The sequence below is a fragment of the Clytia hemisphaerica genome, unplaced genomic scaffold (genome assembly GCF_902728285.1).
Source record: "Clytia hemisphaerica strain Z4C2 unplaced genomic scaffold, Clytia hemisphaerica genome assembly, whole genome shotgun sequence".
NCBI classification, from domain to species: Eukaryota; Metazoa; Cnidaria; class Hydrozoa; order Leptothecata; family Clytiidae; genus Clytia; species Clytia hemisphaerica.
The window spans coordinates 1-70,444 of NW_027104202.1; the positions used below are offsets into that span (position 1 = coordinate 1).

The following is a 70,444-nucleotide window of genomic DNA, read 5'->3' on the forward strand; positions in this document are numbered from 1 at the left end:
AAACAAACGAATGGACAGTTTGGAAAGACTTCACAGGTAAAGTGTAATTTCCATTTTTGGTCTTCCTAGCAACTGGCCTTTCATTAACATTTTGCTGTACTGTTTGTCCGTTTTTGAAGATGTAGCGCTTTGTTAAATAAGGTTCATTTTGGAAGAAACGGCCCCTTGTATCAACCATTAAGAAGCACTTTGCCAATTCAAGTTCATTCTGGAAGAAACGGCCTCTTGTATCAATCATTAAGAAGTGCTTTGCCAATTCAAGTTCATTCTGGAAGAAACGGCCTCTTGTATCAACCATTAAGAAGTGCTTTGCCAATTCAAGTTCATTTTGGAAGAAACGGTCTCTTATATCAACCATTAAGAAGTGCTTTGTCAATTCAAGTTCATTTTGGAAGAAACGGCCTCTTATATCAACCATAAGAAGTGCTTTGCCAATTCAAGTTCATTTTGGAAGAAACGGCCTCTTGTATCAACCATTAAGAAGTGCTTTGCCAATTCAAGTTCATTTGGAAGAAACGGCCTCTCATATCAACCATGAAGAATGCTTTGCCAATTCAAGTTCATTTTGGAAGAAAGGCCTTGTATCAACCATTAAGAAGTGCTTTGTCATTCAAGTTCATTTTGGAAGACCCAGCCTCTTGTATCAACCATTAAGAAGTACTTTGCCAATCACGTTCATTTTGGAAGAAACGGCCTCTTATATCAACCATTAAGAGTGCTTTGTTCAATTCAAGTTCATTTTGGAAGAAGAACACGGCCTCTTGTATCAATCATTAAGAAGTGCTTTGCCAATTCAAGTTCATTTTGGAGAAACGGCCTCTGTATCAACCATTAAGAAGTGCTTTGTCAATTCAAGTTCATTTTGGAAGAACGGCCTCTTGTATCAACCATTAAGAAGTGCTTTGCCAATTCAAGTTCATTTTGGAAGAAACGGCCTCTTGTATCAACCATAAGAAGTGCTTTGCCAATTCAAGTTCATTTTGGAAGAAACGCCTCTTGTATCAAACATTAAGAAGTGCTTTGCCAATCAAGTTCATTTTGGAAGAAACGGCCTCTTGTATCAACATTAGAAGTGCTTTGGCAATTCAAGTTCATTTGGAAGAAACGGCCTTTTATATCAATCATTAAGAAGTGCTTTGTCAATTCAAGTTCATTCTGGAGGAGACGGCCTCTTATATCAACCATTAAGAAGCGCTTTGTCAATTCAAGTTCATTTTGGAAGAAACGGCCTCTTGTATCAAACATTAAGAAGTGCTTTGTCAATTCAAGTTCATTTTGGAAGAAACGGCCTCTTGTATCAATCATTAAGAAGTGCTTTGCAAATTCAAGTTCATTTTGGAAGAAACGGCCTCTTGTATCAATCATTAAGAAGTGCATTGCCAATTCAAGTTCATTCTGAAGAAACAGCCTCTTGTAACAACCATTAAGAAGTTGCTTTGTCAATTCAGGTTATTCTGAAGAACGGCCTCTTGTATCAACCATTAAGAAGTGCTTTGCAAATTCAAGTTCATTTTGGAAGACATCCTCTTGTATCAAACATTAGAAGTGCTTTGTCAATTCAGTTCATTCTGGAAGAAACGGCCTCTTGTATCAACACATTAAGAAGTGCTTTGTCAATTCAAGTTCATTTGGGAAGAAACGGCCCTTGTATCAATCATTAAGAAGTGCATTGCCAATTCAAGTTCATTCTGGAAGAAACAGCCTCTTGTAACAACCATTAAGAAGTGCTTTGTCAATTCAAGTTCATTTTGGAAGAAACGGCCTCTTGTATCAACAATTAAGAAGTGCTTGGCAAATCAAGTTCTTTTGGAAGAAACAGCCTCTTGTATCAACCATTAAGAAGTGCTTTTGCAAATTCAAGTTCATTTTGGAAGAAACAGCCTCTTGTATCAACCATTAGAAGTGCTTGTCAATTCAAGTTCATTTTGGAGAAACAGCCTCCGTGTATCAACCATAAGAAGTGCTTTGTCAATTCAAGTTCATTTTGGAAGAAACGGCCTCTTGTATCAATCATTAAGAAGTGCTTTGTCAATTCAAGTTCATTTTGGAAGAAACAGCCTCTTGTATCACCATTAAGAGTGCTTTGTCAATTCAAGTTCATTTTGGAAGAAACAGCCTCTTGTATCAACCATTAGAAGTGCTTTGCAATTCAAGTTCATTTTGGAAGAAACAGCCTCTCTATCAACCATCAACCATTAAGAAGTGCTTTGCCAATTCAAGTTTATTCTGGAAGAAACAGCCTCTTGTAACAATCAGTTAGAAGTGCTTTGCCAATTCAGGTTCATTCTGGAAGAAACGGCCTCTTATAATCAACCATTAAGAAGTGCTTTGCAAATTCAAGTTCATTTTGGAAGAAACAGCCTCTTGTATCAAACATTAAGAAGTGCTTTGTCAATTCAAGTTCATTTTGGAAGAAACGGCCTCTTGTATCAATCATTAAGAAGTGCTTTGCCAATTCAAGTTCATTCTGGAAGAAACAGCCTCTTGTAACAATCAGTAAGAAGTGCTTTGCCATTCAGTTCATTCTGGAAGAAACGGCCTCTTGTATCACCATTAAGAAGTGCTTTGTCAATTCAAGTTCATTTTGGAAGAAACGGCCTCTTGTATCAACCATTAGAAGGCTTTGTCAATTCAAGTTCATTTTGGAAGAAACGGCCTCTTGTACCAACCATTAAGAAGTGCTTTGCAAATTCAAGTTCATTTTGGAAGAAACAGCCTTTTGTATCAACCATTAAGAAGTGCTTTGTCAATTCAAGTTCATTTTGGAAGAAACGGCCTTTTGTATCAAACATTAAGAAGTGCTTTGTCAATTCAAGTTCATTCTGGAAGAACAGCCTTTGTATCATCATTAAGAAGTGCTTTGCCAATTCAAGTTCATTTTGGAAGAAACAGCCTCTTGTACCAACCATTAAGAAGTGCTTTGCCAATTCAAATTCATTTTGGAAGAAACGGCCTCTTGTATTAACCATTAAGAAGTGCTTTGCAAATTCAAGTTCATTTTGGAAGAAACGGCCCCTTGTATCAACCATTAAGAAGCACTTTGCCAATTCAAGTTCATTCTGGAAGAAACGGCCTCTTGTATCAATCATTAAGAAGTGCTTTGCCAATTCAAGTTCATTCTGGAAGAAACGGCCTCTTGTATCAACCATTAAGAAGTGCTTTGCCAATTCAAGTTCATTTTGGAAGAAACGGCCTCTTATATCAACCATTAAGAAGTGCTTTGTCAATTCAAGTTCATTTTGGAAGAAACGGCCTCTTATATCAACCATAAGAAGTGCTTTGCCAATTCAAGTTCATTTTGGAAGAAACGGCCTCTTGTATCAACCATTAAGAAGTGCTTTGCCAATTCAAGTTCATTTTGGAAGAAACGGCCTCTTATATCAACCATTAAGAAGTGCTTTGCCAATTCAAGTTCATTTTGGAAGAAAAGGCCTCTTGTATCAACCATTAAGAAGTGCTTTGTCAATTCAAGTTCATTTTGGAAGAACCAGCCTCTTGTATCAACCATTAAGAAGTACTTTGCCAATTCAAGTTCATTTTGGAAGAAACGGCCTCTTATATCAACCATTAAGAAGTGCTTTGTCAATTCAAGTTCATTTTGGAAGAAACGGCCTCTTGTATCAATCATAAGAAGTGCTTTGCCAATTCAAGTTCATTTTGGAAGAAACGGCCTCTTGTATCAACCATTAAGAAGTGCTTTGTCAATTCAAGTTCATTTTGGAAGAAACGGCCTCTTGTATCAACCATTAAGAAGTGCTTTGCCAATTCAAGTTCATTTTGGAAGAAACGGCCTCTTGTATCAACCATAAGAAGTGCTTTGCCAATTCAAGTTCATTTTGGAAGAAACGGCCTCTTGTATCAAACATTAAGAAGTGCTTTGCCAATTCAAGTTCATTTTGGAAGAAACGGCCTCTTGTATCAAACATTAAGAAGTGCTTTGTCAATTCAAGTTCATTTTGGAAGAAACGGCCTTTTATATCAATCATTAAGAAGTGCTTTGTCAATTCAAGTTCATTCTGGAGGAGACGGCCTCTTATATCAACCATTAAGAAGCGCTTTGTCAATTCAAGTTCATTTTGGAAGAAACGGCCTCTTGTATCAAACATTAAGAAGTGCTTTGTCAATTCAAGTTCATTTTGGAAGAAACGGCCTCTTGTATCAATCATTAAGAAGTGCTTTGCAAATTCAAGTTCATTTTGGAAGAAACGGCCTCTTGTATCAATCATTAAGAAGTGCATTGCCAATTCAAGTTCATTCTGGAAGAAACAGCCTCTTGTAACAACCATTAAGAAGTGCTTTGTCAATTCAGGTTTATTCTGGAAGAAACGGCCTCTTGTATCAACCATTAAGAAGTGCTTTGCAAATTCAAGTTCATTTTGGAAGAAACATCCTCTTGTATCAAACATTAAGAAGTGCTTTGTCAATTCAAGTTCATTCTGGAAGAAACGGCCTCTTGTATCAACCATTAAGAAGTGCTTTGTCAATTCAAGTTCATTTTGGAAGAAACGGCCTCTTGTATCAATCATTAAGAAGTGCATTGCCAATTCAAGTTCATTCTGGAAGAAACAGCCTCTTGTAACAACCATTAAGAAGTGCTTTGTCAATTCAAGTTCATTTTGGAAGAAACGGCCTCTTGTATCAACAATTAAGAAGTGCTTTGCAAATTCAAGTTCATTTTGGAAGAAACAGCCTCTTGTATCAACCATTAAGAAGTGCTTTGCAAATTCAAGTTCATTTTGGAAGAAACAGCCTCTTGTATCAACCATTAAGAAGTGCTTTGTCAATTCAAGTTCATTTTGGAAGAAACAGCCTCTTGTATCAACCATTAAGAAGTGCTTTGTCAATTCAAGTTCATTTTGGAAGAAACGGCCTCTTGTATCAATCATTAAGAAGTGCTTTGTCAATTCAAGTTCATTTTGGAAGAAACAACAGCCTTGTATCAACCATTAAGAAGTGCTTTGTCAATTCAAGTTCATTTTGGAAGAAACAGCCTCTTGTATCAACCATTAAGAAGTGCTTTGCAAATTCAAGTTCATTTTGGAAGAAACAGCCTCTTCTATCAACCATTAAGAAGTGCTTTGCCAATTCAAGTTTATTCTGGAAGAAACAGCCTCTTGTAACAATCAGTTAGAAGTGCTTTGCCAATTCAGGTTCATTCTGGAAGAAACGGCCTCTTATATCAACCATTAAGAAGTGCTTTGCAAATTCAAGTTCATTTTGGAAGAAACAGCCTCTTGTATCAAACATTAAGAAGTGCTTTGTCAATTCAAGTTCATTTTGGAAGAAACGGCCTCTTGTATCAATCATTAAGAAGTGCTTTGCCAATTCAAGTTCATTCTGGAAGAAACAGCCTCTTGTAACAATCAGTAAGAAGTGCTTTGCCAATTCAGGTTCATTCTGGAAGAAACGGCCTCTTGTATCAACCATTAAGAAGTGCTTTGTCAATTCAAGTTCATTTTGGAAGAAACGGCCTCTTGTATCAACCATTAAGAAGTGCTTTGTCAATTCAAGTTCATTTTGGAAGAAACGGCCTCTTGAACCAACCATTAAGAAGTGCTTTGCAAATTCAAGTTCATTTTGGAAGAAACAGCCTTTTGTATCAACCATTAAGAAGTGCTTTGTCAATTCAAGTTCATTTTGGAAGAAACGGCCTTTTGTATCAAACATTAAGAAGTGCTTTGTCAATTCAAGTTCATTCTGGAAGAAACAGCCTTTTGTATCAATCATTAAGAAGTGCTTTGCCAATTCAAGTTCATTTTGGAAGAAACAGCCTCTTGTACCAACCATTAAGAAGTGCTTTGCCAATTCAAATTCATTTTGGAAGAAACGGCCTCTTGTATTAACCATTAAGAAGTGCTTTGCAAATTCAAGTTCATTTTGGAAGAAACAGCCTCTTGTATCAAACATTAAGAAGTGCTTTGTCAATTCAAGTTCATTCTGGAAGAAACAGCCTTTTGTATCAATCATTAAGAAGTGCTTTGTCAATTCAAGTTCATTTTGGAAGAAACGGCCTCTTGTATCAACCATTAAGAAGTGCTTTGCAAATTCAAGTTCATTTTGGAAGAAATAGCCTCTTGTATCAAACATTAAGAAGTGCTTTGTCAATTCAACTTCATTTTGGAAGAAACGGCCTCTTGTATAAATCATAAGAAGTGCTTTGTCAATTCAAGTTCATTTTGGAAGAAACAGCCTCTTGTATCAAACATTAAGAAGTGCTTTGTCAATTCAAGTTCATTTTGGAAGAAACAACCTCTTGTATCAATCATTAAGAAGTGCTTTGTCAATTCAAGTTCATTTTGGAAGAAGCAGCGTCTTGTATCAACCATTAAGAAGTGCTTTGTCAATTAAAGTTCATTTTGGAAGAAGCGGCGTCTTGTATCAAACATTAAGAAGTGCTTTGTCAATTAAAGTTCATTTTGGAAGAAGCACCGTCTTGTATCGACCATTAAGAAGTGCTTTGCCAATTCAAGTTCATTTTGGAAGAAACGGCCTCTTGTACCAACCATTAAGAAGTGCTTTGCAAATTCAAGTTCATTTTGGAAGAAACAGCCTCTTGTATCAAACATTAAGAAGTGCTTTGTCAATTCAAGTTCATTCTGGAAGAAACAGCCTTTTGTATCAATCATTAAGAAGTGCTTTGTCAATTCAAGTTCATTTTGGAAGAAACGGCCTCTTGTATCAACCATTAAGAAGTGCTTTGCAAATTCAAGTTCATTTTGGAAGAAATAGCCTCTTGTATCAAACATTAAGAAGTGCTTTGTCAATTCAACTTCATTTTGGAGAAACGGCCTCTGTTAGAAAAAATAAATCATAAGAAGTGCTTTTCAATTCAAGTTCATTTTGGAAGAAACAGCCTCTTGTATCAAACATTAAGAAGTGCTTTGTCAATTCAAGTTCATTTGGAAGAAACAAACCTCTTGTATCAATCATTAGAAGTGCTTTGTCAATTCAAGTTCATTTGGAAGAAGCAGCGTCTTGTATCAACCATTAGAAGTGCTTTGTCAATTAAAGTTCATTTTGGAAGAAGCGGCGTCTTGTATCAACCATTAAGAAGTGCTTTGTCAATTAAAGTTCATTTTGAAGAAGCGGCGTCTTGTATCAAACATTAAGAGTGCTTTGTCAATTAAGTTCATTTTGAAGAAGCACCGTCTTGTATCAACCATTAAGAAGTGCTTTGTCAATTAAAGTTCATTCTGGAAGAAACAGCCTCTTGTACCAACCATTAAGAAGTGCTTTGTCAATTCAAGTTCATTTTGGAAAAAACGGCCTCTTGTATCAATCATTAAGAAGTGCTTTGTCAATTCAAGTTCATTTTGGAAGAAGCAGCGTCTTGTATCAACCATTAAGAAGTGCTTTGTCAATTAAAGTTCATTTTGGAAGAAGCGGCGTCTTGTATCAAACATTAAGAAGTGCTTTGTCAATTCAAGTTCATTTTGGAAGAAGCAGCGTCTTGTATCAACCATTAAGAAGTGCTTTGTCAATTAAAGTTCATTTTGGAAGAAGCGGCGTCTTGTATCAACATTAAGAAGTGCTTTGTCAATTCAAGTTCATTTGTAAGAAACGGCCCTCTTGTATCAACCATTAAGAAGTGCTTTGTCAATTCAAGTTCATTTTGGAGAAGCAGCGTCTTTGTATCAACATTAAGAAGTGCTTTGTCAATTCAAGTTCATTTTGGAAGAAACAGCCTCTTGTATCAAACATTAAGAAGTGCTTTTCAATTCAAGTTCATTTTGGAAAGAAACAACCTCTTGTATCAATCATTAAGAAGTGCTTTGTCATTCAAGTTCATTTTGGAAGAAGCAGCGTCTTGTATCAACCATTAAGAGTGCTTTGTCAATTAAAGTTCATTTTGGAAGAAAGCGGCGTCTTGTATCAACATTAAGAAGTGCTTTGTCAATTAAAGTTCATTTTGGAAGAAGCACCGTCTTGTATCAACCATTAAGAAGTGCTTTGCCAATTCAAGTTCATTTTGGAAGAAACGGCCTCTTGTACCAACCATTAAGAAGTGCTTTGCAAATTCAAGTTCATTTTGGAAGAAACAGCCTCTTGTATCAAACATTAAGAAGTGCTTTGTCAATTCAAGTTCATTCTGGAAGAAACAGCCTTTTGTATCAATCATTAAGAAGTGCTTTGTCAATTCAAGTTCATTTTGGAAGAAACGGCCTCTTGTATCAACCATTAAAAGTGCTTTGCAAATTCAAGTTCATTTTGGAAGAAATAGCCTCTTGTATCAAACATTAAGAAGTGCTTTGTCAATTCAACTTCATTTTGGAAGAAACGGCCTCTTGTATAAATCATAAGAAGTGCTTTGTCAATTCAAGTTCATTTTGGAAGAAACAGCCTCTTGTATCAAACATTAAGAAGTGCTTTGTCAATTCAAGTTCATTTTGGAAGAAACAACCTCTTGTATCAATCATTAAGAAGTGCTTTGTCAATTCAAGTTCATTTTGGAAGAAGCAGCGTCTTGTATCAACCATTAAGAAGTGCTTTGTCAATTAAAGTTCATTTTGGAAGAAGCGGCGTCTTGTATCAACCATTAAGAAGTGCTTTGTCAATTAAAGTTCATTTTGGAAGAAGCGGCGTCTTGTATCAAACATTAAGAAGTGCTTTGTCAATTAAAGTTCATTTTGGAAGAAGCACCGTCTTGTATCAACCATTAAGAAGTGCTTTGTCAATTAAAGTTCATTCTGGAAGAAACAGCCTCTTGTACCAACCATTAAGAAGTGCTTTGCCAATTCAAGTTCATTTTGGAAGAAACGGCCTCTTGTATCAATCATTAAGAAGTGCTTTGTCAATTCAAGTTCATTTTGGAAGAAGCAGCGTCTTGTATCACCATTAAGAAGTGCTTTGTCAATTAAAAGTTCATTTGGAAGAAGCGGCGTCTTGTATCAAACATTAAGAAGTGCTTTGTCAATTCAAGTTCATTTTGTAAGAAACGGCCTCTTGTATCAACCATTAAGAAGTGCTTTGTCATTCAAGTTCATTTGGGAAGAAGCAGCGTCTTGTATCAACCATTAAGAGTGCTTTGTCAATTAAAGTTCATTTTGGAAGAAGCGGCGTCTTGTATCAAACATTAAGAAGTGCTTTGTCAATTCAAGTTCATTTTGTAAGAAACGGACCTCTTGTATCAACCATTAAGAAGTGCTTTGTCAATTCAAGTTCATTTTGGAAGAGCACGTCTTGTATCAACCATTAAGAAGTGCTTTGTCAATTAAAGTCATTTTGGAAGAAGCGGCGTCTTGTATCAAACATTAAGAAGTGCTTTGTCAATTCAAGTTCATTTTGGAAAAAACGGCCTCTTGTATCAATCATTAGAAGTGCTTTGTTCATTCAAGTTCATTTTGGAAGAAGCAGCGTCTTGTATCACCATTAAGAAGTGCTTTGTCAATTAAAGTTCATTTTGGAAGAAGCGGCGGTCTTGTATCAAACATTAAGAAGTGCTTTGTCAATTCAAGTTCATTTTGTAAGAAACGGCCTCTTGTATCAACCATTAAGAAGTGCTTTGTCAATTCAAGTTCATTTTGGAAGAAGCAGCGTCTTGTATCAACCATTAAGAAGTGCTTTGTCAATTAAAGTTCATTTTGGAAGAAGCGGCGTCTTGTATCAAACATTAAGAAGTGCTTTGTCAATTCAAGTTCATTTTGTAAGAAACGGCCTCTTGTATCAACCATTAAGAAGTGCTTTGTCAATTCAAGTTCATTTTGGAAGAAGCAGCGTCTTGTATCAACCATTAAGAAGTGCTTTGTCAATTCAAGTTCATTTTGGAAGAAACAGCCTCTTGTATCAAACATTAAGAAGTGCTTTTTCAATTCAAGTTCATTTTGGAAGAAACAACCTCTTGTATCAATCATTAAGAAGTGCTTTGTCAATTCAAGTTCATTTTGGAAGAAGCAGCGTCTTGTATCAACCATTAAGAAGTGCTTTGTCAATTAAAGTTCATTTTGGAAGAAGCGGCGTCTTGTATCAAACATTAAGAAGTGCTTTGTCAATTAAAGTTCATTTTGGAAGAAGCACCGTCTTGTATCAACCATTAAGAAGTGCTTTGCCAATTCAAGTTCATTTTGGAAGAAACGGCCTCTTGTACCAACCATTAAGAAGTGCTTTGCAAATTCAAGTTCATTTTGGAAGAAACAGCCTCTTGTATCAAACATTAAGAAGTGCTTTGTCAATTCAAGTTCATTCTGGAAGAAACAGCCTTTTGTATCAATCATTAAGAAGTGCTTTGTCAATTCAAGTTCATTTTGGAAGAAACGGCCTCTTGTATCAACCATTAAGAAGTGCTTTGCAAATTCAAGTTCATTTTGGAAGAAATAGCCTCTTGTATCAAACATTAAGAAGTGCTTTGTCAATTCAACTTCATTTTGGAAGAAACGGCCTCTTGTATAAATCATAAGAAGTGCTTTGTCAATTCAAGTTCATTTTGGAAGAAACAGCCTCTTGTATCAAACATTAAGAAGTGCTTTGTCAATTCAAGTTCATTTTGGAAGAAACAACCGCTTGTATCATCATTAAGAAGTGCTTTTGTCAATTCAAGTTCATTTTGGAAGAAGCAGCGTCTTGTATCAACCATTAAGAAGTGCTTTGTCAATTAAAGTTCATTTTGGAAGAAGCGGCGTCTTGTATCAACCATTAAGAAGTGCTTTGTCAATTAAAGTTCATTTTGGAAGAAGCGGCGTCTTGTATCAAACATTAAGAAGTGCTTTGTCAATTAAAGTTCATTTTGGAAGAAGCACCGTCTTGTATCAACCATTAAGAAGTGCTTTGTCAATTAAAGTTCATTCTGGAAGAAACAGCCTCTTGTACCAACCATTAAGAAGTGCTTTGTCAATTCAAGTTCATTTTGGAAGAAACGGCCTCTTGTATCAATCATTAAGAAGTGCTTTGTCAATTCAAGTTCATTTTGGAAGAAGCAGCGTCTTGTATCAACCATTAAGAAGTGCTTTGTCAATTAAAGTTCATTTTGGAAGAAGCGGCGTCTTGTATCAAACATTAAGAAGTGCTTTGTCAATTCAAGTTCATTTTGTAAGAAACGGCCTCTTGTATCAACCATTAAGAAGTGCTTTGTCAATTCAAGTTCATTTTGGAAGAAGCAGCGTCTTGTATCAACCATTAAGAAGTGCTTTGTCAATTAAAGTTCATTTTGGAAGAAGCGGCGTCTTGTATCAAACATTAAGAAGTGCTTTGTCAATTCAAGTTCATTTTGGAAAAAACGGCCTCTTGTATCAACCATTAAGAAGTGCTTTGTCAATTCAAGTTCATTTTGGAAGAAGCAGCGTCTTGTATCAACCATTAAGAAGTGCTTTGTCAATTAAAGTTCATTTTGGAAGAAGCGGCCTTTTGTATCAATCATTAAGAAGTGCTTTGTCAATTCAAGTTCATTTTGGAAGAAACGGCCTCTTGTATCAATCATTAAGAAGTGCTTTGTCAATTCAAGTTCATTTTGGAAGAAGCAGCGTCTTGTATCAACCATTAAGAAGTGCTTTGTCAATTAAAGTTCATTTTGGAAGAAGCGGCGTCTTGTATCAAACATTAAGAAGTGCTTTGTCAATTCAAGTTCATTTTGTAAGAAACGGCCTCTTGTATCAACCATTAAGAAGTGCTTTGTCAATTCAAGTTCATTTGGAAGAAGCAGCGTCTTGTATCAACCATTAAGAAGTGCTTTGTCAATTAAAGTTCATTTTGGAAGAAGCGGCCTTTTGTATCAATCATTAAGAAGTGCTTTGTCAATTCAAGTTCATTTTGGAAGAAACGGCCTCTTGTATCAATCATTAAGAAGTGCTTTGTCAATTCAAGTTCATTTTGGAAGAAGCAGCGTCTTGTATCAACCATTAAGAAGTGCTTTGTCAATTAAAGTTCATTTTGGAAGAAGCGGCCTTTTGTATTAAACATTAAGAAGTGCTTTGTCAATTCAAGTTCATTTTGGAAGAAACGGCCTCTTATATCAACCATTAAGAAGTGCTTTGTCAATTCAAGTTCATTCTGGAAGAAACGGTCTCTTGTATCAACCATTAAGAAGTGCTTTGTCAATTCAAGTTCATTTTGGAAGAAACAGCCTCTTGTATCAATCATTAAGAAGTGATTTGTCAATTCAAGTTCATTTTGGAAGAAACGGCCTCTTGTATCAACCATTAAGAAGTGCTTTGTCAATTCAAGTTCATTTTGGAAGAAACGGCCTCTTGTATCAACCATTAAGAAGTGCTTTGTCAATTCAAGTTCATTTTGGAAGAAACGGCCTCTTGTATCAATCATTAAGAAGTGCTTTGTCAATTCAAGTTCATTCTGGAAGAAACGGCCTCTTGTATCAACCATTAAGAAGTGCTTTGTCAATTCAAGTTCATTTTGGAAGAAACGGCCTTTTGTATCAATCATTAAGAAGTGCTTTGCCAATTCAAGTTCATTTTGAAAGAAACGGCCTCTTGTATCAATCATTAAGAAGTGCTTTGTCAATTCAAATTCATTTTGGAAGAAACGGCCTCTTGTATTAACCATTAAGAAGTGCTTTGTCAATTCAAGTTCATTTTGGAGGAGACGGCCTCTTGTATCAACCATTAAGAAGTGCTTTGCCAATTCAAGTTCATTCTGGAAGAAACAGCCTCTTGTATCAACCATTAAGAAGTGCTTTGTCAATTCAAGTTCATTCTGGAAGAACCAGCCTCTTGTATCAACCATTAAGAAGTGCTTTGTCAATTCAAGTTCATTTTGGAAGAAACGGCCTCTTGTATAAATCTTTAAGAAGTGCACACATTGCGAACAAATATCCGTCAGTTGCTATGTCCCTTCGACCTCTTGTTTATCTTTTTCAATCTTATCCATTAGGATTCTTCAGCTAAAAATTAAAAAAATTGCTAATCTGGGGGTACAATTGCAATGTCGAAGGATGTGAGTCAAGGGGCATTTTAAGCCTGACTGCCCAGAAGATACACTTAGAAAACACAAGACGCGATTCTCTTTAAAATAAAAGAAAATCTTATTATTTAAGATAAAAAAAAATATTTTATTTATTTCAAATCTTGCTTGTAGATCACACATGAAAGCGATGAAAAGATATTACGGAGTGGATGATACACGAGTGGCACATGTTATCAATGAATTGGCTGTTCACCTCAGTAAAATGTTAATTTACACAGCTATTTGCACTTGTTATTGTACCTCTAACCCGATCATCGTTGCGACGACTGTCGGCGTTTAACGTCCTTTTCTTCAAAGCTTTTTTTTTGTCGAATTGATCTCTTATTATGTGAACCTTTGTCGTCACCTTGTCTTCTAGTGATTCGAATAGACGAACTTACTTTGTTTGTTTATGGTCATTGAATGAAAGCCTTTACGTCAAGGAAATGCTTTGTTGACGCCTAAATGTCCTAAATAACTTCTATGATGTCTGAAGTCTTACTTACCGCTAGTATTTCGGCATTTTGTTTTACTATGTTTCGAAGCTCTTAAATTTACATCCATTTCTCACGAGAACTAATCTCGGGCTCAGATAGTAGTTTTTCTTCTTCATTCCCGTTTTAGAACAAATTCGAGGAAGCTATAGAGCTCTACGAACAAGCCATGAACGTTTACATAAACCAATTGGGATTTCAAGATGTTCATGTATCGGAAGTTTTGAGTAATTTGGCTCATTTATTCTCTGAACAGGTACGATGCAGTGTGTCCCAAAAAAAGCGGACATTTTTCTATATAAAATAAAATCCTCAAAATTCATCATCTTAAAGATTTTGTTTCTAAGTAAGAGTAATATTTGTTTGATTACTCATCAATTTTAATTCACACGCTTTTCACATCGAATTGACACGGATGTGGTGCATGATTGGTTAGAAAGAGGAAGAGAAAAACATTTTTTTTTTTTGCTTTATCAGCATAATATATCAATAGGTAGACCCTTGATCTTGATATGAAATACGTGTCTGATATGAAACGGAAACATATATGTAAAATAAAACTTTAACTGGGTTTAGAATGATTGAAATAAGATTGAAATTCTCTGTTCAATCAATAGATAGTCAATTCCCAAGATGATTGAATAAATTTTTGAGGATTTTACTTTGTATAAGAATTTGTTCACTTTTTTCGGGACACACTGTTTTGTCTCATTTTTAGTTTTTATGTTTAGGGTCCAAACTACTATCTTTTTCATATTAGTATACCCCGGGAGGGGGCAGTGGGTTTACTAACAGACGGTATGTGCGGTGAAAAAATTGGCTTTTTGAATCGCACCCTTGGTTACAGTGCAGCAAAAAATCTCTGAAATTCATTCCCTTACAGTGCATTTTTATCAACTTGCCAAAAAAATAAGAATTTGCAGTCAAAAAGAGGAATTTTCTCCTTGATTTGCTCAAAAATCCACCCTTATAGTACATTTGTGCTATCTTGAAAAGCATACTCTTAACTGATGCACATACCCGTCGGTCAATTTGCCCGGGGCACAGTTTCTCGGGCACAGCAAAATCTTTTATCAGAGTTTCTGAAAATGATACCCTAAGGTAGGACTGCTCCACTACTACTTTCACCTCATGAAAGATTTCATTGAATTATGAATTTACCAACGTCGAGTAAAGCCACCGTTAGGGTACCAATTTTCTAAACACTCTGATCAAAGGCAACATATGTAGCTTGATCTAAGGTATATTAAGATCATTGTTCACATTCATCTTTCAAGTGGCCCAGACTTCAAAAATCCTAAATGAATAGGCTATCAACTTAAAAATAAAGACTCTACCTTTAAAAACAAAAATTTTTCCTCTTTTTTATAGCGGCAAGGTGATTTAGCTGCCCATTATCACAACTTATCTGCTAATCCGAATCGAATCATTGAACATCTTTTACCCAAACAGTAAAGATCAAAAGGAGTATTAAAGGGCTTATAAATTGAGATAAGAAGTGACGATGAGGCTGAAAGAACATTGGCAGTCAAGAAAGGAGGTATACAGAACCTCTGTCTCTCAAATATGGGAAAAGCCTTCCTGGTCCAATGCAGTTTCTTAAACTTCAGAAGATTGAAAAAGAACTCGACGGAATGTACACACGTCTTCTCAGAAGAGTTAAAAATCTTTCTTGTCACGATTACCCAACCTCCAAATACACCATATATGGTCCGCTCCTAGCTCGTCTCATCTCCATCTTAAAAGCTGGACGTGTTTAATTTGCTGGTCATTGCTTTCGTGCGTCCACAGAAGTCATCTCCTCTCTCTTACTCTGGAAGCCCGAGCGTCAGGTTCAAAGATGGAGAAAGTTAACTTTCACTGGCGCATTTAACAGGGACACTGGGTTTCATTGTAGTGACCTGGAAACTACTCTTGTCTCCCGAATAGACGTCCCCCCCGCTAATTGTTGAGAGACAAAAAATCCATCCCCCCGCTCTTATTAAGACCCCCCCGCTGCCTTCTGTCTTCAAATAACCCCCCCCTTATTCCATCTCCCCCTCGCTTATTAGAATTTAGAAAATTTTCCTACCCCCCTGCTTATTCGGACCCCCCCCCGTCTATTCGGGAGATAACAGTACCATGCGCGACTGCAAATTCTTGGCGCTGCAGGGTGGAATCCATCATCTCGACCGCCGTTGAAAGATGATGATGGTGGTTATAAGCTTTATATTTGGATAGTAGTTTTATTGGTGGACCGAGAGATTTGGATTGGATGGAATTTGCGTTGCGTTGCCAGTAAAGAATTGATGGTATACTTTTTGTTATGGACAAAACGTGAATTCCTAATTGTGCTGGAAGTATATGCCAATGAAATGATGTTATTTCTGCGAAAGGAAAAAGTGCCCTGATTTTTTGTTGATATTCAGATGATCGTGAGTAACTGTTGATCACTCTCTGTTGTTCATGAATGTTGGATCTACAATCTCATTTATTGATTTGAGAAGTGTTGGTTGTTGGTTAATTTTTCGATCGATAGTCACAAATCAAGACTAAGAGTTGCAAATCAAAATTACGGTCATAGGTGGAAATTAAACATCGGAAGTAAAAATTATCCGCCACAAGTAAAAATTATCCGTCACAGATGAAGATTTTACGTCACAAATCAAAATTATCGTCACAGATCGATTTTATCTGCCAAAAAGCAAGATTATCCGTCACAAATCAAAATTATCCGTCACAAATCAAGATTATCCGTCACAAATCAAGATTATCCGTCACAAATCAGAATTAAGCGTCACAAATGAAATTTATCCGTCAATGATCAAATATTAAGTGTTACAGGTTAAGATTACCTGTCACCTATAACATATAAAGAGACTGGTTGACCAATGTTTTTAATAACCAAGTTCTAATGTCAAATGTTAGATGAAAAAATAGTACGGGGAGAACTTTTTTTATAAGCTTTCTTACGAAGCGAACTAAATTATTTAGCATTTTTTAAGGATTAATGTGCACGCAGTTTTTTTATCACATTCATTCATGGATTTCTTTTTAACCTAAAACAGAAAAAGCACTTTTTGTACATCTTTTTTACACTTAGCAGACACACAACGTTGTTTTAATGCTTAATCTAACGTTCACAACATCCATATAACGTTATATGAACTTAGCGCTGGTGTACATAATTTTCCCAAGTTGGAAACTCATGAAATTTACCACATATTCTTCCGTAAATTGAAAAGGAAAATATTTTTCTACAGCATACACATTTTCGTTTCCAAACGCCAACAGTGTATAGTTGTATTGTTTATCATTTTTTTGGTTGTTTGGCCAATAAGATTTTTTTCCTGGTATATTTATGAGTGCTACAATCTTGGCCAAAAGTAGATGGAATCCCACCTATTCTACTGTTTTAGGCTCCTCTCCCCTTCCCTCTCTCTACAATGTTGTTGAATCAAGTTGGACTGAAATTCAATTTAAATTGTATAGGGGGGGGAAGGGGAACTTGTGAATTCATACCAAAAAGTGAGGAATTCCATTACTTTTGGCCACTATTGTATTGTAGATAGTGTGTCAAAATATTTGGTAGCAAACGCAGATTTTCATGTTATTTTAAGAAAACCCCGGTTCCCTAAATTTCAATGTTAAGATAATGTTGTTTGGGTGTTTTCAACTATTAAAATCGGGGGTCTGGGGATTAAGGGAAGTTAAATAAAAGTTCTGGAGGTGTTTTTGAAAGTTTACTGCTAACATTTTATGACTTGTTTCTTTTCAGAAATCGCAAGTAAAAAGAATATAAACAAGAAATTAAAGGAAATAATGTGGATAATAGTCCTTCAAGGAAATTTTATGGAAATGTTTTTTGGATGGCTCACTTGGTGTCGCGAGTTACTTTGAAAGATTTTGGGTATCACCTTCTTCAATATCATTTTTGGTTCGTTTTCAATATAATTCTTAGCACATGATGATGGTAAGTTATATTTTGTCTTCTAAATTGCAATCTTGTCTTCCGACCCAACCTTGCAATAAACCAAGAAGTTGGCTCGGGATCAAGAAGTTAAAACTTTAACCCTAATGCAATAATGGCTGGTTTGTGAGGGCTGTACTTAGAAATATTGCCATAGTAACGACCGAGCTTGCTTCCACAATACAGCCCGAAGCACCGCTTTAGGTCTACAAACTTTCGCGAGCAGAAACTTTCGCGATTTTCGCGAATTTTAGACCTTTTCGCGAAAGTGAATGTCTTTGAAAATTCTTGGAAAGGCCATTCGCGAACATTTATGCTCTTGAAAAATTCTTGACAAATAAGAAAATCTGTTAAGCCTGTTAAAAACTGACAATTCAAAAGACAAAAGTTTCAATCCAAATCAAGAAGTATTTGCCCCTCTAAGTCATTTTTGCATGTGAAGTTCTTCATTTTTATGTCTTGATTCGTGAAAGTTTATGCTCGCTAAAAACATTTTTTCTTCAAATTTGCGAAAATAAATGTTGCGAATTTCACGAATTTCACGACAGGCAACTCTGTGCAGTCATTGATACACGGCTATTTATAAAAAGAGTTATCAAAATAATTTTTATCCTTTTTAATATGACAGTTGGATTTTTTCTCAAATGTTATGTGATTTCATCAAAATAGAAGGAAATTAATCCAAGGAGGCCCGCATGGGCGATCTAATTCGTTGGCAATGGACTTGGGTCGCAAGGGCATACAATAGATCTTTCTAGCATTTTCATAGGGGTCAGTTTCTTTGATTGCACTGAAAACTTTCAAAACTGCTTACCCTTTTATGTTCAAATAATACATGAAGGAACGAGGGGCCTTCGAGTCACCTTTGACTGGATACGTTTTTTTCTTCGACTTCGAAAGTTCTTAGAGTTTTAAGCCTAAAAATGTTCCTAACTTGTTCTTAATATTTTGGCTATTGAAGCCTTTTTTCCTTGTATAGCTTCTTCTTATAAAAAAGTGTATGATTATCTTTGGTGTTCAATCGTATATATTTCTTATAGATATAATAAATAAATAATATATATTTAAATAAATGAATTAAGTGTTCAAATCCCAAGTAATTCTAAGCAAAGTGTTAGGGGAATATGGTGATAGACTCTTTACCCTCACTTGCGTATCACTTTTTCTCGATCCGGCTGATAATTGAAGTCTCGAATGACGTCAAATAAGCTTAGAAAAGCTCAATTTGCAGATATAAAACGCTAAAATCGATATACATGACATAATTGGTTGCCAAAGTCATCCTGATTTTATATTCCCCAATTATATTGTTATTTATTCAAATTAATTTCTCAATAACTTTCAACCCCGCCAAGGGGAAGCCCCAGGTTCATTTGGGGCTTCAAATGTTGGAGTAGCGACCAGGCGGTTTATACCCGATGCTCGGAAGGAAAACTGTAAAACCCCTTGCCAGTAAGGTTAAAATGGTTTAACGTAATAGTGAAATTCCAACAGGCATTTTAACCCTTAAACTGCCGTGCGTTTTTTAAAGGTTCGACCAATGAAGTATAAACCCAAAGGGCTAGAATCGAATCTTTAACCTTTCTCAGAAAAAGTGCACCGTATTTTTGACGATGGATTGAATGTAGAGATTCCTTTGTTTTCGAGTGATATCTTTAAAGAAATTTTGATGTAAATTTTAATTTCAATCTGTCATTTGTGTAAAGACCAGGAGAACGGCGCTAGGCCGTGCAACTTTTGTAGGATTTGGTAGCCTTCATCCTATCGCTTCATCCTACCAAGGAGATTCGATTCTAGCCCTTCGAGCTTATACTTCATTGGGTTTGACCTATTTGTCAGATGCCACCATGAGCGATCACAAAGTTTGTCATCACATTTAGCTTCATTTTTTGAAAAATATTAGACTTTTTGAGTGCAAAGACTGCCTCGTTTTGAAACCACTATATAGGATATTAAATCCCCCAAGTCTTTGATGCAAGTATCACCTTTTCAAATGCAGGGTGTCCTTAAGAAAGGTGTATCGAGTCAAACCACAACTACGAGTAAAAAGTTTTAATGTGTTTTTGATGAGGTTTTTGTTAGTCAGTGTAAGCTCAAATAACTCACACTCACGGCAAAGCAAGAAAGTTTTCATAAAAATAATTGTTCATATAATAAAGGTTAAATGAGAGGAATTATTGAAATTATTTCAATGACTTGAAAACAACCACATCAAATATGTGAATTGATTTTTGAATGACACTCTGCTAGATGAATTAAAAAAAAATGTAAATATTATTCTTATGAAGTATGGGGTTGATATTACAAATAACTTTTTGAAGTGTTAGTGTTTACACAATATCTATGTGTGTCAAATCGTGAAATAAAATGTTTTTTCTTTGTTACTACAGTAGCAAGAGAAAGCTATTTGAAGGAGAAAAATGAAACTAATATTGATTTGGCGTACCAAAATGATATCGATATTTAACCGTCAGACATTTGCTTTAAAATATATCGAGTCAAAACACAACTACGAGTAAAAAGTTTTTATGTGTTTTTGATGAGGTTTTTGTTAGTGGGTGTAAGTTCAAATAAATCACACTCACGACAAAGCAAGAAAGTTTTCATGGTTATTGTCCTTTATCTATGTCTTTTTTATAGAGTTCAAAAATAAATTGCTTCTTTTTTATAGAGTTCAAAAATAAATTGCTTCTTTATTTGTTTATTCGTTTTGTTTGGTTACTAAAGATGGCATCACGTTTTCAACAAGAGATATTTGCTTTAAAACCCATGTCGATTGATCCAACAAACTGCAGTACACAACAATCACTCTACCAGCAAATCCAAAAAAGTCCACAAAAAGTATTGAACGAACAAAAGAAAAAGTTCAACTTGGGCAATGGACAATTTTTCAACGACCCAATCAAAGCCGCTGATCAGCTTCTCGAACGTGAGTACGCTGATTCAGCACTTTTCGACTCTACCCTCCACGAAGCCATTTTTATTCCACCTCTCTTCAAGTCAAAACAATACGCGAAAACGGATTCAACGGTGCATATGCTCGATTATGGGGATGGCAAAAAATCTTCATTACAGAACTCGTTGGATAATTTAAAGTTAAACAACCCTAACCATTGGTTTACCAAGGAGCTGCAATCTTTCCATGATCTCCAACAATCCAATTCTAGCGACGAAATCAACGCCACGGAATTCACAAATTGGATTCGCAATATCAAACTCAAATATTTACTGATCGAAGAGTTGGGAACGGACCAAGTGAACCTTCCCGCATCAACATCTGACAACCAAACCTTTAAACAAGCTTGCATCCAAAAGCTGACAACGATGCAAGGATCTCAACTCAATGACGCTCTAAAGGTACGTTTCTCATGTGTGTATATATTTATTCTTTAAATGATTAACGTCTCATTTTCGTAGTCTGTACCGTACAACAACTGTTACTTACTTTAAATTTCGCGAGCGAAAATATCGTGAAATTTTCTGGATTTACTTTCCGAGTCAGAGTTTGTATTTCATTTCGCGAATAATCCTGAAAACAGCTGAAATAAGGTGAAATTCGTATCCCGGTAAGTAGTACTATCCGGGGGGGGAGAGGTAAAAAGTGGGCCTACTTAGCTGCGATTCCGAACCACATCTCAAAGGTAAAAACCAAAGAAAAGTGGTACTGCCTTATTACACTTATATATACTCAAGTTTATAACGCGAATTGGCTACCCTCGCGTTAGTTATAACTGTTTAATACAATTTGAGCCGGGGTAATTTTCAAAAGCCCTGTCTTTCACGTTAAATAAATGTCGCACATTTTTCCCGCGTTAAATGCTTGATAAGTTATATCAATGAAATAATGTATTTAGGCGCCAACTTCTTATTCGTAGCCCACATATCTGCAAATATATATCGAGATTTCACTTTGCTTATTCTCTCGTGATTTTTCAGGTTAAGAACTGTAAAGAGGGAATCGAAAAGCTGGTCAAACAAAATCCACCAAAGGATCCCATCATGAGATGGTATTTCGGATTCCAACCTTCTGAAGTCGGTGAGAAAGCAGAGCATTCCGTTTTTGACCAACTTTATTCCCTCAAAAATGACGAAGTGCTCCAAGACACAGTTATTCTGAATTCACTTGACTTTCGTACTAATGTGAACAACCGCATGCAACAAGAATTTGACGTTCTTCTTTTCTCTTGGTCCAGAAAATTGATCATGGGTATCGAAATTAAACGGACACTCGCTTCGACAAAAGCTTTTGAACAACTCGACAGATATCACGAGTTGATTGAAGAAAGGTTGAGTGATCAACTCGGATCAGGTTGGATTTTTTATCCAGCTGTTTGCGTTGAGAACGATACTGAACTTTATGCCACTCAACATTTCATCAATCTGGACACTGATTTAAAAGGCTGGCTTGCAAACATCTTCACAAAATACCCTATTGTACCAACCTTCATCCCCTACGTTCCCCCAGTCAATCGACTTAAGGATGTTTTACGAATCGTCATTTTCGCTCTCCACTCTTCCAAGACTGCACCCATCACAAGAACAAAATGGGTGGATTACATCACCGAAGCCATTGATACCGTATGTACAACCGACAACATTTTATTCTACAGTAAGAAGCAACTGCCCATCATGAGAGCAAACGATTCTCGTTTCAATAAAGTGCTGTTCTACGGGGGCTGGGGCTGTGGCAAGTCTTTCTTGTTACAGCAGAAAGCCAAACAGTTAAGTGGAATGAACGAATACAAAGACAAGATAATGTACGTAGTGTCGAATCCTTACTCTCGTGATACTTTATTAACTTGGAGATTGAAGAAAGAGTTGGAAGAACAACACGGAGTGATTGTTTGTGAATCATTTGACAGTGAGGTAAGTTACTTCTGTGGTGGGGTTTCTAGAGTGCATTTTATGTAAAAGCGATACAAAATGTCATTGTTGATTATTAGATTCAAATTTTGCTTTTTGTCGCTTTTCTCCCGAAATCGAAGCTTTACATTCATCAATATTTCGATATTCGTGTCGTTAAGAAAATAATGAATCTGTTTATCAGCCACTCAACTTTCCTATAGACCAGATGAAGAAAACTTAAAATTCTGATTTCATCGAGTCTTGATTTTACACTTAATTCTTTTTCGTCTCCATTAGTATGCGATTAACTACTTGATGGATTTAATTCGAAAGAAACACATTACAGTATTATTCGTGGACGAATGTAATGTTTCACACAAATGGCAAAATGCATTACAAACTGTCGAAGGTCAGCTCGACATCATTTGGATTGCGTCTAATTCAATAGGTCATCGTGACTTTCTTGATGGAATGCCACCGTATAATAATTTTACAAAATACGAGCTGTCAACTAACTTACGCAACCCGAAGGCTATAGTAGAGGAGGCTTTAGACCAAGATGAAAAATATTATTTTGAATACAGAGAAGGTTTGAAATTTCCACCGCCTATGTTTCCCAACGGCTGTCCCCCATTTCGCGCTAAAACATTGGAAGAAGCGATAAAGAAGATGCGTCAAAGAACAAATGACGGTGTCTTAATCTTTTATCCACCATGCTATGATGATGAAACCAAAGTGAAATTACAAAAGATGAACATCAAATACAAATTTTATAGTGACAGTGATAACGATTTTAAAGAAGGGGAAAGTCCTTATCAACACCTCATGGATGGAAATGTTTTACTTATAACTGACCATGAACTGATTAACGGGTTTGAGTGGTCCAACATCATCTGCTACTACGATTACAGTTACGGACGTGTTGATTTGCACGCATGTAACTTCTACATGCGGTGTACCGCCAATCTCATCATTGTTGATGATGAAGAAAGCGATTTTTTATGACATAATCTTTTTTTGAAGCAAAAAAGATTGAAGGTAAAAGGTGCGATTGAAGCGCGCGCAAATGGAGACCGGCCTTTATACTCTTTGCATCTTTCCAAATTAAGACAGAGCTATACAACACCATAATGAAAATTCACACAACATAGTTCACCATGTATTGGTCTTAGATAAAGCGATTCTAAAGATGATTTTCAATTTTGAAATTGTTGATACTTTTAATGTTAATGATTTGTCCCATGATGAATCCTGCCCCTTACCTTTTAGACTTTAATTTTCTATTATTCATATAATACAATAATATAGGTGTAATATGATAGTAGCATAATTGTTACGGTATAATATTATGTATTTATATCTACATTGTATATAAACAGTTTGTTCCTACCGTTATATTTTGCAACGTAGGCTAGATCATCCATTATTTTTTGTAATAATATTTTGATTTTATAATCCGATTTAAATCCATTCTTTTAAGAAATTTACATAAATCATTCTGAATTTAAAATTGTTATCTTTTTTTTCCTATTGTTGGCTCAATATGTGTACAATAGATTCCTCTAACATTTTCATAAGGAGTCAGTTTTTTGACTCTACTGAATGAAAACTTTCAAAATTTCTTTCCCAGCTGGCACACAACGTTGTTTCAACGTTCATCTAACGTTATATGGACGTTATGAACATTAGATAAACGTTGAAACAACGTCGAAAAAGAAAACATAAAGGAACGAGGAGCCTTCGAGTCACCTTTGACTGGATCAGTTTTTTATAAGAACATTCAAAATTTTTGAAGCCTTCCGATGTTCTTAACTTTTTAAGTTTTAAGCCTAAAAATGTTCTTTTTTTCACCATTTTCTATCATTTCGGTCCATTTTTCTAAGAAATCGGGTGTTTTAGAGTCTGTAAAGCCTTAAAATGTTCTTAACTTGTTCTTAACATTTTGGCCATCAAAGCCTTTTGGCCAGCGAAGCCTAGAGCTTGTTCTTATAAAATAACGTATAGTCAGTTACTAAAATGAACCACATTATTATATACCTATGTTTTCTTTTATCACAGGGAAGCAGCTGAAGTCCTCCAGCAAGCACTCAGATATTTGACAAAAGATAGCAATGGGGATATGCAGAATTATCAAGCGGTTATTGACATTCACTGCAAATTAAGCTTCGTTTACACGACCATGGGCCAGTAAGTAAAAATGAATGAAGATTTTGATTCTTTTGTAAAATAGAAACCAGGTCCCTTTTTAATATTGGTATCTTTACACTTGGTTCACATATGAAACTCTCATCAATATTTGGTGCACATTAAGCTTCGTCCACTACCATAGATGGGACAGTAGTAAAGATAAAAGGAGATTTTAGTTTTTTTGCTAAATAAAAAGCAGATCCTTTTTGTATCATTACACATCTTGATTCACATCATGACATCACTCGGTAGAAATAAAGCTTGGTTCAACCCTATTCGTACTAGGGGGGGGGGGGGCTCTTTCTGTTCGGAAGTCAAACTATTGGTAATAGCTCCTGAAATAATAGAGCTTTTGCCGTGAAATTTTCTGTAAATTCCTAACATTTATTTTGCTTCAAAATAAAAAAAAAAATTGACACCTAAATAGTTTCACACCTTGAGCATGATGACATTTCTGATAGTAAGGTGTCACAAAAATTGACACTTTTCCAATACAAATTTATTTTTAATGTCAAATATATCGTTTAAACTGTAATTTATTGAATATTTAGGATAAAATAAGCATTTTAAACTCAGGCAACTTTTTTCTAAAGCCTTTGTTAGAATACAATAGCTATTTATAAGAATAATGGAAAATTTCGGTTTTTGCTCACTTTGGGCATGATGAGTGACGTCATCAAAAAAATTTTTTGTCAAAAGTTACCTTACGTGACAAGGATCTTGTGTGCCAAATTTCATCCAAAAAGACCGACTAGGTCAAAAGTTAAGGGGTGGTACAGGAAAAGCCCCCCCCTAGTTCTGAACCGCCCCTAAAAGCCTAGTTTGAATAGGGTTAAATTAATTGTTTTTTATTTATTTTGCCCTTTTATGACTGAAATTGTACTGTCCTTATTACAGGATGAAATTGATAACTTATTTCATCTAATAGTGTGTTCCTTTATTTGCTCAAAAGTCAACCAATCCAGTCTAAAAATTTTACCAAATTAAACTGTTTTAGTTGATAAAAACTAAGTATTGAGATTCGTACTGCTCCGCTACTTTTACCTAGTTTAATGTTCACAGAAAATTGGAAAGACACCCTAACTCATGTCTCATCGGACCACCAAAAGGCCAACATACTTACATTTAACTATATTTACCCAGCAGGGCCACAACGTTTTTTCAACGTCCACAACGTTCTTTTAACGTTTATCTAACGTTCACAACTTCCATATAACGTTAGATGGACGTTTAAACAACGCTGTGTGCTTGCTGGGAGAGATTCAAATTATAGTATTTTAAGAATTGGTTTCTCCAAGACGGGAACTGAGAATTAATTCGATTTATTCATGATATGCACTATTAAAATGTCTTCTGATATTATATCACGGACCCAACAGCTGATTGTTGGTAAGTGACGTAAAATCAGTCAATACGTCACTTGCAACCAATCAGATGTTAGGTCCGTGAAAGAAATTACAATTGTGCATATCATGATATGCACCACTACAATGACTTCACGAAATTATTCAACTTTCCTGTTTTTGTTCCACCCAAAACGTCACTTTTTCTATTGTTTAAGTGACGTATTGGGTGGAAAATTTCTTAGAAGACTCTCCAGTGGTGCATATCATGAATAGAAAAATCCAAATCTTAAAAGTTCGAATTAGCGATTGTCCACTTTTTCTTTCTTCTCTTAGAAATGACAAAGCTGAAGCAATGCTGGAGAGAGCGCTCAACATCTATTTCACGGTAACTAGTTTCATTTGTATAAATGGTTAAAATTGATACCTTGCTTGAAAAGATAAGTTTTTGGTATAATTTCTCTTGAAAGTATATCATTAAAATTAATACCTTGCTTGAAAAGATAAATCTTTGATATAATTTCTCTTGGAATCTCATCTATATATTAATACGCTAAAACGTGTGCAACGTTTTGTAAAAAGTTTTCGAAAACCTAACAAAGCTCAACAAAGCCTCCTCGTTGAACCATCGTCTTTTTGCACCTGATGTAGATTTCCTACCACTAGACAAACTTTGAGACGCTAACATATAATATTCTATACAGAAACATTGGAGCTGGATGAGTTAAAATCAACCTTCTTATTCCCAAATAAAACTTTTCATTTTGAAGAATTCTTATTTAGATGCTCTTTAACCTATTCTGTTTATAGTGTGTTTATGCAAAAGCGGCTCCCTATCACTTTCAAAACTTTCACAGTCTTTCAAAGTCACTCTCGAATGTCTAGCCACAATGGCTAATAAAGATCTAAAATATAATTCTTCTAAGCAATTTACTTAATTGTGGTTAAAGATTGCAATGCAATGTTATCTTTTTTCTCCTTTATTTCCTAAAATCAAAATGGTATCATTATTTCAGCAGCTATCTTTCTTGCTTTTTTAGAGTTTTTATATGTATAGTTTTCCGCTCATCATCATCCTTCGATCTAGGTCGGAAATAAACAATAGCCCTCCCTCCACAGTTCTCGATCAGCTATTGAAGTACCCTTTTCCTTAATCTCTAGCCCTGTTTCCCGTTTCAAAAAATATCAAGAAATGTGCACTTTCTCGAGCGCCTAGGGCCTGCAGGACACCAAAGTAAACTTTCTGACACGATTTCGTTTTTCGCACGAAACAGTGACCCAAAAAAGAGCCTGCTCGTCAAAACAGGGGAAATTCTTGGAAGTCCATGATAGATCTCTTGAAGGGTTGGGTGGTTGCGCCAATCAAGGTTTGTATAACAGCCATCAAGGCTCTTTAGCATGGTTTTTGTCATGGTCCAAGTCTCCGAGCCATATAAAAGAATTGGCTCGACAAGACTTTTAAAAGTTTGAAGTTTGAGAGCGTTAGATAAATTAGAGTGCCATATCTTCTTTAATTTATTACAAGCTTTCTAATCGACACCTTGCCTAATTCTAAAATCGTTTTCAGAGCTGTTAATATGAAAGCTAAGATATTTGAAATCCTTCACAAGTTTGATATTGACACCATTCTTGGAAGTTAAAGGGAGAACATTTCCTGAGGAGCTGATAAGTTTAGTTTTTCCAGCATTGCAATAAAGACCGACTTGACTGGCCGAAGTTTCAAGTGAGTGAAGAAGACCTTCAAGATTTTGAATGAGGCCCCCCCAGCGGACCCTCAATTCACGCAATCACGCAATTTTTTTTCGAAATTCACGCATTCACGCAAATTTTCCTCAAGTTTCACGCAATAACCCGATTGTTCAGAAATCGGAAAATTTCTTGGGAAAAATCGGGGAAACATTGGAAAATCGGGCAAACTGCACATAGTCGGTGGAAAAAGGGAAATTCACGTATTCACGCACAAAATAGCCCAGATTCACGCATTCACGCAATCAAAAAGTACATTTTCACGTTCACGCAAGTTTTTTCAATTCACGCATTCACGCAAATTTTTTTTAATTTTCACGCATTCACGCAACAGAAAATGCCCATTCACGCAATCACGCAAACCGCTGGGGGGGCCTTGAATAGTCTCAGAAGCTAAGGCAAGATCGTCAGAAAAGTCAAGATCGTCAGAAAAGTCAAGATCGGTCAGAAAAAGGCCGCGGTTACGCATTCGCAGGGGAGCTTTGATATTGATTCCCTTCTCATTAGATAAGTCAACAGAAATTCTTAAAACATAATTTAAAACAATGATAAAAAGAAAGGGAGCTAAGGTGTCACCTTGTAGAACTCCAGCATAAATGTCAAAAATATCAGTGTCTCCGTCGGCTGTAATGACCTTTGCTTTGGTGGAGACATAAAGTGCCCTGATGGCTGAAATGAGTTTCTCTGGAATGCCGTAGAATTAAAGAAATTCCAACATTTTTACACGAGATATGGAATCAAAGGCTTTTTTAAAGTCAACAAAGCAAATAAAAGCATCTTTGTTAAGTTTTAAATACGCCTGATGGCTAAAATCTGTGTAAGAGTACTTCTTCCCTTCCGAAAACCAAGGTCAAATCACCCTTTTTTGGAACTGGAGTGATACCGCTAGTTAACCAAGATAATTGTCGTTGCGGGAGAGTTGGAACCCTTAAACACATCCTCTCAAGTTGCCCATTTAGACACTTTTTGCGAATTGAGATTTTACGTTTTACAAAAGAGCAACAGCAATGGAAAAGAGTTCTTGAATTCTCAAGTTAATTGATGACAGAAAATCAATTTTTTCAACGTGTTTCTCGAAGGGAAATCTGAACATATTTGTGCACTTTTCCAATTTAAATTAAATAGAAAAAAATATGTAACAAATGCACGAATCCTTTGAAATAGGCTGATGAGGTTCTGAGGCCTTTGACGTCGCTCCTTAGTCATTTTTAAGGCATTTTCGAAGTCTACCATAATAAACGCTAAATTTTTTACGTAATAAACGCTAAAGGGAAAACGAGAACAACCAATTGTTTAAAATTTCAAGCAAAAGTTTTTCGGTTTCGGTCATGATCAGTGATATAGATAGTTTGGGTCTTTGAGGGAATTAGACCGAACATGACTTCAGCCCCCTCCCCCCTCTGGCCGTAGGAAGGGCTGAAAGGTTTAACCAAATTTGCGTTATTGTGTGAATTGAATGTTCGCTGGGGGGGGGGGGGTGGTAAGGCTCTATTATAGTAAATGTATGGAATTAAATAAACGCTTAATTTTTTTATCACCTTTAACCTTCAGCTCAACCTTTTGGAGGATCCAAATCTCGCAACTGTAATTAATAGTTTGGTGAAACTCTACCGATCACAGGTAAAAACTATAATTAATGGTGTTGTGAAAGTAAATTTATGTCGACAGTAAAATATTTTGTTGTAAAGTCATTTTGACTATATTTGTCATTGTAATTTTTTGTTTTGAATCAGGCTCAGAAAAAAGCATCTCGAAAAACACGATGAGACAATTAAAGAAAACCTTTCCAGGATTAACAGTTAATTCCTAGTCCTCGTATAAGTAACGTGGTCCATATAACGTTAGATGAACGTTGAAACAATGTTGTCTGCCAGCTTGTTTAACTTCAAAGTGTTTTCTTTCATATATATAGAAACGAATGGACAGTTTGGAAAGACTTCACAGGTAAAGTGTATTTTCCATTTTTGGTCTTCCTAGCATCTGGCCTTTCATTTACATTTCCCTGTACTGTATATCCGTTTTTGAAGATGTAGCGCTTTGTTCATTCAAGTTCATTTTGGAGGAAACGGCGCCTTGTAACAATCACTAAAAAGCGCTTTGCCAATTAAAGTTTATTTTGTAAGAAGCGGTGTCTTGTAGCAATCGACCCCCGTTTCCTGTACTGTATATCCGTTTGTGAAGATGTAGCGCTTTGTTCATTTTGGAAGAAACGGCCTCTTGTATCAATCCTTAAGAAGTGCACACATTGCGAACATATATCCGTCAGTTGCTATGTCCCTTCGACCTCTTGTTTATATTTTTCAATCTTATCCATTAGGATAAAATTCCGGTTCTTCAACTAAAAATTAAAAAAGTTGCTAATCTGGGGGTGCAATTGCAATGTCGAAGGATGTGAGTCAAGGGGCATTTTAAGCCTGACTGCCCAGAAGATACACTTAGAAAACACAAGACGCGATTCTCTTTAAAATAAAAGAAAATCTTATTATTTAAGATAAAAAAAAATATTTTATTTATTTCAAATCTTGCTTGTAGATCACACATGAAAGCGATGGAAAGATATTACGGAGTGGATGATACACGAGTGGCACATGTTATCAATGAATTGGCTGTTCACCTCAGTAAAATGGTAATTTACACAGCTATTTGCACTTGTTATTGTACCTCGAACCCGATCATCGTTGCGACGACTGTCGGCGTTTAACGTCCTTTTCTTCAAAGCTTTTTTTTTGTCGAATTGATCTCTTATTATGTGAACCTTTGTCGTCACCTTGTCTTCTAGTGATTCGAATAGACGAACTTACTTTGTTTGTTTATGGTCATTGAATGAAAGCCTTTACGTCAAGGAAATGCTTTGTTGACGCCTAAATGTCCTAAATAACTTCTAAGATGTCTGAAGTCTTACTTACCGCTAGTATTTCGGCATTTTGTTATTATGTTTCGAAGCTCTTAAATTTACATCCATTTCTCACGAGAACTAATCTCGGGCTCAGATAGTATTTTTTCTTCTTCATTCCCGTTTTAGAACAAATTCGAGGAAGCTATAGAGCTCTACGAACAAGCCATGAACGTTTACATAAACCAATTGGGATTTCAAGATGTTCATGTATCGGAAGTTTTGAGTAATTTGGCTCATTTATTCTCTGAACAGGTACGATACAGTGTGTCCCAAAAAAAGTGGACAAATTTCTCAAAATGCATCATCTTAAAGGTTTTGTTTCTAAGTAAGAGTATTATCGTTTGCTTTATCATCAATTTTAATTCACCACAAGCTTTTTCACATTGGATTGACATGGATGTGGTGCAAGATTGATCCGAAAGAGGAAGAGAAAAACATTGTTTTTGCTTATATCAGCATAATATAACAATAGGTAGACCCTTGATCTTGATATGAAATATGTGTCTGATATGAAACGGAAACATATATGTAAAATAAAACCTTTAGCTGGGCTTAGAATGATTGAGATAAGATTAAAATTCACTGTTCAATCAATAGATATGCTATGCCCAAGATGTTTGAATAGATTTTTGCGTGTTTTGAATATTAAGTATTCATGTCATAAGATTTCGCATAAATTATGAGGATTTTATTTCATATGAGAATTCGTCTACTTTTTTCGGGACACGCTGCTTTTTCTCATTTAGAGTTTGATGTTTAGGGTCCAAACCACTATCTTTTTCATATTAGTATACCCCGGGAGGGGGCAATGAGTCTACCAACAGACTGTATGTGCGGCGAACTAATTTGCTTTAAAATCAATCCCTTAGTTACAGTGCAACAAAAAATATCAATGAAATCAATTCGCTTACAGTGTAGTTGTATCAAATTTTCAACTTTTTTAGAGCCAAAAAATAAGAATTTGCGGTCAAAAAATATGAAATTTCTCCTTGATTTGCTGAAATTTCTACTCTTACAGTGCATTTATCAAAAGTCCACCCTTTTAGTGCATTTCTGCTATCTTGAAAAACATACTCTTAACCGTGGCACATGTCTGTCGATCAATTTGCCCGTTTCCACCTTGGATATTACCAGGGCACAGTTTCTCAGGCAAGTCAAAATCTTTGATCAGAGTTTTTTGAAAGTGGTACTCTAACGTTGGACTACTCATCTTCCACTTTCACGTCATGAAAGATTTCTTTGAATTATTAATTGACCAATGTTGAGTAAAGCTACCGTTGGGTACCAATTTTCTAAAAACTCTGATCAAAGACAACAGATGTAGCTTGGTCTAGGGTATATTAAGATCAGTGTTCACATTCATCTTTCAAGTGGTCCAGACTTCAAAAATCCTAAATTAATAGGCTATCCACTTAGAAATAAAGACTCTACCTTTAAAAACAACAATTTTCCTCTTATTTATAGCGGCAAGGTGATTTAGCTGCACATTATCACAACTTGTCTGCCAATCCGAACCGAATCGTTGAAGATCTTTTACCCAAACAGTAAGGATCAAAAGGAGTGTAGAAAGGCTTATAAATTGAGATAAAAAGTGACGAGGTTGTTGAAATAATATTGGCAGCCAAGGTAGGAGGTATACAGAACTGCTGTCTCTCGACTATGGGAGAAGGCTTCCTGATCCAATGCAGATAATTAAACTTCACGAGCTTGAAAAAGAACTTGATAGAATGTACACACGTCTTCTAAGAAGAGTTAAAAATCTTTCTTGTCACGATTACCCAACCTCCAAATACAGCATATATTGTTCGCTTTGTGCTCATCTCATCTCCATCTCAAAAGCTGGACGTGTTCAATTTGCTGGTCATTGCCTTCGTGCGTCCACAGAAGTCATCTCCTCTCTCTTACTCTGGAAGCCCGAGCGTCTGGTTCAAACAGCGAAGAAGTTAACTTTCACTGATGCAGTGAGCAGGGACACTGGAGTTCATTATAGTGACCTGGAAACTACCATGCGCGACTGCAAATTCTTGGCGCCGGAGGGTAGAATCCGTCATCTCGACCGCGCCTTTGAAAGAGGATGATGGTGGCTATAAGCTTTATATTTTAATAGTAATTTTATTGGTGGACCGAGAGATTTGGATTGAATGGAATTTGCGTTGCGTTGCCAGTAAAGAATTGATGGTACACTTTTGGTTATGGAGAAAACGTGAATTCCTAATTGTGCTAGAAGTATATGCTAATGAAATGATGTTATTTCTGAGGAAGGGAGAAGCGCTTGTTTTTGTGTGGATATTCAGATGCTCGTGAATAACTGTTGATCACTCTCTGTTGTCCATGAATGTTGGATCTACAATATCATTTATTGATTTGAGAAGCGTTGGTTGTCGGTTAATTTTTCGATCGATCGTCACAAATCAAGACTAAGAGTTGCAAATCAAAATTACGGTCATAGGTGGAAATTAAACGTGAGAAGTAAAAATTATCCGTCACAAGTAAAAATTATCCGTCACAGATGAAGATTATCCGTCACAAATCAAAATTATCGTCACATATCGATTTTATCCGTCAAAAATCAAAATTATCCGTCACAAATCAGAATTAAGCGTCACAAATGAAATTTATCCGTCAATGATCAAATATTTCACCCATAACATATAAAGAGACTGGTTGACCAACTTTTTTAAAAAGTCAAATGTTAGATGAAAAAATAGTACGGGGAGAACTTTTTTTATAAGCTTTTTTACGAAGCGAACTAAATTATTTAGCATTTTTTAAGGATTAATATGCACGCAGTTTTTTATCACATTCATTCATGGATTTCTTTTTAACCTAAAACAGAAAAAGCACTTTTTGTACATATTTTTTACACTTAGCAGACACACAACGTTGTTTTAATGCTTAATCTAATGTTCACAACATCCAACGTTATATGAACGTAGCTGGCGTACATAATTTTCCCAAGTTGGAAACTCATGAAATTTACCACATATTCTTCACCAAATTGAAAAGGAAAATATTTTTCTCCAGTATATACATTTTCGTTTCCAAACGCCAACAGTGTCTTTAATGGTTTATAGTTGTATTTTTTATCTTTTTTTTTGGTTGTTTAGCCAATAAGATTTTTTTCCTGGTATATTTAGAGTGCTACAATCTTGGCCAAAAGTAAATGGAATCCCACCTATTCTACTGTATTAGGCTCCTCTTCCCTTTCCTCTGTCTACAATGTTGCTGAATCAAGTTGGACTGAAATTCAATTTAAATTGTATAGGGAGGGTGGGTAAAGGGGAACTTGTGAATTCATACCAAAAAGTGAGGAATTCCATTACTTTTGGCCACTATTGTATTGTAGATATTGTGTCAAAATATTTGGTAATAAACGCAGATTTTCATGTCTTTTTAAGAATACCCCGGTTCCCTAAATTTCAATGTTAAGATAATGTTGTTTGGGTGTTTTCAACTATTAAAATCGGGGATCTGTGGATTAAGGGGAGTTAAATAAAAGTTCTGGAGGTGTTTGAAAGTTTACTGCTAACATTTTATGACTTGTTTCTTTTCAGAAATCGCAAGTAAAAAGAATGTAAACAAGAAATTAAAGAAAATCATATGGATAATAGTCCTTCAAGGAAATTTTATGGAAATCTTTTTTCGGATGGCTCACTTGGTGTCGCGAGTTACTTTGAAAGATTTTGAGTCTCACCTTCTTCAATATTATTTTTGTTTTGTTTTCAATATCATTCTTAGCACATGATGATGGTAAGTTATATTTTGTCTTCTAAATCTCAATCTTGTCTTCCGACCCTAGCTTGCAATAATCCAAGAAGTTGGCTCGGGATCAAGAAGTCAAAACTTTAAAACCCTAATGCAATAATGGCTGGTTTGTGAGGGCTGTACTTAGAAATATTGCCATAGTAACGACCGAGCTTGCTTCCACAATACAGCCCAAAGCACCGCTTTAGGTCTACAAACTTTCGCGAGCAGAAACTTTCGCGATTTTCGCGAATTTTAGACCTTTTCGCGAAAGTGAATGTCTTTGAAAATTCTTGGAAAGGCCATTCGCGAACGTTTATGCTCTCGAAAAATTCTTGACAAATAAGAAAATCTGTTAAGCCTGTTAAAACTTCACAATTCAAAAGACAAAAGTTTCAATCCAATCAAGAAGTATTTCCCCCTCTAAGTCATTTTTGCATGTGAAATTCTTCATTTTTATGTCTTGATTCGTGAAAGTTTATGCTCGCGAAAAACATTTTTTCGTCAAATTTGCGAAAATAAATGTTGCGAATTTCACGAATTTCACGACAGGCAACTCTGTGCAGTCATTGATACACGGCTATTTATAAAAAGAGTTATCAAATTAGTTTTTATCCTTTTAATATGACAGTTGGATTTTTTCTCAAATGTTATGTGATTTCATCAAAATAGAAGGAAATTAATCCAAGGAGGCCCGCATGGGCGGCCTAATTCGTTGGCAATGGACTTGGGGTCGCAAGGGCGTACAATAGATCTTTTTAGCATTTTCATAGGGGTCAGTTTCTTTCACTGCACTGAAAACTTTCAAAACTGTTTACCCTTTTATGTTCAAAGAAACCATGAAGGAACGAAGAGCCTTCGAGTCACGAGGATACGTTTTTATTATAAGGACATCCCAATTTTAGAAACCTTCGGATGTTCTTAGAGTTTTAAGCCTAAAAATGTTCTTAACTTGTTCTTAATATTTTGGCTATTGAAGCCTTTTGTCCTTATATAGTTCTTCTTATAAAAAAGTGTATGATTATCTTTGGTGTTCAATCGTATATATTTCTTATAGATATAATAAATAAATAATATATATAAATAAATGAATTAAGTGTTCAAATCCCAAGTAATTCTAAGCAAAGTGTTAGGGGAATATGGTGATAGACTCTTTACCCTCACTTGCGTATCACTTTTTCTCGATCCGGCTGATAATTGAATTCTCGAATGACGTCAAATAAGCTTAGAAAAGCTCAATTTGCAGATATAGAACGCTAAAATCGATATACATGACATAATTGGTTGCCAAAGTCATCCTGATTCCCCAATTATATTGTTATTAATTCAAATTAATTTCTCAATAACTTTCAACCCCGCCATGGGGAAGCCCTAGGTACATTTGGGGCTTCAAATGTTGGAGTAGCGACCAGGCGGTTTATACCCGATGCTCGGAAGGAAAACTGTAGAACCCCTTGCCAGTAAGGTTAAAATGGTTGAACGTAATAGTGAAATTCCAAGGCATTTTAACCCTTAAACTGCCGTGCGTTTTTTAAAGGTTCGACCAATGAAGTATAAACCCAAAGGGCTAGAATCGAATCTTTAACCTTTCTCAGAAAAAGTGCACCGTATTTTTGACGATGGATTGAATGTAGGGATTCCTTTGTTTTCGAGTGATATCTTTAAAGAAATTTTGATGTAAATTTTAATTTCAATCTGTCATTTGTGTAAAAACCAGGAGAACGGCGCTAGGCCGTGCAACTTTTGTAGTATTTGGTAGCCTTCATCCTATCGCTTCATCCTACCAAGGAGATTCGATTCTAGCCCTTCGAGCTTATACTTCATTGTGTTTGACCTATTTGTCAGATGCCACCATGAGCGATCACAAAGTTTGTCATCACATTTAGCTTCATTTTTTGAAAAATATTAGAAATATAAGTAATATGTGTTCGAGCTTTTAGTAAACTTTAATGACAAAAAACCTCGACAAAGAAATTGAGAGTGGCCATGCCGGTATTCGCTGACATATGTACGGAAAGGGTTAAGGTATATGTACACCTTTTTTCCGATTTTTTGTCAAAAAAAATTTTTCAGTCAAAGTGGAAGAAAAGTTACTGGATTTCATTTTGGTAAAATCGCGATCTTAAAATCTTTTTTTGATCCAGAGTTATAACCATTTAAATTTCAAAACAAAGTTAATCTTATGATGGATTATTTACTCAAATAATTGTCTCTTTCGGAAACAACAAAGACAAAAGAGAGAATTCAGCTGATGTTTATTCTCACCTCTATTGAATAGTAATATTTTTGACACATTTCACTGATTACTCAAATAAACAGCAATCATCTCGTTAAAAATTTCAAATTGATGTAGAAAAAACGAAATTTTACCACACCCATACTACTTTTAACGAAGTTAAAGTCATCCATAGCATTTAGATATCGACTTCATTCTTTTTTTATGAGATTCCCAAATGATCAAACTTAAAAAGTGTCTTAGGATTTTATTTCTAACCGAGTTGTTTTTCCTCAATTTACAGATAACTGAAAAAATCACATTTAAATTTACTTTTTTATCGATAGTTTTACAGAATTTAGGATTTAAAGAGTTAATAAAGTCAATTCCAAAAAAAATCCCAAGACACTTTTTTAGTTCGATTTATTGGGAACATAGTATCGAAATTATTTTTTCAAAATTCAAAAGCTATGGGTGACTTTAACTTCTTTATAGTAGGTAAGGTTAAAATTCTTAAGATTTTATATATATGCTGCCCAGTTTTTTAAATTCAGCTGAAACTTTTACCATTAGAAAGAGAATATTATTGGCTTTCAGAAAATATATACTTTTGATATATACTATTGTCGAATGAAGTTAATGAGTTTTATTTCAAAACTAATAGTTTCACGCCGTGGAGACGATCATCAGTTGAAAATAAAATTTAAAAAAACTAAAGTTCGTTTTGAATGTTTACGAAGAACAATGTACTGGCTTCTTTTGACAACAATTGACGTCAGTCTTTCGAATCGTGTTGTTTTAGCGTGAACTTGTTCACGTGGCGGCATTTCGAAATCAGTTCGTTTCTGGAGTTCAACAGCTTGTCGGGCTGGTTGAATGTTGCAATTTCAAACTTTTCACTGAGACAAAGTGAACATTTTACCGAGGCGCGGTTGAAGGGCGGACAACGACGGATTGTTTTCCAAGTAATCTTTGGGTGTCGGTTTTTACGTTTCAACCTCCAAATTTCCTTAGAAAGTTCTGTCTCCTTTTCGTACTTCTCATTAGCGAATGAAGACTTGTGGTTTGCAAAGCGTTTCTTAAATTTGGGTTCAGCCAGTCCGATATAAAATCTTTCACCATATTCCGGTTCATCGTCACAGGTCACTGTCGCTTGATACACTGATCGCTCGACCAAGCAGGAGCCGTTGAGGGGACATGAATGCTTATCCCTACAGTTACATGTCCGTGCGTCATCTTCACCGTTGTCGCGTTTGAGGATGTTTTTGTTATGACTTTGGATTATTGATTTGATGTTTCTGGTACAGCTGTAACTCACTTTGACGGTGTTGCGATTAAAGATCTTGTTAAATTTATGGTGTTTAGGAAAATGCTTGTCGATGAGCTGCAGGAATTTACGGGCGATTTTGATATATAAAAATTTATTGTTCTAAAGATATGATCAATTTAAGAGAATGTGTCAAGAAACGTGAACACATACCTTAAAAAATTGTTTTTGAGTGCAACGACTGCCTCGTTTTGAAACCACTATACAGGATATTAAATCCCCCAAGTCTTTGATGCAAGTGTCACCTTTTCAAATGCAGAGTGTCCTTAAGAAAGGTGTATCGAGTCAAACCACAACTACGAGTAAAAAGTTTTAATGTGTTTTTGATGAGGTTTTTGTAGTGAGTGTAAGCTCAAATAAATCACACTCACGGCAGAGCAAGAAAGTTTTCATGAAAATAATTGTTCATATAATAAAGGTTAAATGAGAGGAATTATTGAAATTATTTCAATGACTTGAAAACAACAACATCAAATATGTGAATTGATTTTTGAATGACACTCTGCTAGATGAATTACAAAAAAATGTATATATTATTATTATAAAGTATGAGGTTGATATTAAAAATACCTAAAAATACAACAAACTCTCAAAACGAAATCAACTCAAATGAAAAACTTTCAATACACAAATCCACACATATTCTTTTTTCTCAAGAATTATTTTGAGCAGGAAAGAATTATAATTGCAATATTGACACTTTTCTTTTGTTTGGAGTTAGTGCACAAAGGTTTCTAGACGACTAAAATTGTTCCATTCATTACTTTTTGCTTTATTTCTACTATGTATAAATTAGTCGTCTAGCTTGCTAGACTAGTCAAAACACAACTACGAGTGAAAAGTTTTAATGTGTTTTTGATGAGGTTTTTGTTAGTCACGACAAAGCAAGAAAGTTTTCATGGTTATTGTCCTTTATCTGTGTCTTTTTTTATAGAGTTAAAAAATAAATTGCTTCTTTATTTGTTTATTCGTTTTATTTGGTTACTTAATATGGCATCACGTTTTCAACAAGAGATAATTGCTTTAAAACCCATGTCGATTGATCCAACGAATTGCAGTACACAGCAATCACTTTACCAGCAAATCCAAAAAAGTCCACAAAAAGTATTGAACGAACAAAAGAAAAAGTTCAACTTGGGCAATGGACAATTTTTCAACGACCCAATCAAAGCCGCTGATCAGCTTCTCGAACGTGAGTACGCTAATTCAGCACTTTTCGACTCTACCATCCACGAAGCCATTTTTATTCCACCTCTCTTCAAGTCAAAACAATACGCGAAAACGGATTCAACGGTGCATATGCTCGATTATGAGGATGTCAAAAAATCTTCAATACAGAAATCATTGGATAATTTAAAGTTAAACAACCCTAACCATTGGTTTACCAAGGAGCTGCAATCTTTCCACGAACTCCAACAATCCAATTCTAGCGACGAAATCAACGCCACGGAATTCACTAATTGGATTCGCAATATCAAACTCAAGTATTTACTAATCGAAGAGTTAGGAACGGACCAAATTCTTCTTCCCGCGTCAACAACTGACAACCAAACCTTCAAACAAGCTTGTATCCAAAAGCTGACAACGATTCAAGGATCTCCACTCAATAAAGCTCTAAAGGTACGTTTCTCATGTATATATTTTCATATTTAAATCATTAACCAGCTAATTTTCATTTTCAAATATGCTACAGAGAAGTCAATTTTCGGAAGTAGTCTTGTTAACGTCATAATTTGGAATAGTCCCATTTTCGTAGGCTTTACTGTACAGTTTACTGTACATCGTTCGTTCGTTCGTTCGTTCGTTCGTTCGTTCGTTCGTTCGTTCGTTCGTTCGTTCGTTCGTTCGTTCGTTCGTCGTCGTTCGTTCGTTCGTTCGTTCGTTCGTTCGTTCGTTCGTTCGTTCGTTCGTTCGTTCGTTCGTTCGTTCGTTCGTTCGTTCGTTCGTTCGTTCGTTCGTTCGTTCGTTCGTTCGTTCGGACTTTTGCCACAAAGGTGCATTTTGTATCAGCAATGCTCAAAATGTGGCTGAGTCCGATTGTTGAGAAAAAATTTTCCGACCGATTTTCATTCGACTTTTGTCCTGATATTTCTTTTTTTGGACCTACCCCGGTGGGGTGGAGGTCCTATAAATTAACCTGTGTTCGTCCGTCCGTTCGTCCGTTCGTCTGTTACCAACTTTTCTCAGGATTGAATCATAGGAATCTTTTGATTTTTGGTACAAAGGTGCAAAATAGTGGTGGCCAAAATGTGACGGAGCCCGATTTTCGAAAAAAAAATTTTTTGGGCAAATTTGGGCCAAAAAACGGCTAAAAACGGGTTTTTTGGACTTTGTGAAAAATTGGTTCATTAATTTTTTCTCATTTTTTGCATGAAAGTAGGGTACCATCATAGGTAAAAGATGGCTCAAGCAGATTTTTGCAAAAAAATTTTGTTGGCTCAAAAAACACATATTTATCTATAAGAATCACTATTAATAAGCATACATCAATGTTCTTAGCCATATCATTATTATTATTTTTATTAGTTTTTTTAAGATGTCACGGTGGAGGGCAATGGTTTGAGTTTTCTAGAAACACTTATTATTTTTTTGGCTGAAAAACGAATCTCTTTATATAAGAATCACTATTTATAAGCATAGATCAATGTTCTTAGCCAAATATTAATTTTATTATTATTTTTTCTAAACAAAGAAAATGTCACCTTAGAGCGCGATGGTTTCAGTTTTCTAGAAAAACTTATCATTTTTTTGGCTGAAAAACGAATCTTTATCTATAAGAATCACTATTTATAAGCATAGATCAATGTTCTTAGCCGAATTATTATTTTTATTATCATTTTTTCTAAAAGAAGAAAATGTCACGGTAGAGCGCGATGGTTTGAGTTTTATGGAAATCTTATTTATTAAGCTGTGCATTTTTCTGAGAGTGGATTGTTTTTACAAAGAAAAGCGTTTAATAGCTTTTTTATTTTTTTTTCAAAAATCTTTTTCAATAGTGTTGATAGTTTCTCTCAATAGATATGCTTTCATTTTCTTTATTTTTTTGTATTTTGACCAGTTATGTCTTATGTGTTTCATTGTTTCAATGTTCATTGATTAGTTTGATAACCAGGTAGGTCCATAAAAGTATCACTTGTTTTCACACAAAAACATTATTGATAACATGGCGCACCATGGCCCACCATAAAGCATGATTCAATTGTCAATAAAATGATTTTTAAACCGTATTTTGGTATTTTCTCGAGATTTCATCATTATTTCTTTTCTGAATTTTTGCACGAAGATTAAATTAGAATTTCATGAATTATGTCCGAGTCCGATTTTCGAGAAGATTTTTTTTCTCTTCCAAAAAGGACGGAAATATGCCGAAAATCGCCGTTTTTGCAAATTTTCTTTGGATTTTTTCCTTTTATGTCTTTGTTTTTTCAAACAGAGACATTATTTATAAGAATGCCCACGTTAAAGCATGGTTCAATTTTCAATGAAACTGATTTTGGTTGCTTGAACTTTCTAAAAATCGCCGAGAATCGCCGGAAAAACGGTTTTTCTTGAATTTCTCCAGTTTTGTTTGTCTATTTGTCATGAAATTTTGCACAATGGTGCAAAATGGCAATACCCTAAATGTAAGGGAGTCCGATTTTCGAAAAATATCTTCCCGGCCGCCTTGCCGATAATGCTAGAAATATGCCGGAAAAATCAGTTTTTACTTTTCTCAAGATTCTATCATCAACTTGTATCCCAGTAAGCAGTACTATCGGGGTAGGGGTGAAAAATGGTCCTACTTAGCCGCGATTCCGAATCACATCTCTAAAGGTAAGAGCCAAAGAAAAGTGGTACTATTTAGCCGCCAACTGTTTATTCGTAGCATACATATCCTTAGTATGCACTACTTATCGAGATATAACTTTACTTCTTCTCTTTTAATTTTTCAGGTTAAGAACTGTAAGAAAGCCATCGAAAAGCTGGTCAAACAAAATCCACCAAAGGATCCCACCATGAGATGGTATTTCGGATTCCAACCTTCTGAAATCGGTGAAAAAGCAGAGCACTCCGTTTTTGACCAACTTTATTCCCTCAAAGATGACGAAGTGCTCCACGACACAGTTATTCTGAATTCACTTGACTTTCGTACTAATGTGAACAACCGCATGCAACAAGAATTTGACGTCCTTCTTTTCTCTTGGTCCAGAAAATTGATCATCGGTATCGAAATTAAACGGACACTCGCCTCGACAAGAGCGTTTGAACAACTCGACAGATATCACGAGTTGATTGAAGAAAGGTTGAGTGATCAACTCGGATCAGGTTGGACATTTTATCCAGCTGTTTGCGTTGAGAACGATACTGAACTTTGTGGCACTCAACATTACATCAATCTGGACACTGATGTAAAAGACTGGCTTGCAAACATCTTCACAAAATACCCTATTGTACCAACCTTCATCCCCTACGTTCCCCCAGTCAATCAACTTAAGGATGTTTTACGAATCGTCATTTTTGCTCTCCACTCTTCTAAGACTGCACCAACCACTACAACAAATTGGGTTGAATATATTACCAAAGCCATTGATACCGTATGTACCACGGACAACATTTTATTCTACAGTAAGAAACAACTCCCCATCATGAGAGCAAACGATTCCCGTTTGAATAAAGTGCTGCTCTACGGTGGCTGGGGCTGTGGCAAGTCTTTCTTGCTACAGCAGAAAGCCAAACAGTTAAGTGGAATGAATAAATACAAAGACAAGATAATGTACGTAGTGTCGAATCCCTACTCTCGTAATGAAACTTTATTAACTTGGAGATTGAAGAAAGAGTTGGGAGAACAACACGGAGTAATTCTTTTTGGATTATTTGACGATAGGGTAAGTTACTTCTTTCTTGTGGTAAGGTTGCTGGATTAATAAACACGTGTTGAAGTGTATTTTATGTAAAAGTGATACAAAATCATGGTTGGTGATTGATTGATTCAAGTTTTGTTGTTTTTCGCTTTTCTCCCGAAATATAAACCTTTAGATTCATCAACATGTCGTTATGTTAGCAAGAAAATAATGAATCTGTTTATCACCCACTCAAACTTTCATATAGACCAGATGAAGAAAACTTAAAATTCTGATTTTGTCGAGTCTTAATTTTTCACTAAATTCTTTTTCGTCTCTATTAGAATTGGATTAACAATTTGACCGATTTAATTCGAAAGCAACACATTACAGTATTATTCGTGGACGAATGTAATGTTTCATACGATTGGCAAAATGCATTACAAACTGTCAAAGGTCAGCTCGACATCATTTGGATTGCGTGTGATGCAAAAAGTCATCTTGCCTTTCTTTATGCAAGAGAAGGAATCCCAACGTATAACGATTTCACAAAATACGAGCTGTCAACTAACTTACGCAACCCGAAGGCTATAGTAGAGGAAGCTTTACACCAAGATGAAAGACACTCTTCTGAATACAGAGAAGGTTTGAAATTTCCACCGCCTATTTTTCCTAACGGCTGTCCCCCATTTCGTGCCAAAACATTTGATGAAGCGATAAAGAAAATGCGTCAAAGAACAAATGACGGTGTCTTAATCATTGATCGATATGATAAAACATTTACATTACAAAGGATGAACATCATCAATGGAACTCCCGGGAACATCAAATACAAAAAATATAGTTATAACAATGATAACGATTTCAACGAAGGAGAAAGTCCTTATCAACACCTCATTGATGGAAATATTTTACTTATAACTGACCATGCACTGATGAACGGTTTCGAGTGGCCTAACATCATCTACTACTACGATTACAATTACGGACGTGTTGATTTGCACCCATGTAATTACTACATGCGTTGTACCGCCAATCTCATCATTGTTGTTCATGATGAAAGCGACGAAGAAGCATCATCAGAAAACGAAAGCGACAAAGAAGCTTCATCAGAAAGCTTCATTTCTACCCTTACAGTGTATCTCTAGTTTTCCGACCCTTACAGTGCATTTTAAACATATTGGAAAAGGTACCCTTATGGACCCGCACATACCCGTCGGTCCTTTTGCCCAGCCCATCTGGCTCCCCCGGATGAGTAATTTATCAATAATAGTTGTGTTTCGTATGTGTGGCAACAACTTATGTTTTCCATAATATTTTGTTCTTTTCAAAGATGACCTTTATACGCTTTTTTTTTTATAAGAATGGTGTAAATCCATTTCATCATGGATATTCTTAACTTTTTTGGGAAAATCATCCTAAAATATTCTTACAACATTCTTTGGTTAGGATCCTAATTGACAATTTATAATTTAAAATGGTCTAAAAATGGCATGCTTGAGTAGCAAAATTCTATGATGGTGATATTCTTAGCATATTCTTGATTTTTTGGCCATTTTCTTTATGGACATTCTTATAAAGTGTATTCTTATAAAAAAGAAAGCGTGTAGTTGAAAATTGGTCTGCAACAATTTTCTAGAGCCTGGTTTACACTTCCTTCAGTTTTATGCCCAACAAATAATTTCTTTTTGCACACGATACGCAACAAAAAGTTATCAAAAGAGTTATCAAAATAATTTTTATCATTTTGATATGTATGACAGTTCGATTTTTTCTCGAATGTTTTGATGTAGATTTCATCAAAATAGCTAGAAGGAAATCAAAATCTCTTTTGAAGGAAAGCACATGAAAAAAACCACCAAATAGATAAAATAAGTTGGCCACTTTTTAAGTTAACAATAAATCAGTTAGCAATAAATCAGTTAGCACATTTTTACTTTTTACAATATAGTCTGTTTTTTACCTATTACTATTTGTCTATTGCTTTCAGGCCGGTTTTCTCTTGCGCACGCACTCTTTGCATTGTGGGTTGTTTCGAGTGTTATTACCAATGAAGTATAAGCCCGAAGGGCTAGAAGTCAATCTCTTTGGTAGGATTTGAAGCCAACAAATCCTACCAAAGTTGCGCGGCCTTAAGCGACCCGCCTGGTTTTTACACAAATGACAGACTGAAACTAAAATTTACCGCTTAATTTCGAAAAATATATCACTCGAAAACAAAGGAATTATTAGATTCAATCCGTCATCAAAAATACGGCGCATATTTTAAGGCTTCAATTTTTCTTGCCTGAGAAAGGTTATAGATTGACCTCTAGCCCTTCGGGCTTGAAACTCAATGGTTATTACAATAGAATTCCCTAGAGGAATTCCTTAGAGATTTTTATTGTAATACACTTGAAACGATCCCACAATGCATCGCTTTTTAGAAAAATAAAAAACTCCGATAAGGTCTATTCCATTGGCGCGATCTGACGTAACGGTTGAAAAAAGTTGAAATGTGTACAACTTTTTTTTCGAGCGCCCGCCAGATTTTTATGACTTAATCTTTTTTTTAAAGCAAAAAGCATTGAAGCTAAAAGATGCAATCGCAGCGCGTGCAAGTAGGAAATCGGCCTTTAACAACAACAACATACTGAAAATTCACACGACATAGTTCAACATTTATTGGTCTTAGATAAAGCGATTCTAAAGATGATTTTCAGTTTTCAAATTGTTGATAGTTTTGATGTTAATTATTTGTCCCGTGAATCCTGCGCCTTACCTTTAACACTTTAATTTTCTATTATTTATATAATACAGTAATATAGGTGTAATATGATAGTAGCATAATTTGTTTCGGGATAACTTTATCTTGTATATATACAGTTTTTTCCTACCGTTATATTTTGCAACGTAGGCTAGATCATCCATTATTTTTTGTAATAATATTTTGATTTTATAATCCGATTTTAAATCCATCTTTTAAGAAATTTACATAAATCATTCCGAATTAAAAATTGTTATGTTTATTTTTTCCTATTGTTGGCTCAATGTGTGTACAATAGACCTTTCTAACATTTTCATAGGGAGTCAGTTTTATGACTCCATTGAATGAAAATTTCAAAATTTCTTTCCCAGCTGGCACACAACGCTGTTTCAACGTTTATCTAACGTTATATGGACGTTATGAACATTAGATAAACGTCGAAACAACGTCGAAAAAGAAATCATAAAGTACCGAGGAGCCTTCGAGTCACCTTTGACTGGTTACTTTTTTTTATAAGAACATTCAAATTTTTTGAAGCCTTCGAATGTTCTTAACTTTTAAGCCTAAAAATGTTCTTAAAATGTTCTTATTTTTTCCCCTTTTCTTAGCATTTCAGTCCATTTTCCTAAGAAATCGAGTGTTTTATAGTCTGTAAAGCCTTGAAATGTTCTTAACTTGTTCTTAACATTTTGGCCAGCGAAGCCTAGAGCTTGTTTTTATAAAATATCGTCGCATACTCAGTTACTAAAACGAACAACATTCTTATTTATGTTTTCTTTTATCACAGGGAAGCAGCCGAAGTCCTTCAGCAAGCACTCAGATATTTGACGAAAGACAACAATGGGGATATGCAAAATTATCAAGCGGTTATTGACATTCAGTGCAAATTAAGCTTCGTTTACACTACCATGGGCCAGTAAGTAAAGATAAATAAAAATTTTGATTCTTTTGTAAAATAGAAACCAGGTCCCGTTTTAATATTAGTGTCTTTACACCTGGTTCACATATGAAACCGTCATCAATATTCAGTGCAAATTAAGCTTCGTTTAATCGGCCAGTAAGTAAAGATTAATGAAGATTTTGATTCTTTTGCAAAATAGAAACCAGGTCCCTTTTTTAAATTAGTGTCTTTACACCTGGTTCACATATGAAATCCTCATCAATGTTCAGTGCAAATTAAGCTTCGTCCACTACTATGGGAAGATTTTTATTCTTTTGCAAAATAGAAACCAGGTCCCGTTTTGTAATCAGTATCATTACACATCCTGATTCACATTAAGAGAGATTCAAATTATAAAGAATTGGTTTCTCCAAAACGTGAACTGAGAATTAATTTGAGTTATTCCTGATATGCACCATTGCAATGTCTTCTGACATTACATCATGGACCCAACAGCTAATTGGTTGTAAGTGACGTAAAATCATTCAACACGTCACTTTCAACCAATCAGCTGTTGTGTCCGTGTAAGACATTGCAATGGTGTATATCATGCATAGAAAAATCCGAATCTTAAAAGTTCGAATTAGCGAGTGTCCACCTTTTTTTTTTTCTTCTCTTAGAAATGACAAAGCCGAATCAATGCTTGAGAGAGCGCTCAACATCTATTTCACGGTAACTATTTTCATATGTATAAATGAAGTAATAAGCCGTAGGCTAATCACTATTGGAATTTCATTAAAATTTGTAACGCTTGCTTGAAAAGATGAATCGTTGATGTAATCGGTATTGGAATGTCATTAAAATTAATAAATGGGGTTGATTGATTTTAGGATTAAAGATATTTTGAGAAATTCGAAAGTTGAGAAATCTTGAGTTGAGAAAACTTCCAAGCAAAGACTCCCAAATTCGAAACTGTTATATAATCTAATTCATTTTTTTATAGATGCTAAGTTTTAATTTACTTAAATCATTGCATCGTTAAATCCCCTTTAATCCACATATATACAGGGTGCTGAAAAAAATACGACCGACCAGCTGGTTCAGCTATTTATGAGCTATTTATGAGCTATTTTCGAAAAGGAGGCTAATACAATAAGCGGGGGGGGGGTTTGGAATAAGAATGTCTTGGGTGGAAAAATTAATTAATATCCCCACCCCGGCTTTTAGGTACCCGAGATTATACGTTTTACAAAAGAACAACAGTAATGAAAAAGAATTCTTGAATTCTCAAGTCAATTGAATGATGGTAGACAATTAGTTTTTTGAACATCTTTCTCGAACAGATTTCTGAACTGATTTGTGCACTTTTCCTCTTAAAATTAAATAGAAAATAGCTCGTAACATAATAACGAATCCTTTGAAATAGGCTATTGAAGTGCTAACACCTTTAATCACATGGCCATCACTCCTTTGTCATTTTTTAAGGCATTTTCAAAGTCTACAATAATAAATGCTTAATTTTTTACCACCTTTAACCTTCAGCTCAACCTTTTGGAGGATCCAAATCTGGCAACTGTAATTAATAGTTTGGTGAAACTCTACCGATCTCAGGTAAAAACTATAATTGATGGTTTTGTTGGTGAAAGTCAATTCATGTCGAAAGTAAAATATTGTGTTTTAAAATTGTTTTGACTATATTTGTCATTGTAATGTTTTGTTTTGAATCAGGCTCAGAAAAAAGCAACTCGAAAAACACGATGAAACAATTTTCCTTTCCCGGTTAATTCCTAGTCGTCATATAAGCAACGTGGTTTCAACGTTCATCTAAAGTTCGCAACGTCCATATAACGTTAGATGAACGTTGAAACAACGTTGTCTGCCAGCTTGTTTAACTTCAAAGTGTTTTTTTTATATATATAGAAACGAATGGACAGTTTGGAAAGACTTCACAGGTAAAGTGTAATTTCCATTTTTGGTCTTCCTAGCATCTGGCCTTTCATTAACATTTTGCTGTACTGTATATCCGTTTTTGAAGATGTAGCGCTTTATCAATTCAAGTTCATTTTGGAGGAAACGGCGTCTTGTATCAACCATTAAGAAGTGCTTTGCCAATTCAATTTCATTCTGGAAGAAACGGCCTCTTGTATCAACCACTAAGAAGTGCTTTGCCAATTCAAGTTCATTTTGGAGGAAACGACCTTTTGTATCAACCATTAAGAAGCGCTTTGTCAATTCAAGTTCATTTTGGAAGAAACAGCCTCTTGTATCAACCATTAAGAAGTGCTTTGCCAATTCAAGTTCATTCTGGAAGAAACGGCCTCTTGTATCAACCATTAAGAAGCGCTTTGTCAATTCAAGTTCATTTTGGAAGAAACGGCCTCTTGTATCAACCATTAAGAAGCGCTTTGTCAATTCAAGTTCATTTTGGAAGAAGCGGTGTCTTGTATCAATCATTAAGAAGTGCTTTGTCAATTCAAGTTCATTTTGGAAGAAACGGCCTCTTGTACCAACCATTAAGAAGTGCTTTGTCAATTCAAGTTCATTTTGGAAGAAGCGGTGTCTTGTATCAATCATTAAGAAGTGCTTTGTCAATTCAAGTTCATTTTGGAAGAAACAGCCTCTTGTATCAATCATTAAGAAGTGCTTTGTCAATTCAAGTTCATTTTGGAAGAAGCGGTGTCTTGTATCAATCATTAAGAAGTGCTTTGTCAATTCAAGTTCATTTTGGAAGAAACGGCCTCTTGTATCAATCACAAGAACCGCTTTGTCAATTCAAGTTCATTCTGGAAGAAACAGCCTCTTGTATCAATCATTAAGAAGTGCTTTGCCAATTCAAGTTCATTTTGGAAGAAACAGCCTTTTGTATCAACCATTAAGAAGTGCTTTGTCAATTCAAGTTCATTTTGGAAGAAACAGCCTCTTGTATCAACCATTAAGAAGTGCTTTGCCAATTCAAGTTCATTTTGGAAGAAACGGCCTCTTGTATCAATCATTAAGAAGTGCTTTGTCAATCAAGTTCATTTTGGAAGAAAGAAGCCCCTTTGTATCATCATTAAGAAGTGCTTTGTCAATTTCAAGTTCATTTTGGAAGAAAGAAGCCTCTTGTATCAATCATTAAGAAGCTTTGTCAATCAAGTTCAATTTTTGGAAGAAACAGCCTCTTGTATCAACCATTAAGAAGTGCTTTGTCAATTCAAGTTCATTTTGGAAGAAAACGGCCCTTGTACCAACCATTAAGAAGTGCTTTGTCAATTCAAGTTCATTTTGGAAGAAACAGCCTCTTGTATCAATCATTAAGAAGTGCTTTGTCAATTCAAGTTCATTTTGGAAGAAACGGCCTCTTGTATCAACCATTAAGAAGTGCTTTGTCAATTCAAGTTCATTTTGGAAGAAACGGCCTCTTGTACCAACCATTAAGAAGTGCTTTGTCAATTCAAGTTCATTTTGGAAGAAACAGCCTTTTGTATCAACCATTAAGAAGTGCTTTGCCAATTCAAGTTCATTTTGGAAGAAACAGCCTTTTGTATCAATCATTAAGAAGTGCTTTGTCAATTCAAGTTCATTTTGGAAGAAACAGCCTCTTGTATCAACCATTAAGAAGTGCTTTGTCAATTCAAGTTCATTTTGGAAGAAACAGCCTCTTGTATCAACCATTAAGAAGTGCTTTGTCAATTCAAGTTCATTTTGGAAGAAACGGCCTCTTGTACGAAAATCATTAAGAAGTGCTTTGTCAATTCAAGTTCATTTTGGAAGAAACAGCCTCTTGTATCAACCATTAAGAAGTGCTTTGTCAATTCAAGTTCATTTTGGAAGAAACGGCCTCTTGTATCAATCATTAAGAAGTGCTTTGTCAATTCAAGTTCATTTTGGAAGAAACAGCCTCTTGTATCAACCATTAAGAAGTGCTTTGTCAATTCAAGTTCATTTTGGAAGAAACAGCCTCTTGTATCAACCATTAAGAAGTGCTTTGTCAATTCAAGTTCATTTTGGAAGAAACGCCTTTGTATCAACCATTAAGAAGTGCTTTTCAATTCAAGTTCATTTTGGAAGAAACAGCCTCTTGTATCAATCATTAAGAAGTGCTTTGCCAATTCAAGTTCATTTTGGAAGAAGAAACGGCCTTTGTATCAATCATTAAGAAGTGCTTTGTCAATTCAAGTTCATTTTGAAGAAACAGCCTCTTTATCAACCATTAAGAAGTGCTTTGTCAATTCAAGTTCATTTTGGAAGAAACAGCCTCTTGTATCAACCATTAAGAAGTGCTTTGTCAATTCAAGTTCATTTTGGAAGAAACAGCCTTTTGTATCAACCATTAAGAAGTGCTTTGTCAATTCAAGTTCATTTTGGAAGAAACCTCTTGTATCAATCATTAAGAAGTGCTTTGTCAATTCAAGTTCATTTTGGAAGAAACGGCCTTTTGTATCAATCACAAGAACCGCTTTGTCAATTCAAGTTCATTCTGGAAGAAACAGCCTCTTGTATCAATCATTAAGAAGTGCTTTGCCAATTCAAGTTCATTTTGGAAGAAACAGCCTTTTGTATCAACCATTAAGAAGTGCTTTGTCAATTCAAGTTCATTTTGGGAAGAAAACAGCCTCTTGTATCAACATTAAGAAGTGCTTTGTCAATTCAAGTTCATTTTGGAAGAAACAGCCTCTTGTATCAACCATTAAGAAGTGCTTTGCCAATTCAAGTTCATTTTGGAAGAAACAGCCTCTTGTATCAACCATTAAGAAGTGCTTTGCCAATTCAAGTTCATTTTGGAAGAAACAGCCTCTTGTATCAATCATTAAGAAGTGCTTGCCAATTCAAGTTCATTTGGAAGAAAAGTATCAATTCAAGTTCATTTGGAGAAACAGCCTCTTGTATCAACCATTAAGAAGTGCTTTGCCAATTCAAGTTCATTTTGGAAGAAACAGCCTCTTGTATCAATCATTAAGAAGTGCTTTGTCAATTCAAGTTCATTTTGGAAGAAACAGCCTTTTGTATCAACCATTAAGAAGTGCTTTGTCAATTCAAGTTCATTTTGGAAGAAACAGCCTCTTGTATCAATCATTAAGAAGTGCTTTGTCAATTCAAGTTCATTTTGGAAGAAACACGGCCTCTTGTATCAACCATTAAGAAGTGCTTTGCCAATTCAAGTTTCATTTGGAAAGAAACAGCCTTTTGTATCAACCATTAAGAAGTGCTTTGTCAATTCAAGTTCATTTTGGAAGAAACAGCCTCTTGTATCAACCATTAAGAAGTGCTTTGCCAATTCAAGTTCATTTTGGAAGAAGAAACAGCCTTTTGTATCAACATTAAGAAGTGCTTTGTCAATTCAAGTTCATTTTGGAAGAAACAGCCTCTTGTATCAACCATTAAGAAGTGCTTTGTCAATTCAAGTTCATTTTGGAAGAAACAGCCTCTTGTATCAACCATTAAGAAGTGCTTTGTCAATTCAAGTTCATTTTGGAAGAAACGGCCTCTTGTATCAATCATTAAGAAGTGCTTTGCCAATTCAAGTTCATTTTGGAAGAAACAGCCTCTTGTATCAACCATTAAGAAGTGCTTTGCCAATTCAAGTTCATTTTGGAAGAAACAGCCTCTTGTATCAATCATTAAGAAGTGCTTTGTCAATTCAAGTTCATTTTGGAAGAAACGGCCTCTTGTATCAACCATTAAGAAGTGCTTTGTCAATTCAAGTTCATTTTGGAAGAAACAGCCTCTTGTATCAACCATTAAGAAGTGCTTTGCCAATTCAAGTTCATTTTGGAAGAAGCGGTGTCTTGTATCAACCATTAAGAAGTGCTTTGTCAATTCAAGTTCATTTTGGAAGAAAAAACGGCCTCTTGTATCAACCATTAAGAAGTGCTTTGTCAATTCAAGTTCATTTTGGAAGAAACGGCCTCTTGTATCAACCATTAAGAAGTGCTTTGTCAATTCAAGTTCATTTTGGAAGAAACAGCCTCTTGTATCAACCATTAAGAAGTGCTTTGTCAATTCAAGTTCATTTTGGAAGAAACGGCCTCTTGTACCAACCATTAAGAAGTGCTTTGTCAATTCAAGTTCATTTTGGAAGAAACAGCCTTTTGTATCAATCATTAAGAAGTGCTTTGTCAATTCAAGTTCATTTTGGAAGAAGCGGCCTCTTGTATCAACCATTAAGAAGTGCTTTGTCAATTCAAGTTCATTTTGGAAGAAACGGCCTCTTGTACCAACCATTAAGAAGTGCTTTGTCAATTCAAGTTCATTTTGGAAGAAACAGCCTCTTGTATCAACCATTAAGAAGTGCTTTGTCAATTCAAGTTCATTTTGGAAGAAACAGTGCATTAAGAAGTGCTTTGTCAATTCAAGTTCATTTGGAAGAAACAGCTTTTGTATCAACCATTAAGAAGTGCTTTGTCAATTCAAGTTCATTTTGGAAGAAGCGGCCTCTTGTATCAACCATTAAGAAGTGCTTTGTCAATTCAAGTTCATTTTGGAAGAAACAGCCTCTTGTATCAACCATTAAGAAGTGCTTTGTCAATTCAAGTTCATTTTGGAAGAAACGGCCTCTTGTATCAACCATTAAGAAGTGCTTTGTCAATTCAAGTTCATTTTGGAAGAAACGGCCTCTTGTATCAACCATTAAGAAGTGCTTTGTCAATTCAAGTTCATTTTGGAAGAAGCGGCCTCTTGTATCAACCATTAAGAAGTGCTTTGTCAATTCAAGTTCATTTTGGAAGAAACAGCCTCTTGTATCAATCATAAGAAGTGCTTTGCCAATTCAAGTTCATTTTGGAAGAAGCGGTGTCTTGTATCAATCATTAAGAAGTGCTTTGTCAATTCAAGTTCATTTTGGAAGAAACAGCCTCTTGTACCAATCATTAAGAAGTGCTTTGTCAATTCAAGTTCATTTTGGAAGAAACGGCCTCTTGTAGCAATCCTTAAGAAGTGCTTTGTCAATTCAAGTTCATTTTGGAAGAAACAGCCTTTTGTATCAATCATTAAGAAGTGCTTTGTCAATTCAAGTTCATTTTGGAAGAAACAGCCTCTTGTATCAATCATTAAGAAGTGCTCGTATTGCGAACAAATATCCGTCAGTTGCTATGTCCCTTCGGCCTCTTGTTTATCTTTTTCAATCTTAAGATAGTTCCATCATTAGGATAAAATTTGATCGGTTCATCAACTAATTTTTAAAAAAATTGCTAATCCGGGGGTAAATTTGCAATGTCGAAGGATGTGAGGCTAGGAGGTTTTTAAGTCTGAGAGCCCAGAAGATACACTTAGAAAACCCAAGACGCGATTCTCTTTGAAATAATATAAAATCTTATTATTTAAGATAAAAAAATATATTTTATTCAATTAAAATCTTGCTTGTAGATCACACATGAAAGCGATGGAAAGATATTACGGAATGGATGATATACGAGTGGCACATGTTATCAATGAATTAGCTGTTCACCTCAGTAAAATGGTAATTTACGCAACTACTTGCACTTGTTATTGCAGCTCTAACCCGAACATCGTTGCGACGACTGTCGGCGTTTAACGTCCTTTTCTTCAAAGCTTTTTTTGTAGAATTGATCTCTTATTATGTGAACCTTCTTAGTCATCTTGTCTTCCAGTGATTCGAATAGACGACCTTACTTCGTTTGTTTATGGACATAAGGCCGGTCTCCACTTGTGCGCGCTGCGATCGCACCTTTTGGTTTCAATAGCACTCCGCAACACATACGTCATAATTATTACTTTTCAGTTTTTTTGACATTTGTACGAGTTGCAATCTCACAATTCAACGCGGCTTAATTAAAGATACGTGCAAGTTCTTATATATCTCATGTCAAACGATGCAATTAACGTGCAAAAGAGATTAGTGCAAAGGTTGATGGGATTGGAACTCGTACAAACACATCGAGAGTAATGATTATGTCAAAAATAAAATATATTTTTAGATTCAGCGCGGTGCGCTATTCTTTTTGCTTGGAAAAAAGATTACGTCATAATAATGTAGTGCTCGATCGAAAAAAAAGTCGAACACATTTCAACTTTTTCAACCGTTACGTCAGATCGCGCCAATGCAGTTGCTTCATTTTCTATTTGACCAATAGCGTGGAAGCTTTGCTCGAAAAAGTGCGATCGAAGCGCGTGCAAGACGCGTGGAGACTGACTTTTCGTCAAGGAAGTTTACTTGTTGTTTCAATATGAAACTTGGGATGTTTGATGTTTTACATACCGCTAGTATTTCGGCATTTGTTACTATATTGCGAAACTTTTAAATTACATTCATTTCTCATACGAGAACTTATCTCTAACAACTTGACTGGATCGAGTTCCCTTATAAAAGAAGTTTTTTCAGTTTTGGAGCTGTTGAGTCTGCCCGTCTTTTTTTGCCATTCAAATGATTTGAAATTGGAACGTTTGAAAATGTAAGGTTCAATATTTAGAAAACAACACTGAAAACTAGTCAACTTCAAAATTGAACACTACACATTTCCACAGGCAATCTATAGGCAGTTAGCCTATTGAGTGTTTAAAGGAAAATGATGTTTCGCCGTTGACAAATCGAAAGGGCCAGTCACAAAATTAGCGTCTGAGAAATCAAAGAGTTTTTCTGTCTAGCTACCCTTAAATTAGAGATTGCCCCATTTTGCATAGTGAGGAGGGGCCCATCTACGTGAAACAGGGTCAATTTGAAAATTTATGTTCAGACAAACAGAAAAATTCTTAGTTTTCTCAGGCAATAATTTTGACATTGGATCTTTTGTTTTGTCAACGGCGATTTGTGGGTTGCATCTTTTCGTCTCAATCCTTAAATCGTGAGAAGCACGGTTTAAAAAAAAGATCGAAAATTTCAGATAGGAAAGTTTGATACTGTTCCTCTGTTCTTTTCCATTTTTAGAACAAATTTGAGGAAGCTATAGAGCTCTATGAACAAGCCATGAACGTTTACATCAACCAATTGGGCTTTCAAGATATTCACGTATCGGAAGTTTTGAGTAATTTGGCTCATTTATTCTCCGAACAGGTACGATACAGCGCGTCCCAAAAAAAACGGACACATTTTTATATATAATAAAATCCTCAAAATTCATCATCTTAAAGGTTTTGTTTCTAAGTAAGAGTAATCTTGTTTGCTTACTCATCAATTTTAATTCACAAGCTAGGTTTGGTCTAGGGTATATTAAGATCAGTGTTCACATTCATCAAAGGGTTGGTTCTCCCCGTAAGCCGGAACTTCATTTGTAACTTTTTCATCAACCGGAGGGGGCTTAATTCTGCAATTTTGGTATCAATGAGCGCCCTAATTTTGACCTTCGTTACATTTTAAAACTCAAGGCACTTAACGACCTATCCTTAACTAATCTAAGTGCACAGTTTGTCGGAAAAGTTGACCATATTAATATTTATGGTCAATAATTTTCAAGAAAATGCACCATGAGGGTCGATTCTTCGCCGAAATCGTCTCCAAATTTCTTGAAAAGGATTTCTAAACGCGCGGCCGTTTTAAATCGACTAAGGCTATCCACGTAAAATAAAGACTCTGCCTTTAAAAAGAACAATTTTTCTCTTTTTTATAGCGGCGGTTTTTAGCTGATCACAACTTATCTGCTAATCCGAATCGAATCATTGAAGATCTTTTACCCAGTAAGGATCAAAAGGAGTAAAGGGTTTGACGAAGGAGAAAGAACATTGGCAGTCAAGAAAGGAGGTATACAGAACCTCTGTTTCTCAAATATGGGAAAAGCCTTCCTGATCCAATGCAGATAATTAAACTTCAGGAGCTTGAAAAAGAACTTGATAGAATGTACACACGTCTTCTAAGAAGAGTTAAAAATCTTTCTTGTCACGATTACCCAACCTCCAAATACAGCATATATTGTTCGCTTTGTGCTCTTCTCATCTCCATCTTAAAAGCTGGACGTGTTCAAACTTGCTGGTCATTGCCTTCGTGCGTCCACAGAAATCATCTCCTCTCTCTTACTCTGGAAGCCCAAGCGTCAGGTTCAAAGGTGCAGAAAGTTTACTTTCACTGACGCAGTTAGCAGGGACACTGGGCTTTATTATAGTGACTTGGAAACTACCATGCGCAACTGCAAATTCTTGACGCCGGAGGGTAGAATCAGTCATCTCGACTGCGCCGTTGAAAGAGGATGATTGTGGCTATAAGCTTTATATTTTAATAGTAATTTTATTGGTGGACCGAGAGATATGGATTGGATGGAATTTGCGTTGCGTTGCCAGTAAAGAATTGATGGTACACTTTTGGTTATGGAGAAAACGTGAATTCCTAATTGTGCTAGAAGTATATGCTAATGAAATGATGTCATTTCTGAGGAAGGGAGAAGCGCTTGTTTTTGTGTGGATATTCAGATACTCTTGAGTAACTGTTGATCACTCTCTGTTGTCCATGGATGTTAGATCTACAATATCATTTATTGATTTGAGAAGCGATGGTTGTCGGTTACTTTTTCGGTCGATCGTCACAAATCAAGACTAAGAGTTGCAAATCAAAATTACGGTCGTAGTTCGAAATTAAACGTGAGAAGTAAAAATTATCCGTCACAGATGAAGATTTTACGTCACAAATCAAAACTATCGTCACAGATCAGAATTTATCCATCAAAAATCGAGATTATCCGTCAAAAAATCAAGATTATCCGTCACAAATCAAAATTATCCGTCACAAATCAGAATTAAGCGTCACAAATGAAATTTATCCGTCAATAATCAAATATTAAGTGTTACAGGTTAAGATTACCTGCCACCCATAACATATAAAGAGACTGGTTGACCAACATTTTTAAAGACCAAGTTCTAATGTCAAATCTTAGATGAAAAATAGTACGGGGAGAACTTTTTTATAAGCTTTTTTACGAAGCGAACTAAATTATTTAGCATTTTTTAAGTATTAATATGCACGCAGTTTTTTATCACATTCATTCATGGATTTCTTTTTAACCTAAAACAGAAAAAGCACTTTTTGTACATATTTTTTACACTTAGCAGACACACAACGTTGTTTTAATGCTTAATCTTATGTTCACAACATCCATATAACGTTATATGAACTTAGCTGGCGTACATAATTTTCCCAAGTTGGAAACTCATGAAATTTACCACATATTCTTCCGTAAATTGAAAAGGAAAATATTTTTCTCCGGTATATACATTTTCGTTTCCAAACGCCAACAGTGTATAGTTGTGTTTTTTATCTCTTTTTTGGTTGTTTGGCCAATAAGATTTTTTTCCTGGTATATTTATGAGTGCTAAAATCTTGGCCAAAAGTAAATGGAATCCCACCTATTCTACTGTTTTAGGCTCCTCTTCCCTTCCCTCTCTCTACAATGTTGCTGAATCAAGTTGGACTGAAATTCAATTTAAATTGTATAGGGGGGGGGTAAAGGGGAACTTGTGAATTCATACCAAAAAGTGAGGAATTCCATTACTTTTGGCCACTATTGTATTGTAGATAGTGTGTCAAAATATTTGGTAGCAAACGCAGATTTTCATCTCTTTTTAAGAAAACCCCGGTTCCCTAAATTTCAATGTTAAGAAAATGTTGTTTGGGTGCCTTTAACTATTAAAATCGGGGTCTGGGGATTAAGGGGAGTTAAATAAAAGTTCTGGAGGTGTTTTTTATAACATTTTATGACTTCTTTCTTTTCAGAGATCGCAAGTAAAAAGAATCTGTATAAACAAGAAATTAAAGGAAATAATGTGGATAATAGTCCTTCAAGGAAATTTTATGGAAATTCTTTTTTCGGATGGCTCACTTGGTGTCGCGAGTTACTTTGAAAGATTTTGAGTATCACCTTCTTCAATATCATTTTTGGTTTGTTTTCAATATCATTCTTAGCACATGATGATGGTAAGTTATATTTTGTCTTTTAAATCTCAATCTTGTCTTCCGACCCTAGCTTGCAATAAACCAAGAAGTTGGCTCGGATCAAAAAGTCAAAACTTTAACCCTAATGCAATAATGGCTGGTTTGTGAGGGCTGTACTTAGAAATATTGTTTCAGGTCAAGTAACGACTGAGCTTGGAAGGTTGTTGCGTTGACCGAGGGCAATAGCGAGGTTAAGCAAAAAGCTATCTATTACGTACGGAATCTATTACGTGGGTTTTTCGCGGGCTAGAGCCCAAATCTCAAGGCTAACTCTGTTCTGTGAAATTTGACCTGTACGTCGTATTTTGGGGAGTGGATCTATTGCGCGAAATTCTCCAATCTCACGTAATAGATATCGATTAGGATATAAGCATGATCCACGGGAAATTTGGCTTACGGATATTGGGCTGAATCGTTTAGGATCAAAAATCACCCGAAAAAAATGTAAACAGAAAAGAAACTTTGGTAATTTTTTTTTGATTTCTGACAAGTTTGAGCTGAGAAAACTAAAAACAGAAGACTTTTTTGAATTTCATCTGTGGAAAATATGATTCATACAAACAAAGTGAAAGAATTTATTGCACAAAAAAAGGTCAAGATGTAAGTGTATATTCCACAATACAGCCCGAAGCACCGCTTTAGGTCTACAAACTTTCGCGAGCAGAAACTTTCGCGATTTTTGCGAATTTTAGACCTTTTCGCGAAAGTGAATGTCTTTTTCTTTGAAGGGCCATTCGCGAACGTTTATGCTAGTGTGGTCGTGTTACAAAAATACAGGCTGTTTGTAGGAAAAAAATAAGATCTAGCTGAAACTTTCTCCAGACCTTCTCTATAGGATGCTTATACCTCAGGAAAAATTCCTCTAAAATCCCACTGGTGGAACATCCCTTTTTTGGGACATTTCTATTTTCCCCAGGTAAAAACCTAAGGGCGAGATTTTTTGAACATTTCAAACTTATTTCCAGACAATATCATGTATACCATTCGAAAGCTCTCGAAAAACTATATAGAAGACTTTTAAACAGGTATAGCCGATTTCATTACCTAACTCAAGATAATTCACGCAGAAGATGCTATTTATGGTCAATTTTGACCAAAGTGTGGCGAAAAGTGGAACTTGCGCATGAAATATCTCGAGTTAGGTAGGGAAATCTGCTATAACCGTTTAAAAGTCTTCTATATAGTTTTTCGAGAGCTTTCGAATGGTATACTTGAAAATGTCTGAAAATGAGTTTGAAATTTTCAAAAAATTTCGCCCTTAGGGTTTTGCCTGGGGAAAAAAGAAATGTCCCAAAAAAGGGATGTTCCACCAGTGGGATTTTAGGGGAATTTTTCCTGAGGTATAACCATCCTATAGAGAAGGTCTGGAGAAAGTTTCAGCTAGATCATATTGTTTTCCCGTAAATTATGCTGAACGACCCCACTATGCTCCCGAAAAATCTTGACAAATAAGAAAATCTGTAAAACTTCAAAACTTCGAATAAGATGTAAGATTTATGGCACTTTTCAGCCTGTTAAAACCTCACAAGTTAAAATACAAAAGTTTCAATCTAAATCAAGAAGTACTTGTCCCTCTAAGCCATTTTTGCATGTGAAAATTTTGATTTTCATGTCTTGATTCGTGAAAGTTTATGCTCGCGAAAAAGATTTTTTCGTCAAATTTCGAATTTTCGACCTCGCGAAAGTTTCTGCTCCCGAAAGTTTGTAGGTCTAAATTATTGTATTTGTTAACCTTTTCCTTCAGCTTCGATTGATTCTTCTCGTTTTGTCCAAAAAAACTAGCGCAAAAAAGCGAAAAGAGGTCAGAAAATGACTTTCAGAAATTAAAATTAAAGACAAATGTCAATGGAGTGTTCATTTTCCTTTGAAAAAACTGACGTCACAATGAATTTTCTCTACGACGGGCAACTCTGTGCAGTCATCGATACACGACTATTAATAAAAAGAATTATCAAAATAATTTTTATCCTTTTAATATGACAGTTGGATGATTTCACCAAAATAGAGGGAAACTGATCGAAGGCCTTGCGTCGATTCTTAATCCGGCTGATAATCGTTTCGATTAACGTCGAATAAGCTTTGAAAGCTCAATTTGCAGATATAAAACAAAAGAATCGGTTGACCAAATCATCCTGATTTTATATTCCCCGATTATTTTGTTATTTGTTCAAATTAATTTCTCAATAATTTTCAACCCCGCCAAGGGGAAGCCCCATGCTCATTCGGGGCTTCAAATGTTGGAGTAGCGACCAGGCGTGTTATATCCAATGCTCGGAAGGAAAACCGTAAAACCCCTTGCCAGTAAGGTTAAAATGGATGAACATAATAGTTAAATTCCAACAGTCATTTTAATCCTTCAACTGCAGTGTTTTTTAAAGATTTGACCAATGAAGTATAAACCCGGAGTGCTAGAATCGAATCTTTAAACCTTTCTAAGGAAAGAAAAGTGAAGACTTAAAATATGCGCCGTATTTTTGACGACGGCTAGAATCTAGCGATTTCTTTGTTTTCGTATCTTTAAAGCAATGTTGATGTAAATTTTAATTTCAATCTGTCATTTGTGTAAAAACCAGGCGGACGGCGCTAGGCTGCGCAACTTTTGTAGGATTTGGTAGGCTTCAAATCCTAAAAAGGAGATTCGATTTTAGCCCTTCGGGCTTATACTTCATTGGGTTTGACCTATTTGCCGAGGGGATATAATGAAGGTTTGTCCTTTTTGTCAGAGGCCACCTTGAGCGACCACGGAGTTTACCATCACATTTAGCTTCATTTTTTGAAAAATATTAGAAATGTAAGTAATATGTTGGACAGTGAAAAAGAATGCGGCTATTATATTTTGATTTTTCCCGACATGTTTCGGACTCGGTCCGTTCTCAAGGGAAGTAAGAAATGTAAGTAATATGTGTTCGAGCTTTTAGTAAACTTTCAACAAAAAAACTCGGCAAAGAAATCGAAAATGTCCATGTTGTTATTCGCTGACATCGGCACGGGAAGGGCTAAAAAATTAAATAAATTATTAATAAATTAAATATTGTTCTTATAAAGTATAGGGTTGATATTAATAATACCTTTTTGAGGTGTTTGTGTTTACAGAATATCTATCTGTGTCAGATCGTGAAATGTTATTTCTATATTATTACAGTAGCAAAAGTAAGCTATTTGAGGGAGAAACGTGAAATTAATTTTGATTTGGTGTACCAAGACGACATCGATATTTAACCGTCAGATCTTTGCTTTAAAATATATCGAGTCAAAACACAACTTACGAGTAAAAAGTTTTGTGTTTTTGATGAGGTTTTGGTTAGTGGGTGTAAGTTCAAATAAATCACACTCACGGCAAACCAAGAAATTTCGTGGTTATTGTCCTTTACTCATTTATTTTTTTTATAGAGTTAAAAAAAAATTATTTCTTCATTTACCTGACGACTCGGGAGTTTTATTTGGTTACTAAAGATGGCATCACGTTTTCAAAAAGAAATATTTGCTTTAAAACCCATGTCGATTGATCCAACGAATTGTAGTATACAGCAATCACTTTACCAGCAAATCCAAAAAAGTCCACAAAAAGTATTGAACGAACAAAAGAAAAAGTTCAATTTGGGCAATGGACAATTTTTCAACGACCCAATCAAAGCCGCTGATCAGCTTCTTGAACGTGAGTACGCTGATTCAGCACTTTTCGACTCTACCCTCCACGAAGCCATTTTTATTCCACCTCTGTTCGAATCCGCCCAATATGCGAAAACGGATTCATCGGTGCACATGCTCGATTACGGAGACGTCAAAAAATCTTCAATACAGAAATCATTGGATAATTTGAAGTTGAACAACCCTAACCATTGGTTTACCAAGGAGCTGCAATCCTTCCATGATCTCCAACAATCCTATTCTAGCGACGAAATCAACACAACGGAATTCACTAATTGGATTCGCAATATCAAACTCAAGCATTTACTGATCGAAGAGTTGGGAACGGACCAAGTGCAACTTCCTGCATCAACATCTGACAACCAAACCTTCAAACAAGCTTGCATCCAAAAGCTGACAACGATGCAAGTATCTCAACTCAATGAAGCTTTAAAGGTACGTTTCTCATGTGTGTATATATTTTTATATTTAACTGATTAACTAGCTAATTAGCTAATTTTTAATTTCAAGTATATGCTACAGAGAAGACAATACTTGGATGTGGTCTCGTTTACGTCATAATTTGGAATCGTCTCATTTTCGTAGTCTGTACCGTACAACAACTGTTACTTACTTTAATTGGATTAAATTTCGCGAACGAAAATATTGTGAAATTTTCTGGATTTACTTTCTGAGTCAGAGTATGAAATACTTATCGAGATTTCACTTTGCTTATTCTCTCATGATTTTTCAGGTTAAGAACTGTAAGAAAGGAATCGAAAAGCTGGTCAAACAAAATCCACCAAAGGATCCCATCATGAGATGGTATTTCGAATTCCAACCTTCCGAAGTCGGTGAAAAAGCAGAGCATTCTGTTTTTGACCACCTTTATTCCCTCAAAGATGAGGAAGTGCTCCAAGACACAGTTATTCTGAATTCTCTTGACTTTCGTACTAATGTGAACAACCGCATGCAACAAGAATTTGACGTTCTTCTTTTCTCTTGGTCCAGAAAATTGATCATCGGTATAGAAATTAAACGGACACTCGCCTCGACAAGAGCGTTTGAACAACTCGACAGATATCACGAGTTGATTGAAGAAAGGTTGAGTGATCAACTCGGATCAGGTTGGACTTTTTATCCAGCTGTTTGCGTTGAGAACGATACTGAACATTATGCCACTCGACATTTCATCAATCTGGACACTGATTTAAAAGGCTGGCTTGCAAAGATCTTCACAAAATACCCTATTGTACCAACCTTTATCCCCTACGTTCCCCCAGTCAATCAACTTAAGGATGTTTTACGAATCGTCATTTTCGCTCTCCACTCTTCAAAGACAGCACCCATCACAACAACAAATTGGGTGGAATACATCACCGAAGCTATTGATACCGTATGTACAACCGACAACATTTTATTCTACAGTAAGAAACAACTCCCCATCATGAGAGCAAACGATTCCCGTTTCAATAAAGTGCTGTTCTACGGTGGCTGGGGCTGTGGCAAGTCTTTCTTGCTACAGCAGAAAGCCAAACAGTTAAGTGGAAAGAATGAATACAAAGACAGGATAATGTACGTTGTGTCGAATTGCTACTCTCCAGATACTTTATTAACTTGGAGATTGAAGAAAGAGTTGGAAGAACAACACGGAATAGTGGTAGTAGAAACTGAATCATTTGACGATAAGGTAAGTTACTTCTGTGGTAAGGTTTCTGGATTAATAAACACGTGATGAAGTGTATTTTATGTAAAAGTGATACAAAATCTTTTGTTGAATCCATTCGCCATAGTTTATGAAAAATCAAAATTTTATTTCACTACATAAAAATAGAAGCTTTTCGGCTTACGCCATCATCAGTATACAAGAATGGTAAAAAATCACAAATTTGTATCTAAAATGTTGAAAAAATTGCCTAATTATCTACAAATAAAAAAGTCATTAATAAGCGCTTGATAAAAAATTCGTTAAAAAACATAATGGGTAATAAAATTTTATTTTTATTTTATTCCGTGGAGTAAATCAAGTGATGCCATTTCTAAAAAGTTGTAATTGTTTTGTTTCTATTTGGTTGTTTAATGATGGTCCCATAGTAGCAATAAATGAGGCTTCCAAAAACTTCCTTTCCTTATAGTTAATTGGAGCTTTTTAAAATTTTTCATGATACAAAATCATGGTTGGTGATTGATTGATTCAAGTTTTGTTGCTTTTCGCTTTTCTCCCGAAATATAAACCTTTAGATTCATCAACATTTCGTTATGTTAGCAAGAAAATAATGAATCTGTTTATCAGCCACTCAACTTTCATATAGACCAGATGAAGAAAACTTAAAATTCTGATTTTGTCGAGTCTTAATTTTTCACTAAATTCTTTTTCGTCTCCATTAGCATACGAATTACTTGATGGATTTAATTCGAAAGAAACACATTACAGTATTATTCGTGGACGAATGTAATGTTTCACACAAATTGCAAAATGCATTACAAACTGTCAAAGGTCAGCTCGACATCATTTGGATTGCGTCTAATGCAATCAGTCATCGTGACTTTCTTCGTGGAATGCCAACGTATAATAATTTTACAAAATACGAGCTGTCAACTAACTTACGCAACCCGAAGGCTATAGTAGAGGAAGCTTTACGCCAAGATGAAAGAGATTGTTCTCTATACAGAGAAGGTTTGAAATTTCCACCACCTATTTTTCCAAACGGCTGTCCCCCATTTCGTGCTAAAACGTTCGAAGAAGCGATAAAGAAGATGCGTCAAAGAACAAATGACGGTGTTTTAATCTTTAATGGACTCTTCCATAATGATGTTTCCAAAGTGAAATTACAAAAGATGAACATCAATTACAAAATATATAGTCAAAACGAGGATAACGATTTCAAAGAAGGAGAAAGTCCTTATCAACACCTCATTGATGGAAATGTTTTATGTATAACTAACAATGACCTGATGAACGGTTTTGAGTGGCCCAACATCATCTGCCACCATTTGATTTACGAAACTTTTGATTCACACCCATGTAATTACTACATGCGTTGTACCGCCAATCTCATCATTGTTGTTAAAGATGAAAGGGACAAAGAATTCTCATCAGAAAACGAAAGCGACAAAGAATTCTCATCAGAAAACGAAAGTGACAAAGAAGCCTCATCAGAAAACGAAGTCAATGAAATTTTTTTCAAAACGAAAGAAAGTGATCTGATACAATAGGATATCAAAGCATCTTCCTTTAATAATTAAGAATTAATTTGTAATTTATTAATAATAGTTGTGGTTCGTATGTGTGGCAACACTTTTGTTTTCCCGAATATTTTGTTCTTTTAAAAGATGACTTTCAGTTGAAACTTGGCTCACAAAAATTTTCTAGAGCCTGGTTTACACTTCATTCAGTTTTATGTCCAACAAAAGAGTTATCAAAATAATTTTTATCATGACCGTTCGATTTTTTCTCGAATGTTTTGCTGTAGATTTCAACAAAATAGAAGGAAATCAAAATTTCTTTTGAAGGAAAGCACATGAAAAAAACCACCAAATGAATAAAATAAGTTTGCCACTTTTTAAGTTAACAATAAATCAGTTAGCACATTTACTTTTTACTTGTACAATATAGGCTGTTTTTTATCTATTACTCTTTGTCTATTGCTTTATACTCTTTGCATTGTGGGATTGTTTCGAGTGTATTACAATAGAATTCCCTCGAGGAATTCCAGAGATTTCTATTGTAATACACTTGAAACAATCTCACGATGCATCGCTTTTTTAGAAAAATAAAAAACTCCGATTAAGGCCGGTTTCCACTTGCGCGCGCGCTACGATCGCACTTTTGGGCTTCAATCCTTTTTGCTTGGAAAAAAGATTACGTCATAAAAATGTAGCGCGCGCTTGAAAAAAAAGTTGAACACATTTCAACTTTTTTCAACCGTTACGTCAGATCGCGGAATATGGAATAGACCTTAAGGCCGGTCTCCACTTGCGCGCGTTTCGATCGCGCTTTTTCGAGCAAAGCTTCCACGCTATTGGTCAAAAGAAAAATGAAGCAACTCCATTGGCGCGAACTGACGTAACGGTTGAAAAAAGTTGAAATGTGTTCAACTTTTTTTTCGAGCGCGCTTTAGATTTTTATGACGTAATTTTTTTTCCAAGCAAAAGGGATTGAAGCTAAAAGGTCCGCGCACAAGTGGAGACAGGCCTTTATACTCTTTGCATCTTTGCCAAATTAAGACAGAGCTATACAACAGCATAGTGAAAATTGACACCACAACAGTTCATTATTTATTCAACTAAGATATATCGATTCTAAATATGATTTTCAGTTTTCAAATTATCGATACTTTTAATCTTAATGATTTGTCCCATGAATCCTGCGCCTTACCTTTTAGACATTATTTTTCAATTATTTATATAATACAGTAATATAGGTGTAATATGATAGTTGTTACGTTATAATATTATGTATTATGTACATTTTATGTAAACAGTTCTTTCTTACCTTTATATTTTGTAACGTAGGCTAGATTATCCATTATTTTTAGTAATAATATTTTGATTTTATAATCCAATTTTAAACCCATCCTTTTAAGAAATTTACATAAATCATTCCGAATTTAAAATTGTTATGTTTATTTTTTCCTATTGTTGGCTCAATGTGCGTACAATAGATTCCTCTAAAATTTTCATAGAGAGTCAATTTTTTGACTCTACTGAATGAAAACTTTCAAAATTTCTTTCCCAGCTGGCACACAACTTTGTTTTAACGTTCATCTAACGTTATATGGACGTTATGAACATTAGATAAACGTCGAAACAACGTCGAAAAAGAAATCATAAAGTACCGAGGAGCCTTCGAGTCACCTTTGACTGGTTACTTTTTTTTATAAGAACATTCAAATTTTTTGAAGCCTTCGAATGTTCTTAACTTTTAAGCCTAAAAATGTTCTTAAAATGTTCTTATTTTTTCCCCTTTTTTTAGCATTTCAGTCCATTTTCCTAAGAAATCGGGTGTTTTAGAGTCTGTAAAGCCTTAAAATGTTCTTAACTTGTTCTTAACATTTTGGCCAGCGAAGCCTAGAGCTTGTTTTTATAAAATATCGTCGCATACTCAGTTACTAAAACGAACAACATTCTTATGTATGTTTTCTTTTATCACAGGGAAGCAGCCGAAGTCCTCCAGCAAGCACTCAGATATTTGACAAAAGATAACAATGGGGATATGCAGAATTATCAAGTGGTTATTGACATTCAGTGCAAATTAAGTTTCGTTTACACGACCATGGGCCAGTAAGTATAAAGATAAATGAAGTTTTTGATTCTTTTGCAAAATAGAAACCAGGTCCCTTTTTACTGTTAGTGGCTTTACACCTGGTTCATCTATGAAACCGTCATCAATTTTCAGTGCACATTAAGCTTTGTCCACTACCGTGGATGGGATAGTAGTAAAGAATAAATGAAGTTTTTAATTCTTTTTCAAAATAGAAACCAGGTCCCTTTTTGATAAAAGTGTCTTTACACATTCTGATTTACATTATGACATCACTCGGTGGAAATAAAGCTTGGTTTATAAATTGATTGTTTTTTTATTTATTTTGCATTTTTAAGCCTGACATTGCCCTGTCCTTATTACAGGATGAAATTGATAACTTATTTCATCTAATAGTGTGTTCCTTTATTTGCTCAAAAGTCAACCAATCCAGTCTAAAAAGTGTACCAAATTAAAAAACTGCTTCAATTGATAAAAATTAAGTATTGAGATTCGTACTGCTCCGCTACTTTTACCTAGTCTAGAGTTCACAGAAGTTTGGAAAGACACCCTAACTCATGTCTCATCAGACCACCGAAAATCCAACCTACTTACATTTAACTCTATATACCCAGCAGGCCCACAATGTTGTTTCAACGTTTACCTAACGCTCAGAACGTCCATATAACGTTCACAACGTCCATATAACGTTAGATTAACGTTTAAACAACGTTTTGTGCTTGCTGTGTAATTCGAAATGAAAGAGAGATTCAAATTATAGTATTTTAAGAATTGGTTTCTCCAAGACGGGAACTGAGAATTAATTCGAGTTATTCATGATATGTACAATTAAAATGTCTTCTGATATTATATCACGGACCCAACAGCTGATTGTTGGTAAGTGACGTACGTGACTTGCAACCAATCAGATGTTAGGTCCGTGGAAGAAATTACAATGACTTCACGAAATTATTCAACTTTCCTGTTTTTGTTCCACCCAAAACGTCACTTTTTCTATTGTTTAAATTTAAATTAAAAAGATTAAATTTCTTAGAAGACTCTCCAGTGGTGCATATCATGAATAGAAAAATCCGAAACTTTAAAAGTTCGAATTAGCGATTGTCCACTTTTTCTTTCTTCTCTTAGAAATGACAAAGCTGAAGCAATGCTTGAGAGAGCGCTCAACATCTATTTCACGGTAACTAGTTTCATTTGTATAAATGGTTAAAATTGATACCTTGCTTGAAAAGATAAGTTTTTGGTATAATTTCTCTTGGAAGTATATCATTAAAATTAATACCTTGCTTGAAAAGATAAATCTTTGATATAATTTCTCTTGGAATCTCATCTATATATTAATACGCTAAAACGTGTGCAACGTTTTGTAAAAAGTTTTCGAAAACCTAACAAAGCTCTACAAAGCCTCCTCGTTGAACCATCGTCTTTTTGCACCTGATGTAGATTTCCTACCACTAGACAAACTTGAGACGCTAACATATTATATTCTATACAGGAACATCGGAGCTGGATGGGTTAAAATCAACCTTCTTATTCCCAAATAAAATTTTTCATTTTGAAGAATTCTTATTTAGATGCTCTTTAACCTATTCTGTTTATGCAAAAGCAGCTCCCTATCACTTTCAAAACTTTCACAGTCTTTCAAAGTCACTCTCGAATGTCTAGCCACAATGGCTAATAAAGATCTAAAATATAATTCTTCTAAGCAATTTACTTAATTGTGGTTAAAGATTGCAATGCAATGTTATCTTTTTTCTCCTTTATTTCCTAAAATCAAAATCGTATCATTATTTCAGCAGCTATTTTTCTTGCTTTTTTAGAGTTTTTATATGTATAGTTTTCACAGCCATCAAGGTTCTTTAGCATGGTTTTTGTCATGGACCAAGTCTCCGAGCCATATAAAAGAATGGGCTCGACAAGACTTTTAAAAGTTTGAAGTTTGAGAGCGTTAGACAAATTAGAGTGCCATATCTTCTTTAATTTATTACAAGCTTTCTAAGCGACACCTTGCTAATTCTAAAATCGTTTTCAGAGCTGTTAATATGAGAGCTAAGATATTTGAAATCCTTCACAAGTTTGATATTGACACCATTCTTGGAAGTTAAAGGGAGAACATTTCCTGAGGAGCTGATAAGTTTAGTTTTTCCAGCATTGCAATAAAGACCGACTTGACTGGCCGAAGTTTCAAGTGAGTGAAGAAGACCTTCAAGATTTTGAATAGTCTCAGAAGCTAAGGCAAGATCGTCAGAAAAGTCAAGATCGGTCAGAAAAAGGCCGCGATTACGCATGCGCAGGGGAGCTTTGATTTTGATTCCCTAGATAAGTCAACAGAAATTCTTAAAACATAATTTAAAACAATGATAAAAAGAAAGGGAGCTAAGGTGTCACCTTGTAGAACTCCAGCATGAATATAAAAAATATCAGTGTCTCCGTCAGCTGTAATGACCTTTGCTTTGGTGGAGACATAAATTGCTCTGATGGCTGAAATAATCTTTTCTGGAATGCCGTACAATTTAAGAGTTTCAAAATTTTTTACACAAGATATGGAATCAAAGGCTTTTTTTAAGTCAACAAAGCAAATAAAAGCATCTTTGTTAAGTTTTAAATACGCCTAATGGCTAAAATATGTGTAAGAGTACTTCTTCCCTTCCGAAAACCATTTTGGTTTTTCTTTAGAAGAGGATCACAAGGACCGGAACGATACGTTTAAAAAGAAGTTTATTGTATATTTTGGCGGCGATAGACATAAGAGTGATGCCTCTGTAGTAAGATGCTAAAGTCAAATCACCCTTTTTTGGAGCTTGAGTGATACCACCAGTTAACCAAGCAGATAATTGTCGTTGCGGGAGAGTTGGAACCCTTAAACACATCCTCTCAAGTTACCCATTTAGACACTTTTTTCGAATTGAGATTTTACGTTTTACAAAAAAGCAACAGCAATGGAAAAGAGTTCTTGAATTTTCAAGTTAATTGATGACAGAAAATCAATTTTTTCAACGTGTTTCTCGAAGGGAAATCTGAAAATATTTGTGCACTTTTCCAATTTAAATTAAATAGAAAAAAATATGTAACAGATGCACGAATCCTTTGAAATAGGCTGATGAGGTTCTGAGGCCTTTGACGTCGCTCCTTAGTCATTTTTAAGGCATTTTCGAAGTCTACCATAATAAACGCTAAATTTTTTACCTAATAAACGCTAAAGGGAAAAAGAGAACAACCAATTGTTTAAAATTTCAAGCAAAAGTTTTTCGGTTTTATGCCATGATCAGTGATATAGATAGTTTGGGTCTTTGAGGGAATTAGACCGAACATGACTTCAGCCCCCTCCCCCCTCTGGCCGTAGGAGGGGCTGAAAGGTTTAACAAAATTTGCGTTATTGTGTGAATTGAAGGTTCGCTGGGGGGGGGATGGTAAGGCTCTATTATAGTAAATGTATGGAATTCAATAAACGCTTAATTTTTTTATCACCTTTAACCTTCAGCTCAACCTTTTGGAGGATCCAAATCTCGCAACTGTAATTAATAGTTTGGTGAAACTCTATCGATCTCAGGTAAAAACTATAATTAATGGTTTTGTGAAAGTCAATTCATGTCGATAATAAAATATTTTGTTTTAAAATTGTTTTG

At 35.3% G+C, this 70,444-nt stretch overlaps 6 protein-coding genes and 1 long non-coding RNA gene across 7 annotated transcripts in view; all 7 read left to right on the forward strand.

The window, feature by feature from the left end:
- LOC136815283 (uncharacterized) lies at window positions 1-13,114 on the forward strand. The gene is made up of 2 exons (XR_010847703.1): window positions 1-36; window positions 13,021-13,114. It is a non-coding gene; the product is annotated as an uncharacterized lncRNA (long non-coding RNA).
- A 6,892-nt stretch (window positions 13,115-20,006) lies between these two features.
- LOC136815284 (uncharacterized) lies at window positions 20,007-23,679 on the forward strand. The gene is made up of 3 exons (XM_067071724.1): window positions 20,007-20,688; window positions 21,268-22,197; window positions 22,474-23,679. Exons 1-3 carry the CDS (start codon window positions 20,059-20,061, stop codon window positions 23,179-23,181), a joined length of 2,268 nt encoding a protein of 755 aa, XP_066927825.1. The 5' UTR covers window positions 20,007-20,058; the 3' UTR covers window positions 23,182-23,679.
- A 537-nt stretch (window positions 23,680-24,216) lies between these two features.
- On the forward strand, window positions 24,217-33,245 carry LOC136815286 (kinesin light chain-like). Its single transcript, XM_067071726.1, has 7 exons — window positions 24,217-24,363; window positions 26,043-26,094; window positions 29,004-29,072; window positions 29,365-29,396; window positions 29,985-30,078; window positions 30,475-30,600; window positions 31,813-33,245. The coding sequence occupies exons 1-7, from the start codon at window positions 24,296-24,298 to the stop codon at window positions 31,894-31,896; spliced, it is 525 nt and encodes a 174-aa protein (XP_066927827.1). The 5' UTR covers window positions 24,217-24,295; the 3' UTR covers window positions 31,897-33,245.
- A 684-nt stretch (window positions 33,246-33,929) lies between these two features.
- LOC136815287 (kinesin light chain-like) lies at window positions 33,930-55,709 on the forward strand. Its single transcript, XM_067071727.1, has 8 exons — window positions 33,930-34,098; window positions 45,988-46,116; window positions 46,761-46,812; window positions 47,623-47,691; window positions 48,001-48,032; window positions 53,425-53,518; window positions 54,944-55,069; window positions 55,623-55,709. The coding sequence occupies exons 2-8, from the start codon at window positions 46,049-46,051 to the stop codon at window positions 55,707-55,709; spliced, it is 528 nt and encodes a 175-aa protein (XP_066927828.1). The 5' UTR covers window positions 33,930-34,098; window positions 45,988-46,048.
- LOC136815285 (uncharacterized) lies at window positions 38,500-43,677 on the forward strand. The gene is made up of 3 exons (XM_067071725.1): window positions 38,500-39,254; window positions 41,567-42,499; window positions 42,799-43,677. Exons 1-3 carry the CDS (start codon window positions 38,625-38,627, stop codon window positions 43,600-43,602), a joined length of 2,367 nt encoding a protein of 788 aa, XP_066927826.1. The 5' UTR covers window positions 38,500-38,624; the 3' UTR covers window positions 43,603-43,677.
- Window positions 55,710-61,365: 5,656 nt separating the features above from the next.
- Window positions 61,366-64,774, forward strand: LOC136815281 (uncharacterized). Its single transcript, XM_067071721.1, has 3 exons — window positions 61,366-62,014; window positions 62,313-63,248; window positions 63,947-64,774. The coding sequence occupies exons 1-3, from the start codon at window positions 61,385-61,387 to the stop codon at window positions 64,772-64,774; spliced, it is 2,394 nt and encodes a 797-aa protein (XP_066927822.1). The 5' UTR covers window positions 61,366-61,384.
- Window positions 64,775-66,546: 1,772 nt separating this feature from the next.
- The window catches only part of LOC136815282 (uncharacterized), a gene marked incomplete at its 3' end in the record, with an annotated part of 4,142 nt that continues 244 nt past the window's right edge, over window positions 66,547-70,444 (forward strand). Inside the window, exons 1-3 of the mRNA XM_067071722.1 lie at window positions 66,547-66,841; window positions 67,947-67,998; window positions 70,300-70,368. Of these exons, the coding sequence (XP_066927823.1) occupies window positions 66,690-66,841; window positions 67,947-67,998; window positions 70,300-70,368 (273 nt within the window). The remainder of the gene's footprint in view (window positions 66,842-67,946; window positions 67,999-70,299; window positions 70,369-70,444) is intronic.

Bases quoted from the DNA above. Each gene is read 5' to 3' on its own strand.
- LOC136815284 (XM_067071724.1), top strand. From the start codon at position 20,059: ATGGCATCACGTTTTCAACAAGAGATATTTGCTTTAAAACCCATGTCG. The intron at 20,689-21,267 runs GTACGTTTCTCA...GTGATTTTTCAG, and splicing joins AACTCAATGACGCTCTAAAG to GTTAAGAACTGTAAAGAGGG. The intron at 22,198-22,473 runs GTAAGTTACTTC...CGTCTCCATTAG, and splicing joins GTGAATCATTTGACAGTGAG to TATGCGATTAACTACTTGAT.
- LOC136815286 (XM_067071726.1), top strand. From the start codon at position 24,296: ATGCAGAATTATCAAGCGGTTATTGACATTCACTGCAAATTAAGCTTC. The intron at 30,079-30,474 runs GTAATTTACACA...TTCCCGTTTTAG, and splicing joins CTGTTCACCTCAGTAAAATG to AACAAATTCGAGGAAGCTAT. The intron at 30,601-31,812 runs GTACGATACAGT...TCTTATTTATAG, and splicing joins CTCATTTATTCTCTGAACAG to CGGCAAGGTGATTTAGCTGC.
- LOC136815285 (XM_067071725.1), top strand. From the start codon at position 38,625: ATGGCATCACGTTTTCAACAAGAGATAATTGCTTTAAAACCCATGTCG. The intron at 39,255-41,566 runs GTACGTTTCTCA...TTAATTTTTCAG, and splicing joins CACTCAATAAAGCTCTAAAG to GTTAAGAACTGTAAGAAAGC. The intron at 42,500-42,798 runs GTAAGTTACTTC...CGTCTCTATTAG, and splicing joins TTGGATTATTTGACGATAGG to AATTGGATTAACAATTTGAC.
- LOC136815287 (XM_067071727.1), top strand. From the start codon at position 46,049: ATGCAAAATTATCAAGCGGTTATTGACATTCAGTGCAAATTAAGCTTC. The intron at 48,033-53,424 runs GTAAAGTGTAAT...TCTTGCTTGTAG, and splicing joins AGTTTGGAAAGACTTCACAG to ATCACACATGAAAGCGATGG. The intron at 55,070-55,622 runs GTACGATACAGC...TCTTTTTTATAG, and splicing joins CTCATTTATTCTCCGAACAG to CGGCGGTTTTTAGCTGATCA.
- LOC136815281 (XM_067071721.1), top strand. From the start codon at position 61,385: ATGGCATCACGTTTTCAAAAAGAAATATTTGCTTTAAAACCCATGTCG. The intron at 62,015-62,312 runs GTACGTTTCTCA...ATGATTTTTCAG, and splicing joins AACTCAATGAAGCTTTAAAG to GTTAAGAACTGTAAGAAAGG. The intron at 63,249-63,946 runs GTAAGTTACTTC...CGTCTCCATTAG, and splicing joins CTGAATCATTTGACGATAAG to CATACGAATTACTTGATGGA.